General features: G+C 37.2%; 2 protein-coding genes across 2 annotated transcripts; both read right to left on the reverse strand.

The window, feature by feature from the left end:
- Positions 1–21839: 21839 nt before the first annotated feature.
- LOC107824200 (uncharacterized) lies at positions 21840–27029 on the reverse strand. Its single transcript, XM_016650944.2, has 5 exons — positions 26190–27029; positions 23990–24074; positions 23496–23665; positions 22526–22800; positions 21840–22241 (listed from the first exon to the last, which is right to left on the reverse strand). Exons 1-5 carry the CDS (start codon positions 26563–26565, stop codon positions 22065–22067), a joined length of 1083 nt encoding a protein of 360 aa, XP_016506430.1. The 5' UTR covers positions 26566–27029; the 3' UTR covers positions 21840–22064.
- A 3092-nt stretch (positions 27030–30121) lies between these two features.
- Positions 30122–33191, reverse strand: LOC107824199 (cytochrome P450 93A3-like). The gene is made up of 2 exons (XM_016650942.2): positions 32172–33191; positions 30122–30992 (listed from the first exon to the last, which is right to left on the reverse strand). Exons 1-2 carry the CDS (start codon positions 33078–33080, stop codon positions 30348–30350), a joined length of 1554 nt encoding a protein of 517 aa, XP_016506428.1. The 5' UTR covers positions 33081–33191; the 3' UTR covers positions 30122–30347.
- Between the last annotated feature and the right edge of the window lie 38898 nt (positions 33192–72089).

The raw sequence follows: 72089 nt of genomic DNA on the forward strand, positions 1-72089 counted from the left end.
ATTTGACAAGCCATCCAATTACAAGTTCAACCATACTAATTTCACTCAATTCCGACTCTGAATCGATGTTCAAAACTCAAAAAATCATATTATGAAACTTTAGGTCAACACCCACAATTTCCTTTTTAAATTCATTAGTCAATTGATAAAAATGAAGATAGATTCATGGAATAAAATCGCAAGGGAGTCAATAACACTTACCCCAAGTTTTGTGAAAAATTTCCTCTCCAAAATCGCTCAAACCGAGCTCCAAATTCCGAAAATGGGTGAAAATAACGAAACCCCGAATTTAAGGCTTCTGCCTAGCGACTTTCGCATCTGCGGTGGAAAAGTCGCATCAGCGACATCCGCTTCCGCGGACGAAGGTCGCTTCTACGCGCGTTGGTCTACTTCTGCGCCCTTCTCTTCTACTACTGTCTTGTCGCACCTGCGACCATCGCAGCCGCGAGCCCATTTCCGCAGGTGTGATCACACCAGAACCAGAAAATTTCCAGCCTTAGCCAAAACTTCCAAAATCTCCGAACCTCGTCCGAAACTCACTCGAGTCACCCGGGACCTCATCTCAATATACCAACAAGTTCCATAATATAACACGGACCTACTCGAGGCCTCAAATCATATCAAACAACATCAAACGGCGAATCGTACCTCAAATCAAAATCTATGAATTTTGAACTTTCAAATTCTATATCTTGTGCCAAAACACATCAAATCAATCCGGAATGACTTAAAAATTTGCACACAAGTCATATATGACATAACAGACCTATTCTAATTTCCAGAATCGGATTCCGACTCTGATATCAAAAAGATAGCCTCCCGGTCAAACATTCCAAAAATTCAACTTTCGCAATTTCAAGCCTAATTCCACTACGAACCTCCAAATAATTTTTCGGACATGCACCTAAGTCCAAAATCACCATACAGAGCTATTGGAATCATCAGAATTCAATTCCGAGATCGTTTGCACATAAGTCGATATTCGGTCTACCTTTTCCAACTTAAGATGGCACCTAACCCGATTTAGTATACACAAATCATAGGAATTAATTCCATATTAAAATAATAATATTTTCCCACAAAATCCAAAATCACACTCCAAAAATTTCCCGTGGGGCCCACATCTCGAAATCCAACAAAACTCACAAAATCCGACAACCCATCCAATTACAAGTTCAGCCATACTAATTTCACTCAATTCCGACTCCGAATCGATGTTCAAAATTCAAAAATTCATATTATGAAACTTTAGGCCAACACCCACAATTTCCTCTTTAAATTCATCAACCAATTGCTAAAAATGAAGATATATTCATGGAATAAAATCACAAATGAGTCAAGAACACTTACCCCAAGTTATGTGAAATAATTCCTCTCCAAAATCGCCCAAACCGAGCTCCAAAATCCAAAAATGGGTGAAAATAACGAAAACCTGAATTTAAGGCTTCTGCCCAACGACTTCTGCATCTGCGTTGGAAAAGTCGTATCTGCGACATCCGCTTCTGCGGACAAAGCTCGCACCTGCGAAGGTTGCTTCTGCGGCACGTTAGGCCGCTTCTGCACCCTTCGCTTCTGCGACTGCCTTGTCGCATCTCCGACCATCTCACCTACGAGCCCATTTCCACAGGTGCGATCACACCAGAACAAAAAAATTTCCAAGCTTAGCTAAAACTTCCAAAATGCTCTGAAACTCACCAGATTCACTCGGAACCTCGTCCCAATATACCAACAAGTTCCATAACATAACACGGACCTACTCGAGGCCTCAAATAATATCAAACAATATCAAAACGACAAATCGCACCTCAAATCAAAATCTATGAACTTTGAACTTTCAAATTCTATATCTTGTGCCAAAACACATCAAATCAATCCGGAATGACTTCAAATTTTTCATACAAGTCATAAATGACACAACGGACCTATTCCAATTTTCAGAATCGGATTCCGACCCAGATATCAAAAAATCAACCCCCCGTCAAACTTTGCAAAAATTCAACTTTCGTAATTTCAAGCCTAATTTCACTATGAACCTCCAAATAATTTTTCGGACACGCTACTAAGTCCAAAATCACCATACGGAGCTATTGGAATCATCAAAATTCAATTCTAAGGTCGTTTGTACATAAGTCAACATCCTGTCAACTTTTTCCAACTTAAGTTTTTAATTATGAGACTAAGTGTCCCATTTCACATCATTCCGGGTTGGTTTGATAGGTTTCGGCACGAGTTTTAGAAGGTGAAAGTTTTTGAAATTCATAAGTTCAATTTGTGGTGCGATTTGTATTTTTGGCATAATTTGATGTTATTTGAAACCTCGAGCGAGTCAATTCGACCATAGTAATCATGCACAAGTCCTCATAATGCTTAGGGAGCTTAAGTGCCTTGTTGTAACTACCCGACCGGTCGTTTTGAGTATTATAGCTCTGTTCCCCCATTTACTATTCAATTTATGCTTTACAGTTATTGTATGACTTGCCGAGGTAATTGTGTCATGACCCAAAATTCCACCACAGACATCGTGATGGCACCTAGTTTCTAAGACTAGGTAAGCCGATTTTTATTACATTTTGAAGCCATTTTTTTTTGAATTAAATAGGTAACCAAAACTAACAGCGGAATAAATATGAATATACAATCTCCCAAGACTAGTAGTACTGAGTCACGAACTCTAACTGAATACATGGAATGATCTCGAGGACCGAGTATACAATACTGTTTGATTACAAATTAACAGTACAATGAACTGAAAAGACTCTAATGGACTGCAACAACCAAGCAGCTCTACCTTGAATCCTTACAATCCCGCTTTAACTCTGCTCAAGTCCGTTAACTTCGATACCTGGCTCTGCACAAAAATGTGCAGAAGTGTAGAGTGAGCACACCACAGCGGTGCCCAGTAAGTATCAAGACTAACCTCAATGGAGTAGAGACGAGGTACAGTCAAGACACTCACTAGTCTAATAACATGTGCAATATAATATACAAAATAATAGAAAATAAATAATAATAAAGGTAGGATAAAACAACCAGTGATATGCACAACAGACAATAAGAATACCATTAATATCACTCAACAATTAATAAACACAATTACACCCAATTAAATCAAGCCCTTCAAATAAATGTCTTTCACATAGTTCTTCAAGATAACTCTCTTTCAAATATAATTTTATCAAATAATTATTTTTCAAATATAATTCTTTCAATAAATCTTTTCAAATACAATTTGCTCAAATAAATATCTTTCAAAATACAATTCTTTTATATAATACTTTCTAAGTAAATATCCTTCCAAATAAATATTTTGAATATAATTCTTTCAATTAAAAAGTCACCATGTGATACCTCATTTCAAAATGATCAAAATACGGGTCTCAGCCCATTTTCATATTTTCACGGCACCTCGTGCCCATAATTAAATCATCATATTTGCCCGGCACCTCGTGCCCTCATTTCAAATCACAACTGCACGAACAATTCACGTGCCAAAAATCATTATTATTTTATCACAGCACCTCGTGCCCACATTTTATATCACAACTGCACAGACAATTCATGTGCCAATATCCCTATTTCATATCACAATTCACGGCACCTCGTGCCCATATTTCATTTTATAAACCGCCTGACAATAGTCACAGGCTCCCAGTTTCAACATAAATCAGATTATTATCAATTTACTAAAAACAAGACAAGTTGCTCAAGGTATAAAAATAAACACAAGAACATCACATGAGTATTGTCAACACCACAACCCCACATCATCACATATCGTCCCTGACCATAGCCACCCTTATATCTCCTATAACCACGCTTATCGCTCCGCCCAGACAATATCAATAGCCACCCTTATCACTCCTATTGCTATCCTTATCGCTCCTATAGCCACCCTTATCGCTCCGCCCAGACAATATCAATAGCCAAGAAACACAACAATGAAATGCCACCCTTATAACCACATAATATCAACGGTGAAATGTCACCCTTATCTCCCTAAAATAACAACTCACACAACACAACAATTTACACGAAAAATTATCACAACAACATAACAAAAATCAATTCATCTCACAATTTGCCCAATGGCCACAACCAAATTTCAAAGCTACAACCAAGTCAATTAATTTCACAGCAAATAGCCAAATGCTCCACACAATATGTACAACACCCAAAAACAATCAATAGAGATAGAAATTACTCAACATAAAGCAAAATCTTCATTAAAGAACAAATTTTCAATAATTATATAAACACCTCTTCTTAAGCTCATTTAATTAATTATTTGCAGAGGGGAAAGTCCAAAATAAAATTAAATTTCAATAATTATCAAACCAGCAAATTCACGAAATTTCATAAATAATCAAATAACAATCACATCACATTGTCATATAACAACAGAGTCAATAACAAGGGTTTAGGAACGACAAGTAGATGATTAAATATACGCCAACAATTATCCAATTTACTACACAATATGCTCAAGACTTTAACTCAATAAAATTTACACATATAAACCAAGTACGTACTCGTCACCTCGCGTACATGGTTTTCAATTATCCAAGTTGCACATAAGACTCAATGCCTAAGGAAAATTTCCCCCACTCGAGGTTAAGCAAGACACTTACCTTTTTGAAGTTAGGCCAATATTCTAAAATAGCCTTCTTGCTTGAATTGACCTCCGGACGGCTCAAATCTAACCAAATTAATTGCACAACTTCATTAAAATTCATCGAAAACAATTCTGGATAATAATATGTCGACTTAAAATTTTATTTGAAAAAGTCAACAAAGGTCAATGCGGGACTCGCCTCTCGGAACCCGACAAAATTTTCATAAAACACGAATACCTATTCCGATACGAGTTTAACCATACCAATTTTATCGAATTCCAATAACAACTCTACCTCAAAATCTTAAATTTTTATTTTCGGAAGATTTTACAAAAATCTTGATTTTTCTTTTATTAAATCTGAATTAAATGATGGATTCAAAGACATAATCATGGAAATTAATCAAAACTGGATAAAAATCACTTACCCCAAACACCCACGCAAGAATCTCTCCAAAAATCGCCTTCTATCGAGCTCCCAATTTGATTTTGAGTTATGAACTCAAACCCCCATTTTTGGGACTTTTAATTCTGCTCAGATAGGCCTTCTTCGCGTTCGCGAAGGCCAAAACCCAACTGCCTCAAATCCTTCATCGCATTCTTGACGTCCTAATCACGTTTGCGAAGGCCAACTGTTTCTGCCCCATCATTTCCTCTTCGTGTTCGCGATGACCAGCTGACCAACGTGTTCGCGTTCGCGTTCGCGAAGGCCAAATGACCCCAGGCCCCTATCTTCCTTTCTTTTTTGCGTTCGCATTGCCTGTGCCGCGTTCGCGAAGGCTTGCCCTGTTCTTTCTTCGCGCTCGCATTCACAGCTTCGCGTTTGCGAAGGACAAATCATCAGCCCCTCAAACGCCTCTTCGCGAACGTGGGACTCTCTTCGCGTTCGCGAAGAACGAAACCAGACTTCAGCAAGACCAGTCCAAACAACTCCAATTTGGTCCGAAACCACTCCGAAACACACCCGAGCCCCTCGGGACCCCCGTCCAATCATGCCAATCAGTCCCATAACATATAACTGACTCGCTCGAGGTTTCAAATCACATCAAATTACGCCCAAAATATAAATTGCACCACAAATCGAACTTATGAACTTCAAAAACTTCCAACTTCTAAAACTCATGCCGAAACCTATCAAACCAACCCGGAATGACGTCAAATTTTGCAGGCAAGTCCCAAATAACATAACGGAGCTGTTCCAACTCTCAGAATTGCATTCCGACCCCGATATCAAAAAGTCAACCCCCTCGTCAAACTTCCCAAAAATTCGACTTTCGCTATTTTAAGCCGAAATTGGCTACAGACCTCAGATTCACAGCCTAGACACGCTCCTAAGTCCAAAATCACCCAACAGAGCTAACAGAACTAACGAAACTCCATTCCGGAGTCATCTTCACACAGTTCCAACTACGGATAAAATCCTAAGACTTAAGCTTCCGTCTTAGGGACTAAGTGTCCCAAATCACTCCGAATCATCCGTAAATCAAACTCGACCACACACGCGGGTCATAATACATATTGCGAGGCTGCTCGAAACCTTAAGTCACTAAACGGGGCATAAATTCTTAAAACGACAAGTCAGGTCGTTACATTCTCCACCTCTTAAACAAATGTTCGTCCTCGAACGTGCTAAGAATCTTTCTGAGGACTTTAAATTACTGAGTATATTTTTGCACACATAGTTGTGAGTGATTTTACATTCCCGCAATTTAACACGGGTCCGACAACACCATCTCAATTGAGATTATTTCTTTTCTCCATTCTTATAAGCTTTAAAGCAAAATCCCTAACTCTCCAATCATTTTCAAAATACCTGATTTCTCACAACAACGCAAAATATTAGCCTCAACTGGCTATAGCAACTCGTGCCTATGCACATATAAATTCTTCTCAATAGTGTTGAAGTAATTCAAAACTTTCTCTGGGGTGATACATTATTCCCCTCTTAGGATCATTCGCCCTCAAACACATAGCATATTTATCTCTTCTTTTGCAAATTCTCAATCCTCCAAATTTTACTAACTCCCAAATTTTTCAGAAATTTCGGCAGAGTCTCCCCTGTAATTGGGCCTATCCACCTGCCAGAGTAACACCCAAACAACTCCTAACAACATATCCACAACCCAACAAAATACCACAAGATATATATCAATAACATTAATCTCAGCATTGCCTTATCATAATGATATCAGGACATGAAGCACATCATATGTATGCTCATCGCCACATCTCTGGTCTTAAAAGCTGTTCATAATTAATTCCAGTATCATCAATTAATCTCATATTAACCACCACCTCATTTCAAATTTTCACAACACTTACAACAGAATGTGAGGCATGAAGACCTCATGATTACTTACTCGGATTAATGAGTCACATTTAACGCCACCTAGGCACTCATCTCATGGGCTAAAACTCAATGTTTACAGCACGAAAATGATTGAATATGTACGGAAAATATACAAGAATTATCAAATAAGCCTAACAGGCATGACTCCCTATTAATATTATTGTACAAATTAAATTTCACACATGGAGAATTTTGAACTCATAAATATTTCACCACAAGGACCTCGTCCTTACATAACTTCCACCGCGGCTTGCAGCCCAGTTTAAATATTTCACATCATGTATAAAAATGCAAGGATCTCGTCCTCAAATCCGAATCACAATTATGTTGCACATTGTGCCAACTGAAATTTTCAATTTTCTTTCTTTCTTTTTTTCAATATATTTCATAAATAATTTTTTTTTTCACAACATATAATGAACCCTCATACCGGTAGGGCGTATAATTCATAAAAAAAATTGGAATTAATTATTCCGAAATACATTAAACCCACTGTATTAAATAATAAATTTTTGCTTTTGGACTTATAGCCCTCAATGGTGCACAAAAATAAAGTGACAGACACAGACTCACATCTTTAAATCTCCCAACAGGGATACACATATAAGTGGGTCACAAATTTACGAAGCTCACCAGAAGTGGAGCATAATAGGAGGACTCACATTAATATTTAGAATCGAATCAAATTAAGGGAAATTATCCTTTATAATAAAAATCAGGATCGTACCTGTAACGACACCATCTGGTGTATTGGTCCCAGCCAAATCATAGTGATTATATCAACGGGTCGGGCCTCCACCTCTTAGGCGCCCACTACCCGCCTGTCCTCCACCTCTAGCTGACTGTGCACATGGAGTATCAACTGGAATAAAGCTTCTAGCTGGAGTGTTCTGATGGAATCTACCCCTCCCAAGTCTGGGACAATCTCTCATGATATGCCTATATCACCACACTCATAACAACCCCTCTGAGGTCGCGGCTGCTCGTACTGAGTCTGCGCCGGATAACTGGAATAACCACTGTAAGAATCTCGTGTCGGTGGTGCACTGTAAACTGGAGCACTCCAAGTATTCTGATGTGCGGACTGAGCTGACCGACTGCTCGAGCCTCCGCTATAATGGGTTCTAGCTGAAGAGTAAAATTCACCGAACCCTCCAGATTTTCGAGACCTTTTTGGCCTCCTTAGACCCCGTTTCCTCGCCTAAAACACCCTCAATCTTCCTTGCAATCTCGATTACTTGCTGAAATGAAGCATCAATTTTCAATTCTCGAGCCATGCATATTTTAATATCATAATCGAGCCGCTCAATGAATCTGCGGACCCGTTCTTTGATTGTAGGAACTAAGATAGGTGCATGACAGGCTAACTCACTGAACCTGATAGCATATTCTGACACTGTCATAGTGCTCTGACGTAACCGTTCAAACTTTGTGTGCCACGCATCTCGAAGAGTCTGGGAACAAATTCTTTCAAGAACATTTCCAAAAATTTAGCCCAAGTTGGTGATGTGGCATCGGTTGGTCTACCTTCTTCATAGATTTTCCACCACCAATACGCTACACCTGACAGTTAAAATGTAGTAAAGGCAACTCCGCTCACCTCTACAATACCCATGGTGCGGAGAATACGGTGACAATTTTCTAGAAATTCTTGGGCATCCTCTATAGCTGTGCCACTGAAAGTTGGTGGATCGTATTTCTTAAACCTTTCAAATCTTTTTTGTTCTTCTTCTGATGCCTCGGGCCCGACCTCAGGCCCAACCGGAATAACAGGTTGTACCGGCACTATACTCGAAACCTGACCAACGTGAACCTGCTGCTCTGGAGTTGTGATACGAGTCTGAGCAACTCCCCCAATCTGCGGAATGTTTGGTGCAACAGAGATCAATCCTGCCTGAGTTACTGTTCCAAACATACTCAGGAACTGTGCCAAAGTCTCCTAAAGTCTGGGGGGTAACAACAGGTGTTTCTGGTACCGGTCCCCCAGCTGGAGCTACTGGTGGCTCATCAACTGTTGTTCTTACATGTGCTCTAGTCGTAGCACGTGCCCTTCCTCGGCCTCTACCTTGGCCCCGGCCTCTTATAACCCTAGCAGTATGTGCGGATGCCTGCTCAGCTAACCCGGTAGCACGTGTCCTCACCATCTGTGAGAGAATAGAGATACAAAGGCTCAAATTCCAAATTCAACAAATTCCGCACGACAGGAATGAAAGAAATGGAAATTTCCTAACAGTTTTGTAGCCTCTCGAAGATAAGTACAGACGTCTCCGTACCGATCCACAAGACTCTACTAGACTCGTTCGTGACTCGTAGAACCTATGAACCTAGAGCTCTGATACCAACCTGTCACGACCCAAAATCCCACCACAGGCGTCGTGATGGCACCTAGTTTCTAAGACTAGGTAAGCCGATTTTTATTGCATTTTGAAGCCTTTTCTTTTTGAATTAAATAAGTAACCAAAACTAACAGCGGAATAAATATGAATATACAACCTCCCAAGACTGGTAGTACTGAGTCACGAACTCTAACTGAATACATGGAATGATCTCGAGGACTGAATATACAATACTGTTTGATTACAAATTAACAGTACAATGAAATGAAAAGACTCCAAGGGACTACGACGACCAAGCAACTCTATCTTGAATCCTTACAATCCCTCTTTAACTCTGCTCAAGTTCGTTAGCTTCGATACCTGGCTCTGCACAAAAATGTGCAAAAGTGTAGAGTGAGCGCACCACAGCGGTGCCCAGTAAGTATCAAGACTAACCTCAATGGAGTAGGGACGAGGTACAGTCAAGACACAGACTAGTCTAATAACCTGTGCAATATAATATACAAAATAATAGGAAACAAATAATAATAAAGGCAGGATAAAACAACCAGTGATATGCACAACAGACAACAAGAATACCATTAATATCACTCAACAATTAATAAACACAATTACACCCAATTAAATCAAACCTTTCAAATAAATGTCTTTCACATAGTTCTTCCAGATAACTCTCTTTCAAATATAATTTTCTCAAATAATTTTTCAAATAAAATTCTTTCAATAAATCTTTTCAAATACAATTTGCTCAAATAGATATCTTTCAAAATACAATTCTTTTATATAATACTTTCTAAGTAAAAATCCTTCCAAATAAAAATTTTGAATATAATTCTTTCAATTAAAAAGTCACCATGTGACGCGTAATTTCAAAATTATCAAAATACGGGTCTCAGCCAATTTTCATATTTTTCGTAAATACGGGTCTCAACCCATTTTCATATTTCCACGGCACCTCGTGCCCATAATTAAATCATCATATTTGTCCGGCACCGCGTGCCCTCATTTCATATCACAACTGCACGGACAATTCACGTGCCAAATATCATTATCATTTCATCACAGTACCTCGTGCCCACATTTTATATCATAACTGCACGGACAATTCACGTGCCAATATCCCCATTTCATATCACAATTCATGGCACCTCGTGCCCACATTTCATTTTATAAACTGCCTGACAATAGCCATAGGCTCCCAGTTTCAACATAAATCAGATTATTATCAATTTACTAACAACAAGACAAGTTGCACAAGGTATAAAAATAAACACAAGAACATCACATGAGCATTGTCAACACCACAACCCCACATCATCACATATCATCCCTGACCATAGCCACCCTTATCGCTCCTATTGCCACCCCTATCGCTCATATAGCTACCATTATCGCTCTGCCCAGACAATATCAATAGCCACCCTTATCGCTCCTATTTCCACCCTTATTGCTCCTATAGCCACCCTTATCGCTCCGCCCAGACAATATCAATAGCCAACAAACACAACAGTGAAATGCCACCCTTATAACCACATAATATCAACGGTGAAATTCCACCCTTATCTCCCCAAAATAACAACTCACACAACACAATAATTTACACGGAAAATTATCACAACAACATAACAAAAATCAATTCATCTCACAATTTGCCCAATGGCCACAACCAAATTTTAAAGATACAACCAAATCAATTAATTTCACAACAAATAGCCAAATGCTCCACACAATGTGTACAACACCCAAAAACAATCAATAGAGATAGAAATTACTCAACATAAAGCAAAGTCTTCATTAAAGAACAAATTTTCATTAATTATATAAACACCTCTTCTTAAGCTCATTTAATTAATTATTTGCAAAGGGAAAAATCCAAAATGAAATTAAATTCCAATAATTATCAAACCAGCAAATTCACAAAATTTCATAAATAATCAAATAACAATCACATCACATTGTCATATAACAACAAAGTCAACATCAAGGGTTTAGGCACGACAAGTAGATGATTAAATATACGCCAATAATTATCCAATTTACTACACAATATGCTCAAGACTTTAACTCAATAAAATTTGCACATATAAATTAAGTACGTACTCGTCATCTCGTGTACATGGTTTTCAATTACCCAAGTTGCACATAAGACTCAATGCCTAAGGGAAATTTTCCCCACTCGAGGTTAAGCAAGAAACTTACCTTTTTGAAGTTAGGCCGATATTCCAAAATAGCCTTCTTGCTTGAATTAACCTCCGGACGGCTCAAATACAACCAAATTAATTGCATAATTTCATTAAAATTCATCGGAAATAATTCCGGATAATAATACGTCGACTTAAAATTTTATTCCAAAAAGTCAACAAAAGTCAACGCAGGACCCGCCTCTCGGAACCCGACATAATTTTCATAAAACCCGAACACCCATTCCGATACGAGTTCAACCATACCAATTTTATCAAAATCCAATAACAACTCGACCTCAAAATCTTAAATTTTCATTTTTTCAAGATTTTACAAAAATCTTTATTTTTCTTCCATTAAATCTGAATTAAATGATGGATTCAAAGACATAATCATGGAAATTAATCAAAACTAGATAAGAATCACTTACCCCAAACACCCACACAAGAATCTCTCCAAAAATCACCTTCTACCAAGCTCCCAATTTGATTTTGAGTTATGAACTCAAATCCCCGTTTTTGGGACTTTTAATTTTGCCCAGATAGTCCTTCTTCACGTTCGCGATCATTGCTTCACATTCGCGAAGGCCAAAACCCAACTGCCTCAAATCCTTCATCGCGTTCGCGACGTCCTAGTCGCGTTCACGAAGGTCAACTGTTTCTGCCCCATCATTTTCTCTTCGCGTTCGTGAAGCTCTCATCGCATTTGCGATGACCAGCTGACCAACGCCTTCGCGTTCGCATTCCACTCCTCGCGTTCGCAAAGGCCAAACGACCCCAGGCCTTTATCTTCCTTTCTTCTTCGCGTTCGCGTTTCCTGGGCCGCGTTCGCAAAGGCTTGCCCTGTTCCTTCTTCACGTTCGCGTTCACAGCTTCGCGTTCGCGAAGGACAAATCATCAGCCCCTCAAACTCCTTTTCGCGAACGCGGGACTCTCTTCGTGTTCGCGAAGAAGGAAACCAGACTTCAGCAACAGCAGTCCAAACATCTCCAATTTGGTCAGAAACCACTCTGAAACATACCCGAGCCCCTTGGGACCACGTCCAATCATGCCACCCCAGTCCCATAACATATCAGAGGATCATGTGCGAGCTACGCCTGAGAGGGTCTCAGGGAGTATTTCTCACCCTTGTTTAATATTTTTCTCTGTGATCATGCATCGAGGACTATGCACAATATAAGTGTGGGGTGAAAAAATAACTTTCTGAAGTGTAATTGTATAAAACTATTTTTTTTATTAGTTTTTCTTTTAGAACTCGTAGTAGACATAGTTTAGGTTCCCAAAAAGATAAAAATAGAAAAAAATCAGAAAAAGCTCGGACTTTTTCCGACGATGGATCTTTTGGACAATTTTCTTAAGGGATTAAAGTCCAATTAAAAAAACACCAAATTTTTTTTTTTAAAAGATAGTTAGGTAGTATCCCTTGGTTTTTCTTTATGCGCCGGTTCTTTTCCAAGGGTGTAGCTCAAATCGGATACTTTATTTTTATATTTTTTGGAGTAAGTTAGGAAGAAACTGAGTTGCTCTGAGGTGCCTAGTGGCATGTTTGGTGCTGGCACATTAGGCTATGACATGCGATCTATCTTCCCGTACATTTGATTTTGAAGTGGGATGCCTGAGTAAAGTAAATAGCCTATTTTGTGACGCCTTTTCTCAGTTATCCAGCTTGTATGCCACATAGTGCATTATTGCTTAAAGTTCTCAATTATATGTGCTTGCTTGACTTGAGAGTTAAACAGAACTGTCCTGATTGAGTCATGTGCAATGTGTGTGTGAGGTATTTTAGTCGTCGGTGCTATCTTGTGTAGTCTAGAACTTGCCTCGTGTGTTAATCGAAGAGAAATTATTAAGTTGTGCTAATCTAGGAGATGACGTAGGCGTTTCTTGCTTGATCATAGAGGTGCTTGTCACTTGAAGATAAAATTTTCCGTTGCTAGCCCCTTTGAGCCTATTGACCTTTTCTTTGGCACCCATATTACAAGTCGTACCCCTATTTTGTTCTTAATTTGAGATTGTTGAACCTTTACCTCCTAAGGCACTTAGTCGCTAAAAGAAGTAAGGTGAGAGATTGGGGAGTTGCTTTCGAGTGGAATCATGGAAGGGACCTTAAGGTGCGATAAAGTTGTGAAAAACGATCACTAGCCGATGAACCTTAATGTATGGAGTGTGTGTAGAAAAAAAAAAGAGAAAAGGAAAAAAAATTGCAAGAAAGAAAAAGAATAGTTCAAATAATGTAGAAAAAACGCACATCTCCTAATCCTACTAATTCGTGCTAGTGGAAATATAGAGGTGCTTAATTTAAAAGAGGGTTATGTTATATATGGTGTATGACGAGTGAATTGGTTGAGAAGAAGATGTGCTCGATTTGTGAGTGTAGTGTATTAAAGTACTTAGGAGAGTTAGTCATTATTCCTAAATGTATCCTACTCGTCCCTTAACCTACATTACAACCTTAAAGTCCTAATTGATCCTAGATTTGTGTTTATATGTAGATCCACTTTTGCCCCAATTTTTAAGTTTTTTTTCTTGAATGTATAATATTAACTCTGCTTTATTTATGGTTCTTAAAATTGTATTTTTGTTTCTCCTTTTGATTAAAAGGAAAACTTAAGTGCTAAAAATAACCAGGAAATTACACATTTCCATTTCAAGAATAATACAAAGCCAATAGAGAAGTACACAATGCAGGAAGGAAATGTTGAGGCAATTGCATACATGTTTTGAAATCCATTGCATATATGTTTTGAAATCCATTACCTGAAATTATAGAGTAAAATCACTTTTTTTTATTTGTAATAAGAAAAACATTCAAGTATTCTCATTACACTCTCAAGATCACACAGCCGGATTTATTGATTTTTTCGGTGGAAAAAGCTGACTTGGCAGTCCGCATGAACTTTTTATATTTTTGGACCACATAAAATAATTAACACTCAAACAAAACATAAAAACCCACCCATACAGCCAATCCGACCCGACCCTTTTATAAAGATAAAGATTCACCCAAAATTCTTACAAAAAACGTTTTTTGTTTCCTTCTCTCAAACCTACCCAAATTCACCCGTCGAAACTTTCTTACTTATCTGAAAAACCAACTTACAACCCTAGAACAAAAAGGAACAAAAACATTGCAGGACAAATTAGAGAATTCCTAATAATGAAGGATTTAATAGATAAAAGTTGATTTTAATAAGGACTAAACTTTGGAACAGTTAATGGAAGGATTTTAATCTCTTAAATTTTAGGATTTCTTACGTAGTTCAAATAAAGAAAGATTAAATAAGAAAAATTTTGGTTTATTTCAAAATCCCAAATATTAGAAAATAATTAAATGATATCCATGCATATTAGTAAAATAACTTAATTTACTATTTTATCCAATATAAAGTCTTTTTTCAAAGGGTAAAAAAGACGAACAATATTTCGCTAAGGGCATCCGTGCTTTTAATATAACTAGTATCTATAAACGTGCATTGCATGTTAATAATGACACGTGATGGTTGAAATATTTATTTATATGAAGGAATTATAAAATTTAATTAATGAGAGAAATTTTACATATAATACTACAACAATCATTTAAATGCTGAAAAATATTGTTACATTAGCATAATAAGTGAATTCAAAAAGAAAGAACATCATCAGAACTTACATAAATGATCAATTTTAGTCATATTAAGTAGATAATTATGTATTGTAGATTAAAGGTATCTAATGTGATGGTATCTTACCGAACACTTCTTTATAGACGGTGTTTTTTTGTATATGTTTCCTTCTAATGCTTTGGTTACTCTGCCATAACCCGAACTTTTATTGTCGATATTGATATCTCTCTTGAAAGTGCAACATATAGTTATTCGTGTAAGAAAATATATTGTGGTAAATATAGTCAAATATTTAGGATGTTTGTTCTTGTGCTTTTTTATTATAACTACAAAACATAAACATACTGAAAATTATTCTCACACAAATTTAGAAGGATATACTTTAGTTTCGGAAGACGAAAGTTGAATTCGGGGATAAACACATACTTAGAAGCACATTGACCAGTATCATTAGTTATGTATGTATGACGTTATTGTCAAAACTTCTATATACCATATGTGTACTATTACATAAGCTATTCAGCAGATCTAAGTTTTTAGTAGCATGATAGACATATTTTTCTTCAAAATCAACATATATGCAATGGAAGATCAATTTTAACTTAGTCTATTATATATATGGTGACACTAATATACGCAAGGAATAATGAACTTGACAACAAACATATACGGTAGTAGATCATTTGGTATTAAAGTATTTAAATATTCTTCTTGGTAGTAATTGTAGGTATCATCTTTTGGTGAATCAAAACTGAAAAATATTTTATTTTTACCATAAAACTTAGCAATCAACCTTTTATTTAGTTGATCAACATATCCATTTTTTCTAGCTAAGATAGTTCTTTAATTTCTATCTTGTAATTTTCATAAATTGCGTTTTAATCTAATGATGAAAATATTTTCCTTATTAAATGCACTAATACTACCAATGGGGTTGATAACAAATGTTCTAGAAGAATCAAATCATCTTTTATTGGATGCTCTTCTTCGTTTCCGATACGAAGCAAGAAGTCACTAAATGTTGGATTTGTTCTTACTTTTATATTTCTTGTCATTTGAATATTTTTCATTTGAGGTCATAAGTATAATTTTGGCAAGCTAGCTTTTACAGTTTCTGCTTTGGTCAATTTTGGAACTACTGATCGTACTTGACAGAAATCACCTCCCAAACTATTACTTTTTCACCAAACGGTTCATCGATATCCAATATATCTCTAAAATTCTAGGCGATTGTTTCGATCATTTGACGCTTAGCCAAAAGCCCTTCATCCCATATTATCACTTTTGCTTTCTTTATAAATTTAGCACTATTGTTCTGCTTTGATATATTTGTGATGGTTATTTCAGATATTTGAAAAGGTATATCAAATCTAAAGTGAGTTGTATGACCTCATAATAAAATCGTTACTGGTACATCACTTGTTCTTATTGCTAAAAATATCATGCCTCTTGATCTGACATTTGCAAGTAGTGCATAACATAGGAATATTATTTCGATTCCGTCGGAAGCATCTACAAAGGATAATCTCGCTATACCAGAGTCGACTTTTTATAATATAGTCTTGAAAGCTTATTCCTGTACAGGATATAACTTTGATTGTGCTTCCTCAAGCACTTGTATGGCATTCTTAATATTATACTAATCTTTTTTACTTTGTGATCTATTTTTTTTAATCTCTAACACTCCTTTTATGGAATAAATTTATGTACCCTAAGATCTTTTTTAACTTAAAAAATAATTTTACTCATATGATGAATTTAAAAAATAATTTAATTAGATTCTCTTGCTAAATAATTAATTGAAAGATTTGATTATTTGGTTTTAACATAAAATATAATTTATTTTCTGTTGATTTAGATTCTTAATATTAGTTCATCTCGGGTTTGAATATTTAACCGTAATTATAATTTCATCACCTTAAATTTTATTTTCAAAGAGTAAAAAGATCGATATGACATTTCACTTTTAAATCTTAATGTTTGCAAAATCATTAGTGGTATTGGCTCTTACCAATATTTTTCTTGCTTTTCTCACACATTTATATTTTTACAAATTTTCTTAGTTGTTCTTTAATAATTGGGTATATTTTTCTATATTATAGGAAAACTTAATAATAATAAAAAATTATTTGAGTAGGAAAGCAGTTCAAATATAATATAATAATACATTATCTTAGGAATTTTTCTCAATTTCAACGCTTTATGCAGTCCGTTTAGCATTTATTTTATTTTTTCTTGGTATTGAATATTATAGAGTGGTAATGTATTACTAATATGGAGAATTTTTATGAAATTAATTTTATTAAACCTTCCTACATATTTTTAATAAGAATTCAATAAACAAGATTGTATTAATTTTAAAATCTTAAATATTAAAAAAAAAATTAACATAGAAGTTATTGTAATCCAAAAAATTAAGTTATTACAACTATGTCCTTTCCCTATGAGTTCTGCCGTTTAATATTTTCATGTTATTTTGGTCTATCAATATTATATTTGTGCTTTTATAATAAACTAATATCTATGAATGTGCGTTGCACATTAATAATGGCACGTGATGATTTAAACATTTATTTATATAAAAGAATAATAAAATTTAATTAATGAGAGAAATTTTATGTATAATAATACAACAATCATCTAAAAGCCAAAAAATATTATTATATTACCATAATACATGAATTTAAAATAAAAGGACATCATCAAAACTTACACAAATGATTAATTTTGTCATAAAATATTTAATGTGATGGTATCTTAGCGAACACTTCTTTCTGGACAGTATTTTTTTGTGTATGTTTCCTCCTAATGCGTTGGTTGCTCTGCCTTAACCAGAACTCTTGTTGTCGATCTTGATATCCCTATTGAAAATGCAACATACAATTGTTTGTGCAAGAAAATATATTGCGGTAAATATAGTTCAATATTTAGGTTGTTTGTCCTTAAGCTTTATTTATTATATTTGCAAAACATAAACATACTAAAAACTATTTTCACACAAATTTAAAAGGATATTCTTTAGTTTCGAAAGACGAAAGTTGAATTCAGAGATAAGAATATACTTAGAAGCACATTAACCAGTATCCTAATTTTTTGCATGTATGGTGTTGTTGTCAAAATTTCTATATACTATCTGTGTGCTATTACATAAGCTATTCGGCATATCTAAATTTTTCAGTAGCATGACAGGCATAGTTTTCTTCAAAATTAACCTATATACAATGTAAGATCAATTTTAACTTAGTCTATAATATATACGGTTACACTAACATACGTAAGAAATAAGAAAGTTGACAACAAACATGTATTGTAGAAGGCCATTTGATATTAAAGTATTTAAATATTCGTCTTGGTAGTAATTATTAGTATCATTTTCTGCTGAGTCAAAAACTGAAAAATATTTTATTTTTACTATAAAATTTTGCAATCAACATTTTATTTAGTTGATCAACATATTCATTTATGCTAGCTAAGATATATTTTTAATTTTATCATGCGATTTGCACAAATTACGTTTTAATTTAATGATAGAAATATTTCTCTTATTAAATGCATTACTATTACTATTGGGATTGATAGCCAAGTGTTCATGAAGAACCAAATCATTTTTTATTAGATGCTCTTCTTCGTTTCCGCTACGAAGCAAGAAGACACTGAATACTGGATCTGTTCTTACTTTATATTTATTGTCAATTGAATCTTTTCCGTTTGAGGCCAGAAGTATAACTTTGGCAAGCTAGCTTTTACAATCTCTGCTTTTGTCGATTTTGGAACTACTGGTAGTACTTGACAGAAATTACAGGCTCTCTTGTTTCTAAATGGATTTGGACAATATAATATGTTTTCAAATTAAATTAGTAATAGAATTTTTTTAAGAAGTATATCCTAAAAGTAATAGGATTACATGGCTAAAAATATGTCCATATCCCGAAAGTAATTATACTAATAGAAAATCTAACATGCTCCTAAAGGTATTAGGTTTAAATGCTAACATGTAGTATTATATATCTATGCCCGAAAATAATTCTATTAATAGGATTCTTAACGTGTAGTATTATGTCCTAAAACTAATAGAATTACAAGGCTAATGTCTAGAATTCCGATTATGTCATTTTATTGTAAGTTATTATGCTTAATATTAAAAGGTTATTTTTATAATCCAATATTTTATTCTTACTTTTATAATAATATAGATATAGATAGATAGATAGATAGATAGATAGATAATGGGTCCAACCGTTTTTGTATTTGGATGGGTTTGAGAGAAGAAGAAAGATTTTGTAAGATTTTTGGGTGGATTTTTATCTTTATAAATGGGCCGGGTTAGATTGGGTGTATGTGTAAGTTTATTATGTTTTGCTCGAGTGTTAAATAATTTATACAACAACAATCACCCAATGAGTTTCCATAAGTGCTCTAGGAAGGGTAGACTGTACGTAGATCTTACCCCTACCCCGGAGTGTTAATTATTTTATGTGGTGCAAAAATATAAAAAAAATTCATGTGGACTGCCAAAGTCAGCTTTTTTCATCGGGAAAAAAATTAATAAATGCGACTGAGTGATCATGAGAGTACAATATGGATAGTTAAATGACTTTCTTGTTACAAACGAAAGAAAAATGATTTTACTCAATATTTCAGATAGTCCAGTGACTCTATATGTAATGGACTCCATGTTTTGAAGTTTCTTTTTTATTGTTGGAATTTGCTTTCTTATGCTTGGCGCTAAATCCTTCAATTGTTCATTCAAAAACTTTCTATCTTAGAAAACCAACTTTCTAAACATATTTCTTTTTGCATATACGTATAATCATCTTCTGTATATAATTTACTGGCCTGGCTAACTCGGATTCTTCTCGCGTACATTTCGTTAAAAGGGAAAGTGCTCCTCATGAGACTTTTTTAATTGCAAACTTCGAACTAGAGATTCGTGATTAAGAGTGAAGGGGTCTTGTTCATCCCACCACACTCCTAAATGGTTCCTAAAATGCTTTATATAGGAGTAGTTAAAGGAGGCCTTCTTTTATTCTTCTTGATAATAATCCTTTCGTTATTCCATTTTTCAGAAAAGACATGTTAAATTTCGACCTACATGTTCGCTTGATAACTACTAAACAATTCATAGTTTCAACTCTTCTATTAATGGTATAATCTCAAAGTAAGTTGCAGAAAATATTTATTGAGTACACAGCAAATATTTTCAAAGTACAAAATTAGCCAAGTTTTCAGTTTAATATGTAATTGTGTAGAAAATATTCACAGGAAAATATTGCACGTACTTGCAGGAAGTTATACTTAAAACAGATGATTTAACTTTTTAATAAAGCTAACAGCTTTTGCCCTATTGAGTTCGGTCTTTACATAAATATCCAGCTATATTCATTATTTTCTTTTTCTAGTCATATACATAGTTATATATTGATTATACATATATAATACATAAATTATGCATATGTTATACCTCCACCGGCTATTTTTAGTTTAAGTGGATGGATGAGGGCTGCTATTTGGGTTAATTCTTCCAAAAAAAATTATCTGAGTTTAACTTGGCACAAATTTTAATAAAGAATGAAAGACTTTTGAGATATGTAGTCTTAAATAAGGGTGAAATTCAAAAATAACCAGATTTACAAGTGGTACTTGAAAAATAGCTACAGTTTCAAAAGTAATCGAAATGTAGCCACTTTTCATGTAAAGATAAATCTGAACGAAAATACTGCTCAAAATCTAGAAAATATTCCAGCATAATATACTGGACTTCCAACATAATATATTGGAGCTCTAGTATAATATACTGGTCCAACATAATATACTAGAAGTTGTTACACGGATGCTCCAATCTGCAGTATATTATGCTGGAACTTTTCGTGTGTTGGAGTTCCAACATAATATGCTGGAAGTTCATACACAGGTGCACCAATCTCTAGTATATTATGCTGGAACTTTCCGTGTTGCAGCAAAATAGTGGCTATTTTTCAATGACTTTGCAAACGCTGACTATTTTTCAATTACCAGCCCGAAAACTGGCTAGCCCGTGCTATTTTCACCTTAAATAAGTCATAATATTTGTGTGACTGTAAAACTTTTGAAATTTGTTATCTGAAATATGTCATAGCATTTGTGTGACTATAAATACTTCTTACTAGAGAAATATTGAAAGGTGAGCATCTTTTTTATTTATACCACATCCACAAGTATTTCTCGAAATTCCGCGAGGTCCTTAGCAACAGAATCCGTCACCTTGGCAGCAGAATCCTTCATCTCCCTAATCGGTGACAGATCTTTGGATGAAAGGCACCACGAAACAACTCAATTAACACACCCAAACTGACTGATAGTGTAGATTCAACCAAATGGAATTACAATAGCCAAAATAGCAATGAAACAGCGGAAGATAACTGAAAGGGAAAACAGAGAGGGGATGAGGAGAGAATGATATGATAGATGAGAAAGCAGAAACTTAGTGCAACCAAAATCAACGAGCTGTCCACACACGCCTTGCCCTTCACGTAAGCTGTAGAAAATATTTACTGAGTACACTGTAAATATTTTCAATATAAAACAGGCCAAGTTTTCACTTTAATATGTAATTATGTAGAAAATATTCACAGGACAATTTATGCTTTAAAACAGATGATGTAATTTTTTTAATAAAGCTAACAGTTTTTGCCTAGATTGAGTGCACGAACCTTTACTTATAATTAATTTGGGCAAAGTAATCTGTCATTATACTAACATATCAGGAAAAAAAAGATGAATTTCAACAATAATTCCATTACTTTTCGACAGCTAGAAAGAAAGACTGTCTGTACTTCAAAGTAATACATACAACAAGAGAAAGAGAAGTAAAAGATGAATGCATGCTTTCTTTCCAGTACCCTTTTATCATTTTCAACCAAAAGCTTTCAAAATAGTGGATGAGAGGATGATGGAACACCTAATAATTACATGATGTGTTTGTTATTCACAACTATGGAAATGTCACAAAGGTGACTCTTTCCATTGTAGTCTGTCAAGTCCATCAACTATTGCCCTGCGGAATGCACCATTGTGGAGAAGGAAAGACGATACGTGTCCTCCTCTAACCCATCGAACTTCTGAGCCAGGCCAAGCTTTTTCAAGCTGTAGCACTGAGTGCTTTGGAATATAGCCATCATCCTAAAATAACAAGGATTAATGAGATTCCATGTGGTTAACAACCCTACAAGCAAGAAATTAAAAGAGAGCTATCCACAACATTTTGATAAAGCAACCAAAGTGTGCATGCTTTGAGGAGGAATGGTGAGAATAGACATTTGAAACATGCTTGATATAGAATACACATTAATTGGAGTCATAAGGAGCAACCAAAATACTACCAGACCCTCTCAAGTAAAATATACCATGCAAAAAGTGAGATCTAGCACTACCAATATAAAAAAAAGGAGAGATTTAGCACTTACTGTGGCGGCAACAAATATTACAGCATTGGGATTTTTTGGGATTGGAAACCGTGTAACATCTGTAAGAGACAGCACATTTCGCATCCGCTCTCTCACTTCCTCAAGTGTCATAGCAGCCTCCTGCACGGCAAGATCATCTCTCAGTGCTTCCCATGCAGTGGCATGTTTTAACACCCCTTCACAGAATGCCACAACAGCAGAATGTGGAGACAGAAAGGGAAGTGTAGCAATAGGTGTGGGGTGCAATGCTCCAACCATAGCAGCATGTACTCCTCCTAGATATCATCAAAGAAAACAAATTTTGGCGAAAGAAAAAATCCTTATAAAGACATGAAGTTTATGCATATGCTCTGAACATGTGTATTAGCAAGTACTTTATACTCGTGTGCACAATGGTCGGATACACATGTTGATATCCATCTGTAATCTCTTTCATATCACATAATAGTGTAGATCTAAAAGTAGAGGGACCCTAATCGCTAAATTTGAAAAACCAATGCGGAAAAAAGGCAGAAGATTATACACCTTTGTTTTTATCATTAAAAGATGGTCATACAGCATAACATGTAATTATCCAAAAACAGGCTCTTTCTTACTGTTCCTCCCGCGCCCACTCTATCCATCTCCTCAACAGCAACTCTCTCTGCCAGCTTTAATTTACCAAGTGTCTTAAAAGTTTTTCCCAGCAAACACAAAGTTCTAGACTTTGTCGACTAGGATCAGTTTCAACTGTTCGAAATCATTGCATATACTAACCATTAATCACTCTTTCGCAATAGATGCACACGTAAAATTCAATCCACTAGAGATTCTTTCTTATCTCCACACCATCACGCACACTAAACCAGGATAATATTTTTCAAACTGGATCAACGGGTCTAACTAGGTTGAGTATCTCAACGGCCCAAATAATCAATTCATCTTTAAATGCATAAAAAGCTACAATTTTCAATTGAGGATTATGTCTTACCCATGCTAAGTCCACATATACCCATCTTTCCAAAACCCGCTTCACAGTCCAGCCAATGTAAAAGACTTCGGGCTTCTTCAATAGTGGCTCGTCCTAATAGCAGCAGGTCACTAACACATAAGAGCTTTGACCCACGCTGCAGCAAGGGACGTCTTTTTCCATAGAAAGGGCTGCAGAACATTGAAGGGTCATCAGAGCAAGAGGAATTCTATACTCAAAGAACCAAAACGAAAAATAAAGAAAACTAAGGGGTTGTTTGGTTGGAAACAAGTTATCCCGGGATTAATTATTCCGGGATTAGTTATTCCACCCTCCCATAAGGATAAATAAACACTACAATCCCGGGATAACTAATCCCGGGATTAGTTATAACCGCAATTTTATCCCAACAAAACATGGGATAAACTCATCCAAATTTAATCTCGGGATTAATTATACCTTATACCTCGTACCAAACGAGGGATAAGACATTACTCTATGAAATTAATTATTACCTCTCAAGCACCATAGTTGCTATATTTTCCTTCAGCAGTGGACCGCCAAGACGCAATCTTCGCTCAAAACTATGATCTCCAGTACCTGGAGAAGGAAAACTTGAAAATAAGAACTCAACAATGTAAAATGTGAAGGCGGACTTGGGTAGGAGAGTGATATTATCAGAAGCGCATTTACAACAGTTCTCAATATGTAAGACAAAGGTAAACACTTTGTTCATTTCTTCTCTTTTTCTTATTTAAATTAATTAATTTTTGCATAGTTGTGATTCATCTGTTTGCCAGCAGCTATTGCTTCTCATTGAAATGCATCTAACCAGTCGATGATAAAGGAAGGAATATTTTTACATTCTAGTAGGACTATATTATGACAAAGAAAAGGACCAAAGTTATTTCATTAATTGAAAATTGTGCTATGACCAAGCTATGTCAAGTTTTGCCTCGCCACACAAGGGTTTGTTGAAATCTCAATAGATGGCAGTTCTGTATCTGTGCAGAAAGGCGTAAGCTAGTATTATTTAGAAAATGAATTGGTGTTGGCTAAAGGATAATACAATATAAGGGAACTTTGTATAATGCAGTACATTTAGGTTGACCCGTCTTTCGCCCTACAAGACACAAGATTCGTCTTTCTTTATTTCTTTTCAAAGTTATAAGTCAGGTCTCAAAGTTATGACTCAGGGCTCAATGATTGAAATTCTGAATATTCCCACTATGGAAGATCTATTTTGACAAATTCGCAATAGTTTCTATGGTGAATGAAGGCTAGGCTTAAACATGCCAAATGGCGAGGAAAATTTCCATTTGTTCCATGATTGCGGTTAACTTCTTGAGAGATAAATATATGCAATAAGACCATAAACATCCCGATCAACATCTTTTCTCTATGGACTTCAAATACAATCATTGAGATCGAAATCAAACCATGTGAAGATTATTCCCTTTCTCAGTAGATCTAGGACAGAGACTACATGTTACTTCTTTTTTTCTTTTTCACATCCTTTTCCTCATCTCATATTAGCTTATACATGACATGCTCTAAACCCCTTTGGCACAACTTCTAGGCAAAAGAATAGCTCTCAATTCCCCAGTACAGTACAGCCCATTTTTTGAAAGGATTGCAATCCGAAGGTGCCGAGATAGTTGGTAAATTTGGTGAAAACAAATAAAAACTTCACGGATGGACCAAAACATGATACTGATACATACAAGAAAAAGTTGTGTTACTAAGCACCCATAAGCACCATTAAGAAAATGTAAGTTAATTAGCGTGCAAACTAGTGGCAGAAGAGTTGGATATGACACGTGTTATGGGTATAAGCTAGGCGAAGCCTACTGAAATCTAAACAGGTATCATGATCCTCAATGACCATGGTTCACCAGCTCTTGATCTTTCTTATGCCGGCCCACAATAGTTGCAACTTTCAATCACAAGTAGACCCTCGGAAAGGATGGTGGCTAACAATTACATCGGCAGTTTTCTTGTCATCCATGGGCAGATGAGCTTAATACAAGCAATGTTCTCTCAAAGGTTTGTCGTCTAAAGACCAGGATTGAAATACACAACCGCCAAAAGAAGAAAAAAAGAGAAAAGAAAAGGCAAGAATTTATCAAGTTAATCCACCTTAAAGTTTTGTGTCTTCAACCAGGTTGATGTTTATGAACATCACGTGTCATCCCCTCAAATGTTACACGCTTTAACTTGAATATATATTAAACGACACTGAAACACATAGCTTCCCTCACATAGGGGCAGCCCGGTGCACTAAGCTCCGGCTAAGCGCGGGTCCAGGGAAGGGCCGGACCACAAGGGTCTATTGTACGCAGCCTTACCCTGCATTTCTGCTAGAGACTGTTTCCACGGCTCGAACCTGTGACCTCCTGGTCACGGGGCAACAACTTTACCAATTACGTCAAGGCTCCCCTTCCTAGCTTCCCTCATATAAATTGCACAAATAGATAGAAAACCGAAATAAAACTGCTCTTCCCTACTATTTGAGTATCAATCTACTACAGAACCCAACTCTAAAGATCAGCATTAATCTCAAGACCTGAAGCTAGACTAGTCTAACAGCAAGGAATATATCAATTAATCAATCAAATACGCCTCAAACCCCAAATTAGTTGGCCTCCACAACAGCAAGAATATAACACATAATTTTTTTAAAAAGCCAGAAAAGGAATAGCATATGCATATTACCAGCAAGATGAACAACACAAGCCATCTTATGAGGCGGCGTGTATTTGGGGGAAAGGAAAGCAACTCTTGCCATATGACTCTCAGGAGGCAATGCACTAAGCAGCTGCCCATCACAAGGAGTTTTAAAAACCCCTTCTCTCAAAGTAGCTGATTGAGATTCCCAAACAGTTTTCCAAACAGGTTGCACCAATGTAGGAGGCCAATTCTGTCCTTCAACTTCAGGGAATAACTGCTTAATCATTCTCTCTAACAGCACAAGCTTCGTACCTCCCCATCCTCTAGAAAAGAATGGTGGGCTTATTTTTGTTCTATGCAATAACGCACCATAAACATGGTCCAATACATAATGGAGCATTCCAAGATTCACTGTCACCATCTTTTTTTTCTTCTAAAAAATACACAAATTTTTCTAATCAATCTGAGCCAAACCCAGATCAGAAAACACAGATTTAAGCTAAAAGGTATTAATTTTATACAATTCTATATATCGAATTATGTGTTCTTTGCATAAGAATTAAAACCCCAGTAAGCCCTTTATCCCAATTAGATCCAAACTCCAGGAAAAATGTAATTTCACCTAGGAGAGATGCGTGTAAAAGAAAAATTCATAGGTGAAAAGCTAAAAGAATGAGCCATTGAACCAATTAGCATTGCGATATAGATAATAGCAAAAGAAAGAGGGAAGAAAAGGGCTATGTCAGGTAAAATTCAAGAACGATGATAAGAGAAAAACAGAGAAAGAGCATTGGGATCTCGGGAAGAAGAAGAAGAAGAAAAAAGAACTATGGGCGGAGGAGAAAACGGGGTGACTTAGAAATTTTGGATTACTTTAATGTACTGAAGAAGGCCCCCATATTGCCACCTTGGAATTTTGTATTTTTACTCCCTAAAATCTCGACATATTCTTATTTTGGTTCTTATAATATCTGATTAATCATGATTAACTTGTTATTATTATTCGATATGTACACTTTTGATCCTCTACTCGTGAATCTTATTTAACGAATTACTAAGTGCTAAATTATTTATTACTAATGTGTAATGGTGGCAAAATGGTTAAAAGAAAATAGTTAACCACCCATATTATCCACTAAAAATTGGATTGGATAATATTTTTTTTAAAAACGGGTCAAATATGGATAAAATCGTATTATCCATTTAGAAAATGGATAACTATTGGGCTTAACTTTTACATTTGTAAAATCTCAAATTGGGGGTTCTTCAAATTTGGGAGAATAGGAATTCTCCAAAAAGTGATAAGCCATGGATAATATGGGTAATCATATTATCCGACGGTTAACCCGTTTTTATCCGCATTAAATATAGGTCAAGTCGGATAATTTATCCGTTTTTTCAATACCCGTTTTTTACCTGTCCCATATCCGACTCGACCCGCCTGTTTGCCACCCTCCTGATGCGTTTATTAAATCATATTGTTGCTCCATATTTTATCATAATATAATTCTAAATGGCCTGAACATCACATATTTTCTTTTAAAGGAACAAAAATACATGTTTTGAATTAATTGAAGGTTGAATGTACTTTTTAAATTTTAAGATAATAATATTAATAGTTAATATGTTTCATAACAAAATACATGGTCTCTTTGGTCCAGTTGTTCATCTAGAATGAACTCTTCACTTACTGAACTAATACTATCTAAATGTCTTATTTGTTTGTCATAATAGCTTTATATGCAAACACGAAAGGAATTTCTAGGAAAATAAAATGCTCAAAAAATTCTTTTTAACTCTTTTCTTAGCTAGTACGTCTTCAACCTTATTCTGCTCGCAAAATTCTTTTTAACTCCTTTCTTAGCTAGTACGTCTTCAACCTTATTCTGTTCGCTGTAATTATGACTTATGATTGAGCATTAGGCTCCCCGGTTATTGTATTAACTACCTTCATTCATTAAAAATTGATTGTTGCCAAGAAAATTTGTTATTTCTTTAGCATCCACATAGATTTTTAGGGGAGATATTATTTTCCACTATTATTTTCAATCGCCACAATAGTGTCAAAAGTTATGTTATGGTACTAGCGCTTATAAGAATGCCTTTAATATATCCTAGGTTTATTATTTGTGAAAGCACCATATATTCTTCAAACCTTAGAGTTTTCTAACAAAGATTAAAGATCCATTTGGAGGGCTTGTTATTTCATATTGATATTTGTAATGCATACTCTCCTATACTTTCCTATGCTTATTGCTAGCCAGTAAAAAATATTCTGTAGTTCTCATAATAGTGTTGATAGCAAAAAGGAAAAGGTTGTATGTGCTAAGCCAACTATTACAAGAACTAAAATCAGGATTTAACAAAAACTAAGGGACCAAAAGCGCAATTATCCGTTTTTTCTTGTTTTGTGCAATGATGTTGACTATGGGCCATAGAAGGAAAGTGGAGGATAAGATCTGAGCTGTAACATCCCCCTAATTATAATTTTTAATTGAAATTGATACTACCACTTTTTTATTTAAAATAAAGTTTAGGTATAATTGTCAACCTTAAACAACGAGGATTAATTGCTTATTGGGTTGGTGAGTTGGATTTTGGAGTTTGAATTGGGAATTTAATGGAATAATTCTTGATTAGTGTATCTCATCATTTGCTTGCAAACACATATGCATTTAGTTCGGGGTACCCTTTGATTAAAGTTTAATCTGTGCGTAGTATTTTATTTATCTTCTCGTTGTTATCCCTTGGGAAACTGAATGCAGTTTTTACGGATACTTCAGCCGGGTATCAATGGATATTTAAAAACGACTGAATCGTACCGTATCGAACTGATTTTTAAGTTTCATTTAATAAAATCATATATTTTTATATAAATCTATAACAAGACCGATAATTATGGTATATTTTTTATTTTATGAAAATAAACCGAAAAAATATCGAATCGTACCGACTAAATTTATAATATAAAAAATATATTTATATATTAAGTTTAAAAATAATAAAGCATTAAATTTTTTTCTTGGGCCTTGATATTATGAAACCGTTATGAGCCAACAAGTAATTAAACTCAAAATCCTAATTCTCAAACCTATTATGCTACTCCTATTGAAATTAAATTATTTTTGGAATATTCACTAGCAAGACACAATGTATTGTAGTGATTATGAGTAGTAAATTACAATGTATTGAATATGTTTCCTTTCGTATGATTTAAATTTATCTTTTTGAATATTTAATCTTCTATAGACTTTATTCTTGAGTCTCAATTTAATTAATATCTTTCGTATTTGCTTAGTTTCTTTTACGTTGTCGTAGAATAGTTGATGAATCTATACTTTAGCCATCTTTCATGTTTTCTTAATTCATCACCTTTTAAACTGTAAAAATATCTAGAGAGTTTTGCCAAGTCTTATAAAAGTAGGTATGTTATTGCATTTTACTTCTACTAGTGACTTTTACATGATATTAAAAGAAATTACCGAAAATTAACCGAACTGTACCGATACCGATACCGAAGAGAAACCGACATGATTGAGACGGTTTCGAAAAGTCTAATTTTGATTATATATAATAGAATAACCAAAAAATTAATATGGTATAAATTTTATAAAATAATCGGGCGAACCGAACCATTGACACCCCTACTTCTCATAACGTAAAGTTAAAAAAGAAGTATTTTAAAAGATAAAGGAAGCATAGCTACTCTCTTTGATCAGACATTTTAAAATAATTGTAACTACTAAAAATTTATTTTTAGAAGCATAATTTTTAAAACTTTTATCTAAATTAGAATTAGAACCCGCACAGTACCTGAACAATATTTAAAAATATTAATCATAATAAATTATAATCTAGTTTATGTAGCTGTACCCAAAAGGAATATCAATATTTAATGAATAATAATGATTTAAATTCAAATAAAAGATAGATAGATGTATAATGAAGAGCCAAATAAATAACTTGATATTCATGCATGATCCCTTTCTATAACAACAATATGATGAAATAGGCTAATATTACAATAATAACAATTAGCTTATCTTAGCTCTTCTCTAGGTAATATGAGCAAGCTCACATTGAATACATGATGATCACTTTCCACATACAATTAAATATGCATTTTAAAAAAAAAAATGATCCAAGCTTTTGATATTCAAAACTGATTGATTCGATTAATTTAATTCATGATGAGTAGGTCCTCTAATTATGCAAATATTTATCTGGAAATGGATTGAGCCTAGCCACTGGAACGCAAACCAAAGGATTGGCTCTGGGGACTGTGACACCAGTACCTTGTTCCATGTCCACTTTACCACAATTACCTTCACCACTAACTTTCCACTCAAAGCATTGAATTATAGCAGCAAGACTTGTGTGCAATATTTGCAATGCTAATGAAATTCCAGGACACCCTCTTCTCCCACTCCCAAATGGCAAATAATGGAAATTATTTTGTCCCCTTACATCCAATATTTTTGTTTCATTCATAAACCTTTCTGGCCTAAATTCAAGTGGATTTTCCCAATTTTTTGGATCTCTATTCATAGCCCAAACATTCACAAAAAGTCTAGTTTTTGCTGGTATATGATAGCCTTCAATTGTGCAGTCTTCACTTGACTCTCTAAGAATCATTGGAGCAGGAGAGTGAAGCCTTAGTATTTCTTTAACAATGGCTTGAAGATAGGGAAGTTGAGAAATATCTGATTCTTGCACTAGTCTAGTTTTTCCAGTGACATTGTCAATTTCTTGGGCTGCTTTCTCCATAATATTTGGATGATTAATTAATTCTGCAAGTGCCCACTCCATTGCAATGGCTGAGGTATCAGTTCCACCAGAAAATAGGTCCTGTAAAAATTTTAAATGCATATTGTCATTTAAAAAATTTCAAGAACTGAAAGTCATGAAAATAAATTTTAGAAACCATCATATCAGCTGATGAACTTTCTAGACAAAAAAGTTCTATTGGTAACATTCCCAGATATACTCATCGTCTGCCAGAGTCGTATCTAACGTAGACACTATGTGTTCCACTGAACTCATGCCTACTTTTATCCATGGCAAGAAGCAGTGATGAAAATTATGCGAAGAATGGTAGATTTGTTAGCTCCGCCCCTGTTGGCAGTAAGTACGTATATGTGATTTTATTTTTTTTATAGTCTATTTCAAAAAGAATGATTTCTTTTTTTAAATTTAGAAATAGTTTAACTTGAACTATTCAATTTGACATTAATGACACTTTTATAGTCACACAAATATTATGATTTAAGACCACAAATTTCAAAAATATTCATTTCTTTCTTAAACTCTGCGCACGGTTAATAAGGTCACATAGAATGAAACATGAAGTAATAAATATGTGAAATGCTCTGTCATTGCTAGTGTTGTGAGTTGTGATAATGAACTAGTTCGGCAGTTTAATGTTATGTGTTATGTTAGAAAATGAAGCTGGGTTTGAGATAGATGTTGGGCCAGCTGAGAATACAAGTATTGGGCCAGTCGGAAAAAGTAAGAGAACAACAAGGTCTCCACAAAGACTATTTGTCTGCGTTTGGGACCTGGTCGAGGGAATTAGTTAAATAGGAGTACGGGCATTACGTAGGAGCCTGAATATTGTAGAAACTTTTTCTCTCTCTGGTCTCTTTTTCCCACGTCTATTTTTCTCTATGACTCTGTCGGTGGCGTAGTTAGAATTTTCCCTAACGAGTGTCAAAATATAAATAAGTATATAAAAAAATTAAGATGAGTCAACACATAGTATATATACATAAAAATAAAACATTTAACCTATCTACGCGGTATGATTTCCGGACGAAGGGGTGTCAATTGACTCCCTTGCCAATGAGTAGCTCCGCCACCGTCTCTCCCCCTACTTTCTTTCTGTTCCTATCCTAATATCGTTAATGTCTATCATGTTGTTTACTATTTCCATGTACTGAGTGTTGCTATTAATCAATATTAGTTGTTGTTTGAGAGGTTCATAACATTATGTGAGAATGAAAATAAGATATATAGCATGTTAATTACCAGAACAAAAGCTTTGATATTCTCTCTTGTCAATCGCACTTCTGAAGTGTTATCTTGTGAAATATCAAGTAAAATCTCAAGGAGATCCTTTGCAACTTCCTGATTCCCATCTTTCATTTTCTGCCTTTTCCTTGTTGTTTCTTGATGCTCTTCAATTATGCTTTCCATAATCTCATCAAACTTGTCTCGAACACCCTTTAGCTTCTTTCCAAAACCTTGCAAATCCCACTTCTTACAAAACCAGAATGTATCCGACAAATTAAATTTCCCCGATAGCTTAGTCATTTCATGAATCATTTTCCTAACCTTTTCAGCTTTATCTTCATTTTCAGAACACCCTTTACTCATAAGCATTCTTGTTATGACATTGTTTGTCATCGTCGTAATTTCACCTCGAATATTAACTTCCTTGCCAACTGCAGCATATGTTGATATTACTTTAATCAAATGCTTAATTTCATCGCGTCTAATTGGAAGCAGAAGATGGAGAGTTTGTCCACCAAGAAGTTTAGAAATGCATAGCTTTTTCATGAACTTCCAATAAGGTCCATAAGGTGCAAATGAGAAGTCTTGATGATAAGTTAAGTAATCAATATTGGTTATTTGGGGACGGTTTGAAAAGGTAATCTCATTATTTTTGAGGAATTGTTTGACTATTTCAGGTGAAGAAGCAACCACACATGGAATAGAACCAAGGAATAAGTGAAATAATGGTCCATATTTGTTGGATAATTTGTGTAGAGATTCATGTGGTTTGTTACTTAAAAGGTGAAGGTGGCCAATGAGGGGAAGCTTTAAAGGGCTTGGAGGAAGGCAAATTGTGGTTCTATTTCTTGCTAATGCTTTAACTATAATGGTAGAAATAAGCCAAATGAAGAAAAGAAGGATATAGGCATGGATATCAACCATGATTGAAAGGTTTAGTTAGTAGATTATAATGCTAATGGTGATGCTGTTTAGTGCTATTTATACAACAGAATAATGGATCAATCGGCTGAATTTGTATACTTGCAGTAAGATGATGACAATATTTAATTACAAAAAAGACTGATGAGCTGGTACATATAAAATGCAGTACTTCTCTAAGGTATTTGTACTAGACTAGCTTTTCTTTGTCTTCTATCGATGGAAATAAGGTGGAAGAATTTATGTAAAGATTCCATTCTGCTTTGCTTAACTTTTGACAATTTCCGACTTGAGAAAAGTTTATTCTCACTTGCAAATACAGAAATAAATAAATTAAATTCCTTAAGATTGTTAGTCCCGCCAATATTGCTGTATTTGTAAATAATAATTCTGGAAAATATAAGTTATCGTAATGAAACAGTAATTAATTCGAGCTCACTGAATTCACAGTGTTTCCTTAAGGAATTTAATCCCCTCCTAGTACCCAAGGTAATGGATTATTTTTTCCCAGGATAGAACGAATCACACACTGGTGTAGCGGTACTTTAAACCCCAGTGTTTCAGCGAACACAAAGTTCGGTAGCAAATCACACTTACAGTTGCTTTGTTTGAAGTTAAAACAATGCAGAACGAAGGAGTAAAAACTCAGAAAATCGTATGGAAATACTGAGAGGAAGGAGTGCAATGTATAGCCAAATCTGTTGAGCGTTTTCAGTTTTGTGTCTTATGTGTTGTGTGTGTCTTTCTTCAACAGCTGTTGTACATATATATAGCAGCCAGCTTTGAAGATGAACGACCCTCCATCCTCCATGGTGGAGCATGCACTAGCTTGTTTGTGGAGCAAACACATTCATGGTGGGAAGAGCATTAGGCGGCTGCCTGGTGGTCAATACACGGATTGAAAAATATCCGTTACAAATGCGGATAATCTTACGTTAATATTTATTATTAACAAATAAATTTGGTCCAAAAAATTAATCAATTAATCAATCAATCGATCATTTGACCAAATCCAAATCCGAATCCGAATCCGAAGCCGAAGCCGTAGCCGTAGCCGTAGCCGAAGCCGAGCCGAGCGAGCGACGACGGCGACGGCGCGAGGCTTGCTTTCTTCTTAACTCTTTAAGAGCTACAAGAAGAGCAATTATATATATACCCACCAAAAATGTCTTCCTCTTCCAATATGGGACAATGTCTCATTGTCAAGAGGGGAAAACTTAAAATTTTACTCAAAATTTCATTTTCCCTCCATTTCCCATTCACCCTCATTTTAAGAATATTTCATCTTAAAAACAAAAACCTCAACAATCCCCCACATGAATGGGGAATGGCTATATCACGGAAGTATGCATGGAAAAACTGTGTGATTTACAAGTAAGGATTAATCGCATCTGGATAAGTAGGTTTCCCTTTGAACTTTCCGTAGTAAACTTATGTCGGATATACTCGGTCAATCGGTAGATTTGATATCTTTGAACCGTCGATCTTTGGTGTATATCTAGACAACCATAAGTCACACAATCAACCCTTAACTGTCTTTGGTTCTCATTGTTGTGTTCGTTTCAACCATGAACACCGCCTGGTTTCATAAGTGCGTAGAGAACTGGCCTTACAAAGTTCTCCTTGAAGCGGCTAACACTTCACACTTATATAGGTGATTCCTAAACGTGTCATCCTGTAGATACACTATTTGATATACCCTGTATCAAATTTAGAAATCATTAAAAAGCCTTAATGCTTTATCCTTGGTACTGAACATTGTCTCATCACGAGAACGGACTAAAATTTTATTTGACAATGTTGAACCGTCATTAATGACTTTGTTTGATCTCCTTGAACCTAGATCTTGGGATCTCTAGTCTTCTAGGTAGAGTTACCGCCACAATGACTTGTTCTCGGCCATAGCCCCATTCCCCTTGATGATTTCTCAACTACCTCTCTAGTTAAGCCTTTTGTAAGTGGATCCGACACATTATCACTTGACTTTACATAGTCAATCGTGATAATTCCTCTAGAGAGTAATTGCCTAACGGTTTTATGTCTTCGTCGTATATGACGAGATTTACCGTTATACATAACATTCCCAGCCCTTCCAATTGCCGCTTGACTATCACAATGTATGCATATTGGTGCCAACGGTTTGGGCCAAAATGGAATGTCTTCCAAGAAATTCTGGAGCCATTTAGCTTCTTCACCGGCTTTATCTAAGGCTATGAATTCAGCCTCCATTGTAGAACGGGCAATACATGTTTGTTTGGACGACTTCCAAGATACCGCTCCTCCACCAATAGTGAATACATATCTACTCGTGGACTTAGAATCAGTTAAACCGGTGATCCAATTTGCATTACAGTATCCCTCAATCACCGCAGGAAATTTACTGTAGTGCAAGTCAAAGTTCTGGGTATGTTCTAAATATCCCAAAACTCGTTTCATTGCCATCCAATGAGATTGGCCTGGATTGCTCGTATATCGATTCAGTTTACTTATAGCACAAGTTATATCTGGTCGTGTACAATTCATGATATACATTAAGCATCCCAACACACGAGTATAATCCAATTGTGATATGCTTTGGCCTTTATTCTTTGCTAATGCAAGATTCACGTCAATTGGAGTCTTTGCAATTTTAAAGCCCAAGTGCTTGAATTTTTCAAGTACTGTCTTAATATAATGAGATTGTGACAATGCCAGACCTTGAGGAGTCTTATGGATCTTAATTCCCAGAATTAAATCAGCAACTCCCAAGTCTTTCATATCAAACTTGCTATTGAGCATACGCTTAGTAGCATTTATGTTGGTAATGTCATTACTCATTATCAGCATATCATCCACATATAGGCAAACAATGACTATGTGATTTGGAACATTTTTAATGTACACACATTTATCACATTCATTTATCTTAAAACCATTTGACAACATTGTTTGGTCAAATTTCGCATGCCATTGTTTGGGTGCTTGTTTTAGTCCGTAAAGAGACTTAACAAGTCTACATACCTTCTTTTCTTTACCTGGAACCACAAACCCTTCAGGTTGTTCCATGTAAATTTCTTCCTCCAACTCTCCATTTAAGAAGGCCGTCTTAACATCCATTTGATGAATTTCAAGACCATACACTGCAGCTAATGCTACTAACATCCGTATGGACGTAATTCTTGTAACTGGAGAGTATGTATCAAAGTAGTCTAGACCTTCTCATTGTCTATACCCTTTGACTACGAGTCTTGCCTTGAATTTATCAATAGTGCCATCATTTTTGATTTTTCTCTTAAAAATCCATTTAGAACCCAAAGGTTTATTTCCAGGAGGAAGATCAACCAATTTCCATGTATGGTTGTTCAATATGGATTCTATTTCACTATTGACTGCCTCTTTCCAAAACAATGATTCCGAAGAAGTCATAGCTTCTTTAAATGTTTGAGGCTCATTCTCCAATAAGAAAGTCACAAAATCTGGTCCAAATGAAGTAGACGTTCTTTGACGTTTACTACGTCTTGGATCCTCCTGATTACATGTACTTTCTTTTGTTTCTTCCCGAGGTCGTTTAGATCCTTCACCAAACGACTCACATTCCTTTTTATACGGATATATATATTTTCAAAGAACTCAGCATTATCTGATTCTATAACCGTATTATTATGAATGTCAGGATTTTCTGATTTATGAACCAGAAATCGATATGCTTTACTATTTGTCGTATATGACACAATCAACAATTTTCGGTCCTATCTTTACCCTTTTGGGTTTAGGAACTTGCACTTTTGCCAAACACCCTCACACTTTAAAATAATTCAAGTTGGGCTTCCTTCCTTTCCATTTTTCATATGGAATGGATTGTGTTTTGCTATGAGGCACTCGATTTAATATTCGATTAGCCGTAAGAATGGCTTCTCCCCACAAGTTCTGTGGCAAACCAGAACTTATCAACAACGCATTCATCATCTCCTTTAATGTGCGATTCTTTCTTTCTGCAATCCCATTAGATTGGGGTGTGTAAGGGGCTGTTGTTTGATGAATAATTCCATATTCTAAATATATTTCTTCAAAAGGAGATTCATATTCACCACCCCTATCACTTCTTATCATTTTTACTTTCTTGTTAAGTTGCGTTTCAACTTCATTTTTGTATTGCCTGAATGCGTCTATTGCTTCATCTTTACTATTCAGTAAGTAAATATAGCAATATCGAGTACCATCGTCAATAAAAGTTATGAAATACTTCTTTTCACCGCGAGATGGTATTGACTTCATGTCACAAATATCTGTGTGAATTAAGTCTAAAGGATTTGAATTCCTTTCAACTGACTTATAAGGATGTTTAACATACTTAGATTCTATACATGTTTGACATTTTGATTTTTCGCATTCAAACTTAGGCAGTACTTCCAAGTTAATCATTTTCCGCAAGGTTTTATAATTGACATGACCCAAACATACATGCCATAAATCATTTGACTCAAGTAAGTAAGAAGAAGCTGAAATATTGTTATTATTTTCCACAACCATTACATTCATATTGAAAAGGCCCTCGGTGAGGTAACCTTTTCCTACAAATATTTCATTCTTACTTATGACAACCTTGTCGGACACAAAAACGCACTTAAAACCGTGCTTAACAAGAAGTCCAGTAGAGACTAAATTCTTTCTCATTTCGGGAACATGAAGGACATTGTTCAAAGTCATGACCTTGCCAGAAGTCATTTTCAGAAATATCTTCCCATATCCTTCAACTTTTGCTGTTAAAGCATTTCCCATATAAACTGTCTCTCCGGGTCCAGCAGGAGCATAAGTAGCAAAAGCTTCTCTAACTGCACAAACATGGTGAGTGGCTCCTGAATCAAACTACCACAGTTTAGGATTTCCCACCAAGTTACATTCAGAAAGCATGTCACACAAGTTATCAACATCATGGTTTACTACTATGTTTGCTTGACCCCTTTTCTTGTCTTTCTTCGGAGCACGACACTCCGTAGATTTATGTCCGTTTTTTTCCCACAGTTGTAGCAGTTTCCACTGAACCACTTCTTGCTTGGGTTGTATTTCGGACCAGAAGCCTTCTTCCTCTTTTTGTTATCTTCAACAATATTTGCTCCCATTATTGTTGAATTTCCACGGCCTCTCCTTTCAGCAGCTTTATTGTCCTCTTCGATTCTCAACCGAACAATGAGATCTTCAAGGGACATTTCCTTTCGTTTGTGTTTCAAATAATTTTTGAAGTCCTTCCACAACGGAGGCAACTTCTCAATCATTGCTGCTACTTGGAATGCTTCATTGATGACAAGACCTTCAGCAAGTAGATCATGAATAATCACTTGCAATTCCTGGACTTGGGTAATAACAGACTTGCTATCTACTATTTTGTAGTCCAAAAATTTTGCGGCAACGAATTTCTTCATCCCGACATCTTCAGTTTTATATTTCTTTTCAAGCGCATTCCACAATTCTTTTGACGTCTCCACGCCACTGTATACATTATACAGATTATCATCCAGTCCGCTAAGAATATAATTCTTGCATAAAAAATCAGAATGCTTCCACGCTTCAATCACGATAAAGCGTTCATTCTCTGGAGTTTTATCTGGAAGATCAGGAACATCTTCCTTGATGAACTTCTGTAGACATAACGTAGTTAAGTAGAAGAACATCTTCTGCTGCCAGCGCTTGAAATCAATCTCGATTTTTTTTTGATTTTTCTGCCGGTGCCAACGCCGGTGTTCGGCTTGTCGATGCGTTGACAGTCACCATCGGAACAACATGGTTTTCGCTTTCAGTCGTCATTTTTTTTTTTGGAAAAAAAAATGACACAAACAAACGTTTAATACACGTTTTCAAACTGGAGTAAAAATCACGTAGATTTTAATCTCCAACAAAATGCCACGAAGGCTTTACTCTCCAAAACGGGAGTACAAAAAACCACAAAGGTTTTAGTTTGCAGAATAATAAGAATAACACAAATACAGAAATAAATATTAAATTCCTTAAGATTGTTAGTCCCGCCAATATTGCTGTATTTGTAAATAATAATTCTGAAAAATATAAGTTATCGTAATGAAACAGTAATTAATTCGAGCTCACTGAATTCACAGTATTTCCTTAATGAATTTAATCCCCTCCTAGTACCCAAGGTAATGGATTATTTCCTCCCAGGATAGAATGAATCACACACTGGTGTAGCGGTACTTCAAACCCCAGTATTTCAGCGAACACAAAGTTCGATAGCAAATCACACTTACAGTTGCTTTGTTTGAAGTTAAAACAATGCAGAACGAAGGAGTAGAAACTCAGAAAATCGTATGGAAATGCTGAGAGGAAGGAGTGCAATGTATAGCCAAATCTGTTGAGCGTTTTCAGTTTTGTGTCTTGTGTGTGTCTTTCTTCAACAGCTGCTGCACATATATATAGCAGCCAGCTTTGAAGATGAACGACCCTCCATACTCCATGTGGAGCATGCACTAGTTTGTTTGTGGAGCAAGCACATTCATGGTGGGAAGAGCATTAGGCGGCTGCCTGGTGGTCAATTCACGGATTGAAAAATATCCGTTACAAAAAAAATTAATCAATTAATCAATCGAAGCCGAAGCCGAAGCCGTAGCCGTAGCCGAAGCCGAGCCGAGCGACGACGACGACGGCGCGAGGCTTGCTTTCTTCTTAACTCTTTAAGAGCTACAAGAAGAGCAATTATATATATACCCACCAAAAATCTTTTTCTCTTCCAATATGGGACAATGTCTCATTGTCAAGAGGGGAAAACTTAAAATTTTACTCAAAAATTTCATTTTCCTCCATTTCCCATTCACCCTCATTTTAAGACTATTTCATCTTAAAAACAAAAAAAAAACCTCAACATGAACAAAGTTACACTTTATAAAGAGTTGATAAGCAAAAGAAGCTATATATACGATGCGGGGATATTTTTTAAGGTGTGAGACATTTTGTGAGAATTGCAGGATTTGATTTTAAGCGAATAATATCACATTATGTTAAGAATTCCTTTGCTCTAGCTCATCCCAACAAAATAGTATTACAATTGATGGTTGTGCAAGACACCAAGACGGGTTTGTAGTTCTCATGTTGCGCTCCATGAAGAGTTAATTAAGAACTACCAACTGAGTGATGTTGTGGAATATGCTCGTTTATTCCCCCTTTTTTAGTTGTTTTGAGATGCACACTAGAACAAGCTCACGGGTTTTAGTGTCCATAAATACTAAGATAATTTGGGTGACAGACAATAAATCTTATAAATCCATAAATCTTAGTGATGGATAATGTAGTACTTATTCTAGGAGGAAATTAAATAATTGGATGTATGAACAAATTAAAGTTTCATACTGAAAGTTGAAAAGAAAAAGAAACTATCATTAAGGTGAGTATGGTTTCCTAGTTACTTATCAAAGAGATGATTCTTGATATATTAATAGATTAATAATTAAATATTGTACTCTTCTTCTATACTCTTACTCATATTTCTTGTCAATCTAAGCGATTGTTGTTATCTGCAGTTTTCCTTCTTGTTGAGAATATTCTACACAGTAGAACTTAGATTTAGGAAATAATAAGCCGCTCAAAGAGAATCTGATGCTGGAAAGAATCCATCGGCATGTGACTCAGCAGGAGTATCAATTCTAAGATCCAAAGGCTAAATTCATCAAATTCAAATTCTAAATCGCTTCCATGTGTTGTAGCAAATAGAATATTGAAATGAGTCTAGTGAACTGGGCGGCTCAATGATTTTTGTGGCCTAAAGCCAATACATATTAAAAAGCTCTTAAATTTCTTTTGTAAAATCCATATAATAATGAGATACAAAGCAAACTCCTAAGATTTTGACATAGTAGTAAGTGTACAACGCATGATGTATGAATTAGGCGCACATCACGATTTGAAACTCTGCTGTAAACGAAAATATGTCATTAATTAAGGGCACGTCAATAATCTGTCAACTTTCGAACCTTGCATCCCATTGCATTTGGGGATTTCTCTTAAAAGGATGGAAACACAAATCTTTTCTAATGGATGGATCAATAAAATAAGGTGAAAAGAAATAGCCAATACAAAACTTTTAGGAGAAAAAAATTAGATTTGATAACGAAGGCAAATATATCATTTAACCAAATGAGAGAGAAATTTATCTATTATTAATCACTCAACTATATAAATTTAATTAAAACTTTTAAATATTTTATTAATAATAACACATTGTACTTAAAATTTGGCCCTTCTCATTTTGGGGGGCCTAAGGCAATAGCTTCATTTTTCTTACCCTTAGGCAGTCCCTGCTAGTGAAATGATATGGATATTGAGAATTCATATTGTAGACAAGCAAAATTTATTGGATTTAAATTTAATAAAAAAATTTGAACTATAGTTTAAATATATTAGTCAAAATAAATATTATGGGCTAATATAGTTGGATTAGCTATATAAGTCCAATATATAAAAATTAAATAAATAAGTCTGAATTCATTGGGCTAGCCCATTTAATTGGGCTACAAGTGATGGACCCACTTCATTAGGCCCAAGATGTCATCTTCCTAAAGGCCCAGTTTGGTGCCACTTGTCAAATGACATGGCACGCCAAGTCAAATAGAAGAACCAATTGTAACGACTTGACCGGCTGTTTTGAGAATTAGCGTCCCGTTCGGCGGCTTAAGGCCTCGAGCAGCTTCGCATTATGTGTTATGACTTGTGTATGTGATCGAGTTCGATTTTTGGGCGATTCAAGGTCAATTTGGAAGAAGGATTCCTGTTTTTGAAGTTTAAGCGGTAAAAGTTGACCGAAGTTTTGATTTTTGTGTAGACGACTCCGAAATAGCGTTTTGATGATTCCAATAGTTTCGTATGGTAATTTTGGACTTAGGCGTGCGTCCGGATTTAGATTTGGAGGTTCGTAGGGTATTTTGAAGCATTTCTACGGAAATTGAAAAGTTAAAATTTTGGAAGGTTGAGAGGTTTGACCGAGAGTTGACTTTGGTGGTATCGGGGTCAATGCGATAACGAGAGTAGGACTAGCTCAGTTATGTCATTTGGGACTTGCATGTAAAATTCGACGTTATTTCAGGTTGATTTGATATGTTTCGGCACGAGTTTTGGAAGATTTGAAAGCTCATACGTTCGATTCGAGGTACGATTCGTAGCTTTGATGTTGTTTGATGTGATTTGAGGCCTCGAGTAAGTGTCACGACCCCAAATTCCCTCCGTAGGATGTCGTGATGACACCTAGTCTCTAAGACTAGGTAAGCCTATCAATGCGGAATAACAATAGAAATCTGAAATAAATAATCTTCAAATTCACATAATTACAACTCCCAAAGCCCGGTAGAAATAAGTCACAAGCTTCTAAGAATTTATCCTCAATGTATCTATATATCAGCGTCTAAGGAAAATAAGGAAGCAACATAATAATGATAGAAGGGGACTCCGGAGTTTGCGAAAGCTGGCAGATATACCTCGAAGTCTCCGTACACAGGTAGCTCATTGATGTCTGGACTGGTAGGATATACCTGGATCTGCACAAAAAGATATGCAGAAGCATAGTATGAGTACACCACAGCGGTACCCAGTAAGTACCAAGCCTAACCTCGGTAGAGTAGTAACAAGGTCAAGTCAGGCTCTACTGGAATAATAAAAGACAAGGTGAAATGTTTAACAATATAATAAAAATGAAATGACAATGGAAATGAATCACTAAGTAGTATGTCACCCATTAACTATGCAAAATAATGGCAAATAATACCTCGTGAAAACAAAACAAAATTCTTTTCAACTTTAAGAAAATCACAACAATAATCAAAGGCAACTGCGGCCATAAATCAATATCAACAAGGGCACTCCAGAGGTACCGCCTCGTAGTCTCAAATCATAATTAAATTCACAATATCTCATTTTTCTTATATCACCGCAGGAGCCTTCACATTTAATTTTAAATAAAAATATTTTTTCCGAAATAGCATCCCACGTTTTAGCCACCCTTATCACACCGCATGACTTCTAGTAGTTCCCCTACTAGCCACGCGTATCAAACCACCCTTATCTCACCGCATACGTTTCAACACCCAGACATTATACCACCGCATGCGTATCAATATCATAATATATCATAATTTGTACCTTAAGTGCCCAAATAATTCAATTTGCCAAAATAAACAACATCAACAATACTTTCCACAACAGGGAGCTCACGGCTTAATCACAATGAGTACAAAATCTCACAAAATATTCGGGAATAAATAACTCAGCAAAAATAATATTTAAAATTTTTTAATACGTTGCCTCAGTTCCAAATTTAAAGTATCAAATACTTTATATTAATAATATTTAAATTAAAGAAATTCCACCTTCAAATAATGCACAGAATAAAAGAAACCAAGTTTCAGCTAAACAGGTAAAAACATTTAGCAGGAGAAAGTCAAGCAAATTTAAAGTATATAAATCAGATCAATGATGGAGAATATAACAAGAATTAATAATTTAATTAATATGCAACAGTGATCTACACAATTTAAAAATATAATCTTTCACATTTAGCCTGTGTACTCACTCGTCACCTCGTGTACACGACTTTCATCACATTACAATTATCACATCAATACCAATCCTTAGGGAAAATTTCCCCCACACAAGGTTAGACAAGTCACTTACCTCGACTTGCTCCAATTTAATCCACTAGTAGGCCTTTTCCTCGATTATCCAACTCTGAATGGCTCGAATCTAGCCAAAATAATTCGATACAGTCAACAAAAATTATAGGAATCAATTTCATAAGAAAATATTACATTTTTCAATAAAATCCGAAATTAGCTAAAAAATCGCCCGTGGGGCCCACATCTCGGAATCCGGCGAAACTCATAAAATCCGATAACTCATTCAATTAGGAGTCCAACCGTACCAGTTTCACTCAAATCTGACTCCGAATCGATACCGAAATCTCAAAAATTCATTTTTATGAGATTTCTAAAATTTTTCCAAATTTCAATCTCAAAACACTAATTAAATGGTAAAAACAATGATGGATTTGGGTAATCTATCCAAAGTTGAGTTAAGAACAATTACCCCGATGTTTCCTCTCAAAATCTCCCAAAAATCGCCTCTCCCCATGCTCCAATTTGTCAAAAATGGAAAATGGGACGAAGTTCCTTGCTTTATAACTTACAGTTCTGTCTAGGCCCTCGACATTCAGTCGATCCTCGGCCTTCGATCGGTCCTCGGCCTTCGATCGGTCCTCGGCCTTCGTTCGGTCCTGCCCCCGAATTTCCAACAGAATAAAAATTGCAGCAGCTTTTACAACAGCTGTTTAAGTCCAATTTTTGATCCGTTAACCATCCAAAATCTCCCGGACACAAACCATATATGAATTTCAATCATAAAATATGCTACAGACCTGCTCGCGCACTCAAAACACTGTAAAGAGGTCATCTCTACCCGATATTGACCATGGTCAAACTCCCAAATTTTTTAACCTTACTAGTCTCTCAACCAATGATCCAAAAACAATACACCCAAGCCCCTCAGGACCTGTCAAATCATACCAACAAGTCCTATAACATCATACAGACTTAGTCGAAACCTCAAATCATATAAAAAAATGCTAAAACCATGAATCATACCTCAATTCAAGATTAAAGGACTTAAGAATTTCTAACTTCTACATTCGATGTCGAAACCTATCAAATCAATTCTGGTTGACCTCAAATTTTGCACACAAGTCATAAATGATTTAACAGAGATATGAAAATTTTCAGAACTGAATTCTGACCCCGATATAAAAAATTCAACCCCTCGGTCAAACTTCCAACAAATTCGACTTTTGCCATTTCAAGCCTAATTCTACTACGAACCTCCAAATAATTTTTCGTACACGTTCCTAAATCTAAAATCACCATACAGAGCTATTGGAATTATCATAATTTGAATCCGAGGTCGTTTACACATAAGTCCACATCCGATCGACTTTTCTAACTTAAATTTTCAATTATGAGACTAAGTGTCTCCTTTCACTCCGAATTCCTTCCAGACCCGAACCAACTAATCCGGTAAGTCATAAAACGATTGTAAAGCATGAATTGAGCAGTAAATGGGGGAACGGGGTTATAATACTCAAAACGACCGGTCGGGTCGTTACATTCTCGCCCTCTTAAACAAACGTTCGTCCACAAACGGGTTTAGAATTATACCTGGAGTCTCAAATAGGTGTGGATGTTTGCTCCGCATCTCCTGCTCAATATCCCAAGTAGCTTCTCCGACTGGCTGGCCTCTCCACTGTACCTTCACTGATGCTATGTTCTTTGACCTCAGCTTTTGAACCTGCCGGTCTAAAATAGCCACCGACTCCACATCATAAGTCAAATTACCATCCAGCTGTACTGTACTGAAATCCAGAATATGAGACGGATCCCCGACATACTTTCGGAGCATGGATACATGGAACACTGGATGAACACCTGATAGACTAGGTGGAAAAGCAAGTTCATAAGCCACCTCTCCGATCTTCTTAAGTATCTCAAAAGGCCCAATATACCGAGGGCTCAACTTGCCCTTCTTCCCGAACCTCAACACACCCTTCATTGGTGAAATCTTGAGTAGAACCTTCTCCCCAACCATGTAAACCACATCACGAACCTTCCTGTCGGCATAACTCTTCTGTCTAGACTGCGCCGTGCGAAGTCATTCCTGAATCACTTTGACCTCCTCTAAAGCATCCTGAACCAAGTCAGTATCCAATAGCCTAGCCTCACCTGGCTCAAACCAACCCACTGGGGACCGGCACCGCCTCCCATACAAAGCCTCATACGGAGCCATCTGAATGCTTTACTGGTAGCTATTATTATAAGCAAACTCCGCGAGTGGCAAGAACTGATCCCAAGCACCCCCAAAATCTATCACACACGAACGAAGCATATCCTCCAATATCTGAATAGTGCGTTCGGACTGCCCGTCTGTTTGAGGGTGAAATGTTGTACTCAACTCCATATAAGTACCCAACTCTCGCTGTACAGCCCTCCAAAACTATGAGGTAAACTATGTACCCCGGTCAGAGATGATAGATACCGGTACACCATGAAGTCTGACAATCTCGCGAATATAGACTTGAGCCAACTGCTTGGAAGAATGGGTAGTCATCACAGGAATGAAATGAGCTGACTTGGTCAGCTTATCCACAGTCACCCAAACTGCATCAAACTTCCGCTGAGTCTGTGGAAGCCCAACAACGTAATCGATAGTGATCCGCTCCCATTTCCACTATGGAATTTCTAACTTTTGAAGCAATCCACCTGGCCGCTGATGCTCATATTTTACCTGCTGATAATTGAGACACCGAGCTGCATACTCCACTATGTCTTTCTTCACCCGCCTCTACCAATAGTGCTGTCTCAGGTCCTGATACATCTTTGTAGCACCCGAATGAATGGAGTACCGCGAACTGTGAGCCTCTTGGAGAATCAACTCACGCAAACCATATACATTAGGCACACATAGCCTGCACTGTATCTATAATACACCGTCATCTCCAATAGTGACTTCCTTGGCATCACCGTGCTGAACTATGTCCTTAAGGACAAACAGATGGGGGTCATCGTACTGACGCTCTCTGATATGATCATAAAGAGAAGACTGAGAAACCACACAAGCCAAGACTCGGCTCGACTTGGAAATATCCAACCTGACAAACTGGTTGGCCAAGGCCTGAACATCCAAGCCTAAACGCCTTTCTGCTACCGGTAAATATGCTAAGCTGCCCAAACTCTCCACCTTCCGACTCAAGGCATTGGCCACTACATTGGCCTTCCCGGGATGATAGAGAATGGTGATATCATAATCCTTAAACAACTCCAACCATCTCCACTGCCGCAAATTAAGATCCTTCTGTTTAAATAGATGATGTAGACTCCGGTGATCGGTGTAGACCTCACAATGGACACCGTACAAATAATGCCGCCAAATCTTCAAGGCATGAACAATAGATGCTAACTCAAGGTCATGGACCAGATAATTCTTCTCATGTACCTTTAACTGTCTGTATGCGTAGGCAATCACCCTACAGTCTTGCATCAACACTGCGCCGAGACCAATACACGACGCATCACAATACACAGTATAAGACCCTGAACCTGTAGGTAATACCAACACTGGGGCTGTAGTCAAAGCTGTCTTGAGCTTTTGGAAGCTCTCCTCACATTCCTCGGTCCACCTGAACGGAGCACCCTTATGGGTCAATTTGGTCATAGGTGGAGCAATAGAAGAGAAACCCTCTAAAAATCGGCGATAATACCTTGCCAAACCAAGGAAACTCCGGATCTCCGTAGCTGAGGATAGTCTGGACCAACTCTGCACTGCCTCAGTTTTCTTCGGATCTACCTTAATCCCCTTACACAAAACTATATGGCCCAAAACTCCCACTGAATCAAGCCAGAATTCACACTTTAAAAAATTGGCATATAACTTCTTTTCTCTCAAAGTCTGAAGCACAGTCATCAGGTGCTGCTCATGATCTTCCCAACTCTGGGAATACACCAGAATGTCATCAATAAACACAATGACAAAAGAATCAAGATAGGGCTAAAATACACTATTCATTAAGTGCATAAATGCTGCTGGGGTGTTAGTTAGCCTAAATGACATTACAAGGAACTCATAATAACCATACCGAGTCCTAAAAGCAGTCTTCGGGATATCTGGTTCCCGAATCTTCAACTGATGATAGCTTGAATGCAAGTCGATCTTAGAGAACACTCTGGCACCCTGAATCTGATCAAATAGGTCATCAATACGTGGCAATGGATACCTGTTCTTCACTGTAACCTTGTTCAGCTGGTGGTAATCAATACACATCCGCATAGAACCATCCTTATTCTTCACAAATAAGACAGGAGCCCTCAAGGCGATACCTTGGGCCGAATGAAGCCCTTATCAAGCAACTGCTGTAACTGTTCTTTTAATACTTTCAACTATGCTGGGGCCATACGATATGGTGGAATAGAAATGGGCTGAGTGCTCGGTAACAAATCAATGCCAAAGTCAATATCCCTATCGGGTGGAATACCCGGAAGATTCGCTGGAAATACATCAGGAAAATCCCTTACTTTAGGAACTGACTCCATGGTAAGAGTATCAACACTAACATCTCTCACATAGGCCAGATACGCATCACACCCCTTCTCAACCATTCGTTAAGCCTTAAGAAATAAAACAACCCTGCTAGGAACATGATCCAAGGTACCTCTCCACTCTAGCCACAGTAGACCTGGCATAACCAACGTCACCATCTTGGCGTAACAATCAAGGATAGCGTGATAGGGCGACAACCAGTCCATGCCCAAAATAATATCAAAATCCACCATAATGAGCAATAATAAATCAACTATGGTCTCAAAATCACTGATAACAATTAAACACGACCGATACATACGGTCCACAATAATAGATTCACCCACGGGTGTAGATACATAAACATAAGAACTCAAGGAATCACGAGATACGCCAAAATACGAGGCAAAATAAGATGACACATAAGAATAAGTGGAGCCTGGATCAAATAAAACTGATGCATCTCTATGACAGACCGGAATAATACTTGTGATAATAGAATCAAATGCAACAGCCTCTGTCTTAGCAGGAAGGGCATAATATCTGGCCTGGCCTCCCCCTCTAGGGAGATCTCTACCTGTCCGACCTACACCTCTAGCTGGCTGTGCAGGTGGAGTGGCAACTAGTGCAGTAATTATGGCCTGAGAAGCCTGAGGGCCCTGTGGAATAGATGGGGCCTGAGAAACCTGTGGAGGTGCACCCCTCCTACGTTTGGGGAAATCCCTCATGATATGACGAGTGTCACCACACTCAAAATAATCCCTCGGAGGATGTGGCTGCTGAGACTGGCTCGGGACTAATCGACTAGACTGCCCGCGGAAGGCACCCCGTACAGAAGGTACAGAAAACACTGGCGGTGCATAATATGGAACCTGAGGTCTGGGAGTTGCCGGAATATCATTGGAAGCTGGAAGTGCTGAATGAATAGGACGGCTCATATAACCTCTACCATGACAGGTTGCAACTGGGGCACAAGAATTATTATATGTGCTAGAAACTCGGGGTTTCTTAGCTTCCCTCTCTTCCCTCTCCCGGATCCGCATACCTTCCAATATCCTAGCAATTGACACCACCTATTGGTATGTGATGTCTATCTCTAGCTCTCGGGCTATACTGAATCTGATACTAGAGTGGAGACCCTCAATAAATTTGCGAACCCGCTCTCGAACGGTTGCAACCAAGGCTGGTGCATGCCTAGCCAAATCACTGAATTGGATTGCATATTCTGACATGGTCATAGAACCTTGGCGCAGCTGCTCAAACTCTACGCGCCATGCATCTCTAAGACTCTGAGGAACATATTCCCTCAAGAACATATCAGAAAATTGAGTCTAAGTAAGTGAAGCTGCCTCAGTCGGACTATCTAACTCATATGCCCGCCACCACTGGTAGGCCGCTCCTCTAAGCTGGAATTCCATGAAATAAACCCCACTGGAATCCACAATACCCATGGTATGGAGGATGCGGTAACATTCCTCCAGAAAACCCTAAGCATCCTCTGTAGCTAAACTGCTGAATGTGAGAGGGTGGCACTTTTTGTACCTCTCGAGCCTGAGCTTCTCCTCCTCTGAAACTGTTGCCCTAACCTCAGGCCGAACTGGGACAACTGGCTGTACTGGTATAACCTCTGGGGCATGGTCAACTTGGGCCTATGGCTCGGGAGTAGGGGCGGTGAGAGTCTGTGCTCCTCCCCCAGCCTGGGATATGGCAGGAGCAAGTGGAATTAGCCCTGCCTGAGCTATAGTGCGAAACATGCTCAAAAACTGGGCAAGAGTCTCCTGAAGTGCATGGGTAGTAACATGCGTCTCAGGTGTCTGTTCTCCAACTAGAGCTACTGGTGGCTCTGCTGCAGCAGCTTGTGCAGGTGCTCTGGTTGCACTGCGTGGTCTTCCTCAGCCTCTGGCACGGCCTCTGCCCCGACCCCGGCCTCTTGCGGCTCCAACAGAGGGCACGAGTGTCTTATCATCGGATCCAGTTGTGCGTGTCCTCACCATCTATGAGAGAATAGAAAGACAATGGTTTAAAAATTTTGAAGTCAACAAATGCGCATGATAAGGAATCAAAGAAGTGAATATTTACTAACATCTCCATAGCTTCCCGAAGATAAGTACTTACGTCTCCGTACCGATCCGCGAGACTCTACTAAACCTGCTTGTGACTCATAACACCTATGAACCTAGAGCTCTGATACCAACTTGTCAAGACCCCAAATTCCCTCCGTAGGATGTCGTGATGGCACCTAGTCTCTAAGACTAGGTAAGCCTATCAATGCAGAATAACAATAGAAATCTAAAATAAATTATCTTCAAATTCACATAATTATAACTCCCAAAACCCGGTAGAAATAAGTTACAAGCTTCTAAGAATTTATCTTTAATGTATCTATATATCAGGGTCTAATAAAAATAAGGAAGCAACATAATAATGATAGAAGGGGACTCCGGAGTCTGCGGACGCTGGCAGATATACCTCGAAGTCTCCGTACACAGGTAGCTCATTGATGTCTGGACTGGTAGGATGTACCTGGATCTGCACAAAAAGATGTGCAGAAGCGTAGTATGAGTACACCACAGCGGTACCTAGTAAGCACCAAGCCGAACCTCGGTAGAGTAGTAACGAGGTCATGTCAGGCCCTACTATAATAATAAAAGACAAGGTTAAATGTTTAACAATATAATAAAAATAAAATGACAATGGAAATGAATCAGCAAGTAGTATGTCACCCATTAACTACGCAAAATAATGGCAAAAATACCTCGTGGAAACAAAACAGAATTCTTTTCAACTTTAAGATAATCACAACAATAATCAAATGCAACTGTGGCCATAAATCAATATCAAAAAGGGCACTCCCGAGGTACCGCCTCGTAGTCCCAAATCATAAATAAATTCACAATATCTCATTTTCCTTATATCACCACGAGAGCCTTCACATTTAATTTTAAAGAAAAATAATTTTCTCGAAATAGCATCCCGCGTTTTAGCCACCCTTATCACACCGCATGACTTCTAATAGTTCCTCTACTAGCCATGCGTATCAAGCCACCTTTATCTCACCGCATGCGTTTTAACACCCAGACCTTTTACCACCGCATGCGTATCAATATTACAATATATCATAATTTTCACCTCAAGTGGCCAAATAATTCAATTTGCCAAAATAAATAACATCAACAATACTTTCCACAACAGGGAGCTCACGGCTTAATCACAATGAGTACAAAATCTCACAAAATATTCGGGAATAAATAACTCAGCAAAAATAATATTTAAAATTTTTTAATACGTTGCCTCAGTTCCAAATTTAAAGTATCAAATACTTTATATTAATAATATTTAAATTAAAGAAATTCCACCTTCAAATAATGCACAGAATAAAAGAAACCAAGTTTCAGCTAAACAGGTAAAAACATTTAGCAGGAGAAAGTCAAGCAAATTTAAAGTATATAAATCAGATCAATGATGGAGAATATAACAAGAATTAATAATTTAATTAATATGCAACAGTGATCTACACAATTTAAAAATATAATCTTTCACATTTAGCCAGTGTACACACTCGTCACCTCGTATATAGGACTTTCATCACATTACAATTATCACATCAATACCAATCCTAGGGAAAATTTCCCTCACACAAGGTTAGACAAGTCACTTATCTTGACTTGCTCTAATTTAATCCACTAGTAGGCCTTTTCTCGATTATCCAACTCTGAATGGCTCGAATCTAGCCAAAATAATTCGATACAGTCAACAAAAATTATAGGAATTAATTTAATAAGAAAATACTAAATTTTTTAATAAAATCCGAAAATAACTCAAAAATTGCTCGTGGGGACCACATCTCGGAATCCGGAGAAACTCACAAAATCTGATAACCCATTCAATTACGAGTCCATCCATACTAGTTTCACTCAAATCCGACTCCAAATCGACACCGAATTCTCAAAAATTCGTTTTTCTAAGATTTCTAAAAGTTTCTCAAATTTCAATCTCAAAACACTAATTAAGCGGTAAAAATAATGATGGATTCGGGTAATCTAACCAAAATTGAGTTAAGAATAGTTACCCCGATGTTTCCTCTCAAAATCTCCCAAAACTCGCCTCTCCCAAAGCTCCAATTTGTCAAAAATGGAAAATGGGACAAAGTCCCCTGCTTTATAACTTACAGTTCTGTCTAGGCCCTCGGCCTTCGATCGGTCCTCGGCCTTCGGTCGGTCCTCCGCCTTCTGTCAGTCCTCAGCCTTCGGTCGGTCGTCGGCCTTCGATCGGTCCTCGGCCTTCGGTCGATCCTCGACCTTCGGTCGGTCCTCGGCCTTCGGTCCTGCCCCCGAATTTCCAACATAAAACAAATTGCAGTAGTTGTTTAAGTGTAACTTTTGATCCGTTAACCATCCGAAACCTCCCGGATACAAACCATATATGAATTTCAATCATAAAACACGCTACGGACTTGTTAGCATACTCAAAACACTGAAAAGAGGTCATCTTGACCCGATATTGACCATGGTCAAACTCCCAAATTTCTTAACCTTACTTGTCTCTCAACTAATGATCCAAAAATAATACACCCAAGCCCCTCGGGACCTGTCAAATCATACCAACAAGTTCTATAATATCATACGGACTTAGGCGAAACCTCAAATCATATCAAACAATGCTAAACCATGAATCATACCCCAATTCAAGCTTAAGGAACTTAAGAATTTCTAACTTCTACATTCAATGCCGAAACCTATCAAATCAATTTCGATTGACCTCAAATTTTGCACATAAGTCATAAATAACATAACGGAGCTATGAAAATTTTCAGAATTGAATTCTGACCCCGATATCAAAAAGTCAACCCCCCGGTCAAACTTCCCAAAAAATCGACTTTTGCCATTTCAAGCCTAATTCTACTACGGACCTCCAAATAATTTTTCGGACATGTTCCTAAGTCCAAAATTACCATACAGAGCTAGTGGAATTATCAAAATTTGAATCCGAGGTCGTTTACACATAAGTCCAAATCCGGTCGACTTTTCTAACTTAAATTTTCAATTATGAGACTAAGTGTCTTGTTTAACTTCGAATTCCTTTCGGACCCGAACCAACTAATCTGGTAAGTCATAAAATAACTATAAAGCATAAATTGATCAGTAAATAGGGGAACGAGGTTATAATACTCAAAACGACCGGCCGGGTCATTACAGTAGGTCCGCGTTATGTTATGGAACTAGTTGGTATGTTTGGACGGGGTCCCGGAGGCCCCGGGTATGTTTCGGATAGACTACGGGCCATTTTTTTATGTTTTGGAATGCTGCATTTCTGATGTCTGGTGTCCTTCTCTGCGATCATGTTCCTCTTCGCGTTCGCAAGGATCAGTCCGCGATCGCGTGTGTGTGAGTGATTGTTTCTTCGCGTTTGCGTTAGGCCTTCTACGTTCGCGTAGTGTTGACCCTCCTAGGGAGGCCGACACTTTGTTCTTCATGTTCACAAAGCTATGTACGCAATCGCGTACTTTGAGGCAGTGCTGAGCCGCGTTCCTCTTTCTTTTTCCGCATTCGTGTAGTACCTTTTAATGGGACATTGTCATTTCTTCTTCGCGATCTCATGGGTTCATTCGCGATCGCACAGTGCATTTTTGTGGCAGTCATTATTTCTTATTCGCGATTGCATGGGTTCATTTGCGATCGCGCAGTGCATTTTTGTGGCAGTCATTATTTCTTCTTCGCGATCGCATGTGTATTTCCGCGATCGCGATGTGCAAATACCTGGGCAGCAGAATATATTTTCCAAAATCAAGGGTTTGGCCATTTTTATCATATCTTGAGTTGTAGACCTCGAATTTGAGCGATATTTCGTGGGTTTTCAAGAAAATCATTGGGGTAAGTATTCTTCACCCGGAATTTATTATATTTCATGATTCCATATTTATTTTTATCTTTTAATTAGTGGTTTGAGTTGGGGTAAATGAGGATTTTGATAAAAACATTCAGAAATGTAAAATGACAATTTGTAGGACGAATTGATATCGAGATTTGGTAAATCTTATATGGTTGGACTCGTTATCGAATGGGTATTCGGATTTTATAATTTTGGTCGGGTTTCGAGATGCTGACACGTGGGTTGACTTTTTAGTTTTAATTAAACATCGAAGCTTTATTATGCGAAATTGTTTTCTATGAGTTTTATTTATGATTTGAAGTTATTTTGGCTAGATTTGAGCCGTCTGGAGGTTGTTTCACTCGAGAAAGTCATTTTAGAATAACGGTCTAGCTTCTTTGAGGTAAGTATCTTGCATAACTTTGTGTGGGGGAAACTACCCCTTAGGATTTGAGTTATTTGTGCTAATTGTGCCATGTGAAGGCCGTGTACGCGAGGTGACGAGTACGTGCTCGGGCGTATTTGTGGAAATTTGACCGTTTAGGACTCTTAGGTTCTTATCTTCATTAGATATGAAGTTTTTTTGTCGTGTTAAATCCCCCATGTACTAAATTCACCCTTACGTGTGTTATTTGGAATTAATTGCTTCATGTTCTACCCTTATTGCCGATTAAACTCTTTTGTGCCTTAACTGAAGTTTTTGCCTCTTTTATTGTCATGCTATCTTTTCCGTAATTGTCTATCCTTAGTTGAAGTTATTATTATCTTTTCCGTAATTGCTTATACTTAATTGAACTTGTTGTATCTCTCCCTTAATTGCTCAACCTTAAATGAAATTTTGTTATCTTTTTTCATTGTTGACTTATCCTTAGTTGGAATCATTGATTCATGTTATCTTTCTTATCGTGGAATTGTACTTTTGTGGAATCCTTGCTATAAATTATCTCTTTCTTGTTGATCTATTCTTGTTAAGACCATTATTCCCTGTTTTGTCTTTCTTTGTGAGCTCGTTCTACCGTTCCCTTATGTTCTGAAGTTCCTGAGTTGATTTACTTGCCGTATCCTCATGTTATTGTTGTTGTCGCTGTTGTATTCAGTGTTGTTGAGCCGAGGGCTATGCGTGGTTGTGATATTGAAACTGTTTTGAGGAAATGTTGTGGTATTTGGGCACATATTGTGAAAGTCATTTTGTTGAGTTGTTATGTTTTGGCACACATGTTATTGTTGAGAGGATTGTTATTATGTTTGCACGAGGTTTTTGCCGTGCTGTTGTTATGATGTTTGCACGAGGTTTCTGTCGTGCTGTTGTTATTATTGATACGCATGCGGTGGTATAAGGTCTGGATGTTGAAATGCATGTGGTGAGATAAGGTGCTCTTGATACGTGTGGCTAGTAGGGGAACTACTAGAAGCCATGCAGTGTGATAAGGTAGGCTAAATTGCGGGATGCTATTTCGGAAAAAATAATTTTTAAAACTAAATGTAAAGGCTCCCGCATTTATATAAGGAAAGATTGTGATTCATTTTATGATTTGAGACTATGATGCGGTACCTCGGTAGTGACTCTTATTGACATTTCCCCCATTCTTTTGTACTTGTCTTTCATTGTTGTTTCCTTAGTATACTACTAATTGTCTTTCTCCGTATTGCGCTATTTGCTTGGTTCTGTGTAGCTAATCTTGTGGTACTACTCGTTGTTTCAATTTCATTACTGACTTTATCATATTGCACATTTTGTGGTGATCGTTTCTTATGTGCCATTCATTGTATGTACTTTTTCTTGTTGACTTGAATTGTGGTAGAACACTTGCACAGGCATACACATAGATAAATCACCCATATCGGTCTAAGAAGGCGAATCCTGATGTTTTGACCATTTAGATGTACCCCCATGTACTTGTCTTATGTGTGAGAGTTATCCTGTTGGCACGTGAGTTGTCCGTGTAGTCATGAGTCATTATTATTGTTGGCACGTGAGTGGTCCGTGCGGATGTTAGATATTGTCATTCCTTGGGCGATGCCGTTATGAATTGTAATGTGGGCACAAGATGCCATGTGATTAGGGTTTACGAATTGGGACCCGTGATTTGTGATTTTGAGGTTTGGTACCTCGTGGAAATTCTTGGATAAAGCTGGTGTGAAAGCGGTTGTTCCTATTGAGTTGTCACCTGTCTTCCTTTATTTGGTTTTCACCGGATTTGACATGTATTCAGCTTACTATACAATGTTATTACCTGTTGTGTCTCGTTGCTAATTGTTGCTTTTAGTCCCTATTATAAACATTGTATTATTAATGTCATCATGCCTAGCTTTATACTGATATTGTTCCATGTTAGTTCTACATTTATACTTGTTCAGGTTGTTTAGTCTAGTGGGTGTCTTGACTGTTCCTCGTCACTACTCCACCGAGGTTAGTCTTGATACTTACTGGGTACCGCTGTGGTATACTAATACTACGCTTCTGCATATTTTTGTGCCGATCTTAGATGCCTCAGTTATTGATGATTATTAGCTAGCTGGTCGAGCATTTCCATGGAGACTCAAGGTAAACCTACTGTCACGTTCGCATGCCTTGGAGTCACCTTCTGATATTGTACTGGTACTGTTTAATTTCCATTCCGAACAGTTGTATTTAGGGATTCTTCTAGTAAACTCACTAGTGCTTATGACTTGTACTATCGGTTTTGGGATTGTTATTTCATGTTGTAAATGTTGAGTTCATTTAGAAATATCTGATTTCTTCTTAATAGTTCTGTTGGTTAATTTCTGCCAATTTATTCAGTAACTGTTAGGCTTACCTAGTCGTAGAGACTAAGTGCCGTCACAACATCCTATGGAGGGAAACTGGGGTTGTCACAAGCTGGTATCAGAGCTCTAGGTTCATAGGTGCTACGAGTCATAAGCGAGTTTAGTAGAGTCTTGCGGATTGGTATGGAGACGTCTGTACTTATCTTCGAGAGGCTACGGATCTATTAGGACAGTTTCACTTCTTTTATTCCGATTGTGCGAGTTTATTGATCTCTAAGTTTGAACCTTTGTCATTCTATTCTCTCACAAATGATAAGTAAACGAACTACAGTTACCGACGACGCTGCCCCCAGAGCCGGTATTGCTAGGGGTTGGGGAAGAGGTAGAGGCAGAGGCCGAGGAGTAGCATGTGTCGCAGCTAGAGCACCTATCAGAGCAGCAGTTGAGGAGCCGCCAGTAGCCCCGGTTGGGGGACAGGTACCGGAGGTGCCTGTTGCTACCCCGGGACTTCAGGAGACTTTAGCACAGTTCTTGAACATGTTTGGTACATTGGCTCAGGCAGGGTTGATTTCGGTTGCACCACTAACTTCATAGACTGGGGGAGGAGCTCAGGCGCCTGCCGCTCGTACTCCAGAGCAACGAGTCCATGTTGGTCAGATCCCAGGGGTCATGCCGACACAACCTATTGTTCCAGTTCAACCCGTGGTTAGTGCAGTAGCATATGAGGAGGAATAAATTAGACTTACGAGGTTCAAGAAGTATTACCCTCCTACCTTTAGTGGTGTGGCTTTAGAGGATGCACATGGATTCCTAGGGGAGTGCTACCGTATTCTCCGCACTATGAGTATTGTAGAGACGGGTGGGGTTGCTATTACTACGTTCCAGCTTAAGGGAGCGTATATCAATGGTGGCAAGCGTATGAGTTGGGTAGTCCGGCCGATGCAACTTCACTTTCATGGACTCAGTTTTCAAAGGTGTTTTTGAGAGAGTTTGTTCCCCAGACCCTTCGGGAATCATGGCGCGTGGAGTTTTGGCAACTGCGCTAGGGCACTATGTCTATGTCAGGGTATGTCATTAGATTCGGTGATATGTCCAGACATGCACCTACTTTGGTTACTACAGTCAGAGATCAAGTCTTCAATTTCATTGAGAGGCTCAGTCAGGATATCCGGTTCAACATGGCTCGGGAGTTGGAGTCTGATATTCCATTTTAGCAGGTAGTAGAGATTGCTTGCCGATTAGAGGGCATGCGGGACCAAGAGAGAGATGGTAGGGAGGCTAAAAGGCCTCATAGACCAGGAGGATCTACTCGTCCCTATTTTGGGGGCAGGGTACAACATGTTAGAGGTTTTTTGGGCCAGCCAGTTCAGTTTGCACTCCAGGCTTCGCATGGTGTTTCAGGAACCCATGGGTCTCGAGGTACCCGTATCAGACAACTTCTACAGCCACATCAATAGAGAGGTTGATTTGAGTGTGGAGATATCAATAATATGGTAATAGGTTGTCCCCGACTCCGGACAGATGTGTCATAGCGGGGTATTCAGGCTATGAGTTCTACTCCAGTTGCTGATATTCCTGCACCGCCAGCTTGGGGTACATGTCATGCGAGTAGAGGGCGCCCAAGAGGGGGAGGCTCGACTCATTTATGTTCTTCTTCAGTAGGGTTGAGTCCACTGCACCAGATGATGTTGTACATGTATGGTTTCTATTTGTTACAGAGGAGCGTCATTCGTATTTTATTTCGGTTCTGCATATCTTGGTGAGTCCTCTTATATTACTTCACATACAAGTGAGTTTAGTGATTTGGTACTCTGCTTACGCGTTTGCCCCTGTTGGGAGATTCTATAGTGGTAGCCCATGTTCATTATTTTGTTTTTGGTTCATTACTGAGAGCTATGAGACTAAAAGTGACTTTCTGTTACTTATTTCGCTAGTTTTGATGTGCTTTCTGGATAGTTGGTTACGATTTATGGTTTAGATGCTCTACTGGTGTGGGAGTTCAGTATGTGTTGCGATTTTGTTGGCGGAATTGAATTAGTGGAAGGTTTCAGTTGGAAGGATGTGTATTTTACTTGTGATTCAGAGCTGAGGATGGGGCCCTCGCATTTTCATGCGGTTTGTTATGTTTGAACCGGGCTCCATGCCGCGGTGGAAGTCAAATCAGGATGAGATCTATGTGATTAGGTCATGTGTTTTCATTCTCTCTTATGAAATTGATTCATAGTATGGTACTAATAGGGAGTTATGCTTGTCGGGCCTGTTTGATAGTTCTCTTATGTGTTTCTCCTTGCATACTTAGTCGTATTCGCGTTGTGCTTATTGGGTTTTAGCTTACAAGGTGTGTGCCTAGGTGGCGTTAGATGTGACTTGTTAATTCAGGTGAATAGTTATGAGTCTTCCTGTTTCATGCATCATTTTTAGTATTGAGAAGGTTTGGATCAGGGTTCTAACGGATATGAGATTAATTGCCGGTGCTTGGTTTGGTTATGGACAACTATTGTGATCAGAAAAGTTGCCATGGACATATGTGTAGTGTGTTACATTGTGTGTTTGTATCTTGTGGGTGTAGGCATAAGTTGTTACAGCTGGTTGAGGCTGATACCATGTGTTGATGTAGGAATCATGTCTTTTGGAAATGATCAGATGGCGTGAAATTTGGTTCTAAGGCTTATTTGTATTGGCAGAAGGAATAAATTTTAGTATAGATGGTGTCGTCAGGCCTATGTGGATTTGGGTGACAAGGGATCACCCGCGGTTGTACGTATGGTATGTCCACTCAGTGATTTGATGACTTCAGAATGGTTCTTGACACGTTCAATGACGAACGTTTGTTTAAGAGAGGAGAATGTAACGACCCGACCTGTAGATTTGAGAATTAGCACCCCATTCAGCGGCTTAAGGTTTCGAGCAACATCGTATTATGTGTTATGACTTGTGTGTGTGGTCGAGTTCAATTTTTGAATGATTCGGGGTCAATTTAGAAGAAGGATTCCTATTTTAGAAGCTTAAGCGGTAAGAGTTGACCGAAGTTTTGATTTTTGTGTAGAAAACTCTGAAATGGCATTTTGATGATTTGATATGTTTCAGCACGAGTTTTGGAAGTTGGAAGATTTGAAAGCTTCGATTCGTAGCTTCGACGTTGTTTGATGTGATTTGAGGCCTCGAGTAGGTCCGCGTTTTGTTATGGAACTAGTTGATATGTTTGGACGGGGTCCCGGGGGCCCAGGGCCTGTTTCGGATGGGCTACGAGCCATTTTCTTATGTTTTGGAATGCTGCATTTCTGGTGTGTGGTGTCCTTCTCTGCAATCGCATTGGTGTAGCTGCGATCGCGAAGGCTATTTGGTGGGCTGGTCCTTTTTCCTCTTCGCATTCGCAAGGATCAGCCCGCGATCGCATGCGTGTGAGTGATTGCTTTTTCGCGTTGGGCCTTCCGCGTTCGTATAGAGTTGACCCTACTGGGGAGGCCGACACTTTGTTCTTCGCGTTCGCATAGCTATGTACGCGATCACGTACTTTGAGGCAGTGATGAACCGTGTTCGCCTTTCTTCTTCCGCATTCGCGTAGTACCTTTTCGTGGGGCAGTGTCATTTCTTCTTCGCGATCACATGGGTTCGTTCGCGATCGCGTAGTGCATTTTTGTGGAAGTCATTATTTCTTCTTTCCGATCGCATGTGTATTTCCGCAATTGCGATGTGCAAATATCTGGGCAGCAGAATATATTTTCCAAAATCGAGGGTTTGGCCATTTTTATCATATCTTGAGTTGTAAACCTCGGATTTGAGCGATGTTTTGTGGGGTTTTCAAACAAATCATTGGGTTAAGTGTTCTTCACCCGGAATTTATTATATTTCATGATTCCATATTTATTTTTATCTTTTAATTAGTGGTTTGAGTTGGGGAAAATGAGGATTTTGAGAAAATCTTTCAATAATGTAAAATGACGATTTGAAGGACGAATTGATATCGGGATTTGGTAATTCTTGTATGGTTGGACTCGTTATCGAATGGTGTTCGGATTTTATAATTTTGATCGGGTTCTGAGATACGGGCCCGGGGTTGATTTTTTAGTTTTAATTAAAGATCGAAACTTTATTATCCGGAATTGTTTTCTATGAGTTTTATTTATGATTTGAAGTTATTTTGGCTAGATTTGAGCAGTCCGGAGGTTGTTTCACTCGAGAAGGTCATTTTAGAGTAACAATTTAGCTTCTTTGAGGTAAGTATCTTGCCTAACTTTATGTGGGGGAATTAATTGATTCATGTTCTACCCTTATTGCCGATTAAACTCTTGTGTGCCTTAACTGAAGTTCTTGCCTCTTTTATTGTCATGCTATCTTTTTCGTAATTGTCTATCCTTAATTGAAGTTATTATTATTTTTTTCGTAATTACTTATCCTTAATTGAACTTGTTGTATCTCTCCCGTAATTGCTTAACCTTAAATGAAGTTTTGTTATCCCTTTTCATTGTTGACTTATCCTTAGTTGGAATCATTGATTCATGTTATCTTTCTTATTGTCAAATTGTACTTTTGTGAAATCCTTGCTACACATTATCTCATCCTTGTTGATACCATTATTCCCTGTTGTGTCTTTCTTTGTGAGCTCGTTCTACTGTTTCCTTGTGTTCTAAAGTTCGTGAGTTGATTTACTTGCCGTATCCTCATGTTATTATTGTTTGTTGCTATTGTATTAAGTGTTGTTGAGACGAGGGCTATGCATGGTTGTGATATTGAAACTGTTTTGAGGAAATGTTATGGTATGTGGGCATATATTGTGAAAGTCATTTTGTTGAGTTGTTATGTTTTGGCACACATGATATTGTCGAGAGGATTGTTATGATGTTTGCATGAGGTTTCTGCTGTGCTGTTGTTATGATGTGTGCACGAGGTTTCTGCGGTGCTGTTGTTATGATGTTTTCACGAGGTTTCTATCGTGATATTGTAATTATTTATATGCATGCGGTGAGATAAGGTGGGCTTGATATGCGTAGCTAGTAGGGGAACTGCTAGAAGCCATGCGGTGTGATAAGGTGGGCTAAAACGCGGGAAACTATTTCGAAAAAAAATAATTTTTAAAAATAAATGTAAATGCTCCCGCGGTGATATAAGGAAAGATTGTGATTCATTTTATGATTTGAGACTACGAGGCGGTACCATGGTAGTGACTCTTGTTGACATTTTCCCATTCTTTTGTACTTGTCTTCAAGTTTCAGCAAGCCAACACCCTGACAAAAGTTGAAGTAGAGGGCATTTGTAGACATCAAAATTTTAACGGATCAAGCTAAATCCTAAATTCAAGATACTACAAGATAACTCTTGAAATTCTAGGAGTCTATTAGGGTTGCTTGAAGGTTACTCTACCAAAATCCTGACTTGGAGACTACTCTATCCTATACTAGGTTAGTCTTATAAAAAAGGTTACAGATTACCTTTGAAAAGATCTCAAATTTTGAGGTCATCTAAAAAAATCCTATAAATTCTTGATATATTCCCAAAGGGATCAAGACATAAAATAATGTCGTTGTCAATAGATGTTCTTCTTGATAATTAAATACTTCAAGAAGAAGATACACACAATGCTCGACTTTCATGGATATCAAAGACATCCAGAGAGGTCCGCATCATCCTATGTTCGAGAATACGTTGATCCAACTCTCGAATTATGTAGAACAATCAGGAGGAAGAATCAAGGAACAAACAGAATTGTACCCGCATTGTTTATCACTAAAATTATATTTCTTCATATTAATATTGTGATTATAATTTATTTTTTGTATCACAAAAAAATCTGTTGCAAACATATTGGAATGCCCGATGCGATAATCTCTACCTCTCATCTCAACTTTTCAATCATCAAAGTTCAAGAACATCGAAATGGTTTCACAGAAAATCAACTCCAGATCAACTTCCATTAAGGCTGCTTATTCCAAGTTCTATGATGATGTGGGAAGTATACTTGATATTAACTTTGGAAGCTTTGGGCCAGTTACAAGGAGCAAAGCAAGATCTTTAGGATAACAAGCACTCCAAGTATCATCCTCTAAAGGAGCAAGATATTCTGTTAGCACGACCAGAAAAGTGAACGACGTTGCATAAAGGATCGAAAAGGTTCTTGCCCAACTTAATTTGTCTAAGTCAAAAAAACCCTTCATGAAAGCCGATGATGATGATTTGAGTGCTGGATCTACTCTAATCTCCATTAATGCGACCTCTAAGCTCTATCCCAATTGATCTATATTATTCTTCATCCTCTATGGCGATCATGTAAGCAATGGTTATTGAAGCTTCTACTATAGAAGAACAACTTGAAAGATGCTAAATTTTTCAAGTTAATAAATAAATTGGATAGCATAGTAGAAGGAGAATCCACACAAATACCTTTATATATTAAAAGGTCATGAGAGAGAGGAGATTCCTTCGAAAATCAAGCAACGACAACCAATGATATCCAAGTTCCACTGAAGGTCTGATTCCCATTGAGAAATTGAATAATTTCATCATAGAGGCTATCAAAGATAAGCCTGAATCGTCGTCCAAAGTATCTCTCACATATGTAAAGCCGTATACGCAAAATATTGATAACTTGAAGATGCATGCTGGTTATCAACCTCCTAAGTTACAACAATGTGACGACAATGGAAATCTGAAACAATATGTAGTGCACTTTGTTGAAGCTTGCAACGATACTGGAACGTATGGAGACTAACTTGTCAAACAGTTTGTTCGATCTCTCAAAAGTAATACATTCGGTTGGTACAAAGATCTCGAATCTGGTTCAACCGATAGTTGGGAATAGTTGGAACAAGAGTTTCTCAATCGTTTCTGTAGAATAAGATGCATTGTAATCATGATCGAACTTATAAACGCTCATCAACAAAAGGATGAGCCTATTATTGACTTCATTAACTGCTGGAGAAGTTTAAGCCTCATCTGCAAAAGATCGCCTTAGCAAAATTTCTAGCATCGAAATGTGCATTCAAGGCATGCATTGAGGTCTTCGATATTGAAGGTAGGATAGAAACCCGTATTTTTGTCATAGTATTGCACTCTAATTACTGCATTTTACATGTGTTTGAGCTTAAATGATAGTGAATTACACTTATTACATGTTTTATGCCTTACAGGAAATGATTCCAAGCTATTAAGGTAATTTGGAGCTATATGGAACAAGTTGAAGCTTTGAAGTTTGAGTAAAAGCCCAAGAAATTAAGCTGGGATCACGATCAGGGGTCAAGGACCAAGTCCGGATGTCAGAAAGTGGAAGAAATGATTTACTCTGAGAAAATATCACTACCGCGCTGCATGGGGCACCGCATGGCATGGTACGACTATGTAAAAGGGATGCCTGTCAAAAGAGTATGCTCTCTGAATATCCTCATAAGCGTGCCGCATGGCGCGGCACAGGTGAACAAGTTTTTCAGAGTTATTTTCTGTTTCGGCTAGGAAAGGGTATTTTCATCAGTGCCCATTCCTACAAGGTATAAATACACCAAAAATATATTTTTGAAGGGGCTTTGGACCTATGAAAGATTGAATAAGAAACAAAGGCAAGAAGACTTAAGAATTCATCAAGATTTCAACTAATGATCGTGCAATACAGGAGTTTGTATCGAAGCATTATCATTGATGTCTTCTTTGTTTTTAAACCTTATTGAGATGCTTTTTCCATAGCTATGGAGTAATTTCTATTAGGGTGTTGACAAATACGGTGTTTTGATAACTTGATTAGGGATTCAATTCTTGATAATTGTTGGAATTAATTGATGAAGTTTTAATTCGTATTGTGGAGTTATTTCTTATTTTGCTTAATCGAAAGAGGAGCTTGATATTGATTTTATTTACATCTTATGCTCTAGTTTAAATTCGTGACTCAAATAGGTAATTGAAAGAGCCTCTTCTATTGTTAATCGAACTAGAAAATAGGAAAATATTCATGAGAAGTTACCCTTTAGACCACAACCATCATTTTTTTCGTTGCAATTGTTTACTGTGCTGCAATTGGATTAATTAATAAAATTAACGTTTAATCAAAAGAAGAACATTAACTTCAAGTGTAATCTAATTATCTGTTGAATTCATGAGAATCGACAGTATTATAGAGTGAACTAACTCAAGAATTGGATCCCGAGTCAATTATCTTGCACCTGCCTAGTCAATTACCTTTATTTCTCTCATTGATACTTCTTCGTTGCTCATATGTTGTCTTTTGTGATCAATTGTTAATTGCTTAATTTTTAGTAGTTAATCATAGTTGATAATCATCAAATCAAGTCTTAAATTTCCTGGATAGTAATCAACTGAAGATTATTCGAACACTATTTAAATCCAATCCCTGTGGAGATGATAATTAAATTATACTATCTTTGACTAGCGAGTAATAATTTTGTGTTGTATTTTGCGTTAGTCAAATTTTGATGCCGTTGTCGGGGATTGGCAATCAATAGTGTTCAAAATAGGTTTTTGGTGCTAATTCAGGAATTAATTTTATTTTATTCTTCATGGTTCTCTCTTCCGTGTGCAGGCAACATGTTAAGTTTTTCTTGTGTATGACTCGATCTTTTTCAAAGTAAGTCATACCTTACAAACCGGAGTTGGAAAAACACTTGCGACAACTGAAAAAAGAGAAAGAGCTCACCGGAAAATTCTTGGGGAAATCCTCAACCCAAGAGAACATGGCTAAGAATGGTGAGGAGACAGTTGATTTGGCTGCACGGGAAGCAGCCCAACAGGAAGCAGCCGAACGAGTAGCTAATGTTGCACCCTATTTTGCACTAGTCAAAACAAGATTCAACTTGTGGTTTCTCTGTTATTGATAAAAAAGAGTCGCCACATAATATTATAGGTATACTAGGGTACCTATTTAATTACTAAATCTTGTTCATTATTAGTTTGTTAACCAGTGAGATTATGGGTAAGGGTTCTTGTTCTTCTATGGGGGAGGTGTTAGACACCCCTTAAAATCTAGCTGAGGTAGCTCCATAGGACTTAGACTAGGTTTGGGATCAATTATTTATACTATACCTTAATCAGGATTTTAATGACATGGCTTACCGTATATTAGGACATAATTCTTGCAAAAGGTAGGTGTAATTTAATGGGGGTATGAATTATAGAGAAAATAGCGTTTGTGTATACATATATACTTAAAAAGCCTTTGAAAAGAGATATAAGGATGTTTATACTTAAGAAAAGTATGTGAAAAGGAACTAACTTATTTTTAAAGCATGGAAGTGTGTATTAGTCTAACGAGATGGGATAAGCCTAAGATATACCTTGATTTGAGGATTTGAAGAAAGACTATTTTTGTTGAAAATCCTTTAAGGCGATAACACTTCATTTTTTGCGAAATTCTGATTTATCTCTTTGAAGATAAAGCTTGCGATTTGGATCTGTTTCCTGTTGAAAATGGGTTGCTATTTTTTACTAAGTACTGGGGCTTCAAAATCTTTTAAGAAAAAGGAAGGTGAGCGAAAATACAGTAATGATATAAGCAAATTTTAATTAGCGAAATGGGGATTAGTTACTAACTAATTCATTTTTTTTAAAACCCTATGTTGTTTAAGGCCTGCCTATGCTTTATATGACTTAAGGTGTAAAGTAAAGCATGTAATCCAATATATAAGTGTAAAATACATGACAACGAAGATGCAACAAAGCAACATGACAGTAGATTAAAGGTAACAAAGCAGTAAACTAAATTAACCAAGCGGTAAACAATAGTAAAGGAATTTAGAAGGAAAGGATTGGACTCTGGAAATGGGCCTCAAGAAGGCATACCCAACAGTAAAGGGATGGCAAAAACTGACTTCAGACTTTCAAAAATGCAACAATACTGGGCTTGGGCTTGAGTTCCTTAAGAACTCAGCAGGCCCAAACAAAGATACATGTTACAAAAAGAGAAAGTCATTAGATACCTATTCTATATGTTCAGTCATGCACCATACATATAAACAAATGATTGAAGCAAAAATGTAACAAAACTATCAATACTATAATGCTATGAGAAAACTTATACTTATGTGGTGGTTATACATGGCAAATAATTTATATTGAAAATATTTCGTTGTCATTAAACACTAAACCCCTAAAAAACCAAAGGTGTCAATAAATTAAGGTCTAAGGAGGGAGTTCTACTCAAGGTCGATGCCCCCTTTAAATCCCCCGACACTTCAAAGTTCCCAAGGGACTCAAGGCCTAGAGCAATGCTTGTGTCGGGGAGAGCAGTCCAACCTAGAGTTAAACTCTACTGCCAAATATCCCTAACCACTAACGACTAATTTTTTCCTATGGGTTTAAGTGCCAATGAGGCCCTTTCAATGTAAACTAAATGCTATAATGTCCCCTACCACAAAAGTATACTTTTCTCCTAACAGAATAACATAGGGACACACAAACAATCCTTATGACTACATTTCTAATACCAAATGAGCAATACAAACATCAAGTAAATTGGAAGGACAAACTTCGAGCACACATAGGAGAGAAACAGAAACATCATGGTATACTATTAAATGTCTAGCACTGGGAAATACATTCAAAGGAAATAATACAGAATTCATGCGTGCAGTTGTAATGATCCGACCGGTCGTTTTGAGCTCTAACGCGTCGTTCGGCGGTTTGGGGCCTTGGGTTGCTTCACTTTATGTATTATGACTTGTATGCATAGTCGGAAATGAATTTCGGGAAGTTCGGATGGAAAATTCTAAATTCGTAAGCTTTAAGTTGGAAGAGTTGACTAAGGTTTGACTTTTGAGTAAACAACATCGGATCGGAGTTTTGATAGTTTCGTTAAGTCCGAATGGTGATTTTGGACTCGAGCATATGCCCTGAATTTCATTTGGATATTTCGAGAAGGTTTCGACACTAATTGGTGAAAGTTAGAAATTTGAAGGTTTAAAATGTTCGTAGGTTTCACCGAGAGTTGACCTTGATGATATCGGGTTTGTATTGTGATTTCAGAAATTTAAATAGCTCTGTTATGTCATTTATGACTTGTGTATAAAATTTGAAGTCAATCGGAGTTGTTTTGGTATGAATCGGCATTAGTTTTCAAATTCGGAAGTTTATAAGTTCAATAAGTTTGATTTGAGGTGCGATTAGTTTTTTCGGTGTTGCTATGTGTGATTTGAGGTTTTGAGTAAGTTCGTGTTGTGTTTTAGGACTTATTGGTATGTTTGGATGGGGTCCTGGTGACCTCGGCTGTGTTTCGGGTGAGTTTTGAACAAGTTTGGGCATTTCAGCACTTTGATGATGTTTTGGATTGAGTGAAGTGCGGAGGGCACATTTTGGTGTGCTGAGGCAAAGCCTCATGTGTGGTCGCAAACTATTAGAGTGAGGGGGCGCTGGAAAATGTGCGGACCGCAATGGGGAAATCTGCAGGTTTGATGGTCTGACTTCGGAAGCTAATATCTTTTAAGCTATAATGATTTTAGAGATAATCCAAAAATAAAAGTTGTATTCCTTTGAGTCTAGTTTACAGAAAGTTAAACTATTCATTATTTGGACATTTGTAGTAAAAGTTATGGTCAATTTACTAAAGCCTGTTAGTGCAGATACTGCTGAAGTGCGGCCTCACAATTTGGATCGCGACCGCAAATCCTGGAAGTGCGGATCACGCAAAAAATGTGCAGTCTGAACTGTGGGAGATAAAATTTTGTACTTTATAAATGAGGGTTAGAGCATTATTTCACATTTGGACTTTAGGAGCTCGGATTGAGGCGATCTTTCATGGGTGTTTCAAGAAATTCATCGAGGTAAGTGATTCTAACTCGGATTTGGTTGATATACATGAATATATCATTGTTTTCCTCATTTAATTAGTGTTTAGAGATGGAAATTTGGAAAAAATTATAGAAACTTCATAGGCTGTAATTTGAGGATTTGAAGGTCGAGTTGTGATCGGATTTGACTAATTTTGGTATGGTTGGACTCGTGGTTGAATGGGTTATCGGATTTTGTAAGTTTCATCGGGTTCCGAGAAGTGAGGCCCCCGTTGACTTTTGGTTTACTTTTCGAGCGGAGTTAGGAACTTTTATAAATTGTTAAAGTATTCACATTGGAGTATATTTTGATTGATTTGCACCTTGTTTGACTAGATCTGGATCGTTAACTTTAAATTGAGGAGTTAAAGAGGAGTTGGAACCGGTTATGGAATTTCGGAGCGAGGTAAGTTTCCTTTCTAACTTTGTGAGGGGGAAACTACACCCTAGGTGATGTAAATGTTATGTGCTATTAGTTGTGGGTGCTACATACACACAGGGTGACGAGCGTCCATATGTAGCTAAAGCATATTTATGTCCGGGTAGACTTAGGATTTTATCATGTAATATTTGAATTATTCAAACTCATTTTGCTGGCTTAATTAATTGAAATTATAATTAAACTTTATTTAGAAATTACATATATATTAGGCTGAGCCTTATTACCTTAAGTTGTTGGCAAGTTGTTTTAGAATCGGTAAAGTTTCTTCTCACTTGTGTTCATATACTGTATTGCAATCATGTGCCTCGTAATTCAAAAATTCCTTTTCTTCTAATGGGATCGGGCCGTTCGCCTCAGCAGAATTATGTACCACACTCTTATGGGAGCGGGTCGTTCGCCTCGGCAGTATAATAGATGCATCTATGGTTCGAGCAGCTCAACCCTCAGCAGTGTACACATTATTATGGGATCGGGCCGATCGCCTTGGCAGTATCATATTCCTTCTGAGACCTAGCCGTATGACCTCGGCATAAACATACGTTATATCACTAGCAGTCCAAATATTCGCGGGATTTTCCTTCCACGGAAGCCTAGCATTTTATATGGAAATTCTTATCCGATTGTTATTGGCACTTGATAATTCCGAGCTGTCGAGATAGAATACAAGATTGAGAAATTGATATTGTTATAAGAAATTTTGGAAGTTTGTGTTAGTTACAGATTTACCTCACTACTATTGTTGTGCTTCTTATCTGTTTATGATTTACCTTATTAATTTATTGGACCACTAGTAAGTGTCTATGCCGACCCCTAGTCACTACTTCTCCGAGGTTAGGCTAGATACTTACTGGGTACGCGTTGATTTATGTACTCATACTACACTTCTGCACTAAATGTACAGGATCTGACAGGTTCATTTGGTGATCAACTTGGCACGTAGGTGCAGCTGTTAAGGAGACTTTAGTTGAGCTGCATTCTAGGCTACGCATCGTAGTACACAAAGTCTCCATCGTACTATTTATTTTATCGTGTCTCATTTACATTCTAAACAGATGTTGTATTATTATTGTAGTTCTTAGTAAATGCTCATGCACTTGTGACACCGGGTTTTGGGATGTTCTAGAAGTTGTTTGTGATTTTTCTTAGCATTTACACACTTTTATTATCTATTCTTTTAAAATTTTAAGTTTTCATGATTTTAATGCGTTGATTTCTTTATCTAATAGAATTCACAATTTTGAAAATAATAAAGCTCATAATTAAGTTGGTAGTTCACTGTTGGGTTGCTTAACGTCGACGTTGGGCACTATCACGGCCTGTAGTGAGTTTTGGGTCATGACTACTTGGTATCAGAGCTCTAGGTTCATTTGGGTCTCACGCGTCATGACAAGTCTAGTAGAGTCTGGCGGATCGGTACAGAGATGTCTGTACTTATCTTTGAGAGGCTGCAGGGCTGTTAGGAGCACTTCCCTTCTTGATTCCTCTTCGTGCGATTTGATTCTATTGAAGCTTATTCCTTAATTTCTTTCCTACTCAATTATATGCGACGTGGAGCGCTTGTTATCAATCGGGCATCGAAGAATTTTAATGGTACTGCAGATGTGGTGCAGGATGTTTCTCCCTAAGTATTTGATTGGGCTATTATCGTCGCCTTGTGGAGGGATGCTATGTCATTTTCAGCACAATGTTAGTGTCGCCTACGGTTTTGCGGCTATGCACGATGCATTATGATGTTCATGAGTGGGTATCATGCATTGTTGGTGTAAATGGTAAGGTGCTTATTTATGTGCCACATAAATGAATGACTCGAAAGGAGGATTTCTCAGTACTTAGTTTAGAGGTTCAACATTTAATTCCAACGGAGGAGAGGCAATTAGACTATGGATGTTGAGGCTTTGGTTGACAGAGTAGCAATACTTGATATGCTCGAGCGTGGTGGAATTCTCATTTATGATGTGGTGTCGTCGTCCTTATTTGAATGCATTAAGGTTTGCCAATGTTATGGTCTTCTTTGATTTGGCTTCGGGGTAGGGTGTGGTGAAATAGTGCCTAAGAAGCGATTGTTAGAGATGGAGGTATGTAGCGGTTTCAGAATCGAATCGGTGTTTCGAATGCTGATGACTCGAGAGAGATGATCTTTGAGGAGGCTTAGAGTTCGTAGCAATTTATTAGTTCAGGTGCTATAGAGATGGATTTTGATTTGATGCAACATTTGGGTATCGAAGGATGAGAAAGGATATGGTGGGAGGTGTCTCACGGTGGTTGAATTGATAGCAGGTCAAGTATGAAAAGAAGAGGTCGGGGAGTTGCTTAAAGGAGATGGTTTAACCGAAGTGGGAGTGGCAGTGTAGCATATGGATTCTGTGGCAGGATAGTCACATGCCTTGAAAATTTTTTTTAGAGTGATTTGGGAATCATGGTGGACAATGACACGGTCTACAGATTTTATTTGGGTTGGTGGTTACTGTACTGAGGAACATTGAATATCGCAGAGAGGAGTTTGCTTAAAATGAAGAGGGGTGTGAAAACTTGATTATCGTTTTTGGGATGCAACGTGACTTCGAGTTTGGAATGTATTATCGGACTTTCAGTTGATGTCAATGAAGAATGAACAGACTTGTACAACTGGTGGACAAGCATGGGCTAAGGAGGGTTTACTAATTTTGTTGTAGTTGTACCCAGTGTAGCATCGTTAGAAGATATCGGTATGGAATTCCACATGTGGGTTATCTCCTGTGAGCAGGTTCGCGGTTGCGTGATTTTGATGAAGTTCCTACGAATAGTTCTACTTACTACCCGACAAAAGGTCGAATATGCGATTATGGCTGATAATTTGGAATGTTCATGAAAAGTTTAACAAGGGACTACGAGAAATCTGGTGGATTAACGGTGCGAGATCATTGTAATTGTGAAGGAGGAATCTTTGTGAATTCTAGACTTATGTTCTTGTAGCTTAAAGCTAAGTGGGGGAGCCCACCATCTACGATTGGATCGCGTGGTTGTTAGCTTGTGCAGTCTGTCGTTATCGGTGTATTGGTGGACTAATTATGACTGAGAAGAGAAAACATCAGGGAAAATTTGAGTAAAGAACTTGATGAATGTGTGCTATAT

This window comes from Nicotiana tabacum, chromosome 4, assembly GCF_000715075.1.
Source record: "Nicotiana tabacum cultivar K326 chromosome 4, ASM71507v2, whole genome shotgun sequence".
Taxonomy (NCBI): Eukaryota; Viridiplantae; Streptophyta; class Magnoliopsida; order Solanales; family Solanaceae; genus Nicotiana; species Nicotiana tabacum.

Coding starts and splice junctions, on each gene's coding strand:
- LOC107824200 (XM_016650944.2), bottom strand. CDS start 26,565: ATGGTGACAGTGAATCTTGGAATGCTCCATTATGTATTGGACCATGTT. Junction 23,666..23,989: donor GCAACTATGGTGCTTGAGAG/GTAATAATTAAT, acceptor AATGTTCTGCAG/CCCTTTCTATGGAAAAAGAC. Junction 22,242..22,525: donor TAATATTTGTTGCCGCCACA/GTAAGTGCTAAA, acceptor TTGTTATTTTAG/GATGATGGCTATATTCCAAA.
- LOC107824199 (XM_016650942.2), bottom strand. CDS start 33,080: ATGGTTGATATCCATGCCTATATCCTTCTTTTCTTCATTTGGCTTATT. Junction 30,993..32,171: donor ATATCAAAGCTTTTGTTCTG/GTAATTAACATG, acceptor AAATTTTTACAG/GACCTATTTTCTGGTGGAAC.